This window comes from Cibotium barometz, chromosome 19, assembly GCF_041138505.1.
Source record: "Cibotium barometz isolate CiBa-2024 chromosome 19, ASM4113850v1, whole genome shotgun sequence".
Taxonomy (NCBI): Eukaryota; Viridiplantae; Streptophyta; class Polypodiopsida; order Cyatheales; family Cibotiaceae; genus Cibotium; species Cibotium barometz.
The window spans coordinates 25,305,367-25,367,533 of record NC_141064.1 but is presented as its reverse complement, the minus strand read 5'-3'; the positions used below and the strand labels follow the sequence as shown (position 1 = coordinate 25,367,533).

General features: G+C 45.3%; 2 protein-coding genes across 2 annotated transcripts; one reads left to right on the top strand and one right to left on the bottom strand.

Moving 5' to 3' along the window:
- Positions 1-19,527: 19,527 nt before the first annotated feature.
- On the bottom strand, positions 19,528-58,933 carry LOC147628370 (uncharacterized protein C57A10.07). Its single transcript, XM_086813454.1, has 3 exons — positions 58,222-58,933; positions 20,521-20,645; positions 19,528-20,111 (listed from the first exon to the last, which is right to left on the bottom strand). The coding sequence occupies exons 1-3, from the start codon at positions 58,820-58,822 to the stop codon at positions 19,776-19,778; spliced, it is 1,062 nt and encodes a 353-aa protein (XP_086669580.1). The 5' UTR covers positions 58,823-58,933; the 3' UTR covers positions 19,528-19,775.
- Positions 25,472-27,739, top strand: LOC147628371 (uncharacterized). Its single transcript, XM_086814062.1, has 3 exons — positions 25,472-26,727; positions 26,858-27,173; positions 27,281-27,739. Exons 1-3 carry the CDS (start codon positions 25,472-25,474, stop codon positions 27,737-27,739), a joined length of 2,031 nt encoding a protein of 676 aa, XP_086670188.1.
- Positions 58,934-62,167: the final 3,234 nt, after the last annotated feature.

Below are 62,167 nucleotides of genomic sequence, written 5' to 3'. Positions count from 1 at the left end.
AAAGATGCAATGTGAATTGATGTAGAAGAATGTGGAATCATCAGAAATGACGTGGAATAATGAGAGTTTGTTGCAAATGTATTTGTATATGAAATCTATTTTTAAAGATTGTTTTATGTCAAGAATGCTAGAAAAGCATTTTGACTATCTTGTCGAATAAGGTCGTGAGATGAGGACCTAAGTGAAAAGGTTACAATAGCTGACGGAGAGTCAATGAAGGACGTCTCGTGTGGCAAGGTCGGTCAAGGTCTTGAGTGACCAGCCTCGGTTCGATTAAAATGGTGAGCTTCTAGTACAGTGGATAAGGGACCAAGGAAGCGACCTACGAGTGAAGTGCTAGGTGACCTGCGAAGGAGTCTAGAGGGTGCTGACCATACGGTGCTCAGGCTTTGGGTCACGTAGGATACCCACGCATGCGTCGGGGAAGAAAATGAGTTGGAGTTGTTTTCTAAACACGGACATGGATCTGGTTGATTGGCCTTGTTAGTCTTCAACGGAGGAGTTCATGGCTCTTTTACATGGATCTTGTTGTTTGATCTAGCTGATCTTCAATGGAGAGTCCATATAGATTTTATGTGATTATATTCCTAGGTACTATGGGGACTATTAAAAAGGCCCCTGTGTAAGCAGGTGGTGAGTGTTCTAGTTGGCCAATGATGCCATAGGTACGCCGAGGAAGAAATGATTGGAAATTGGACCGGGAATTGAAATACTGAAGATCTTGATGGGAAACACTGTGGTTTCATTCTCCAACTCTGTTCTAAAGACAACTGAATCTGTGAAAAAGGCAATTTCATATTGGGTGCGTAAGTGGTGTGTCTATTTTGTAATTTGCTTGAGTGCCGGCGAGGGGGCCTGGGAACTCTTTACCTTGGTACTAGGGACAAAACATAACCAAATTTTTGTAATGGATCCTATCAATACAGTGGTTGGGTGGTATGCTAACCCATGGGATTGGATGGGTTAGGCTGGACTGATGGATTCCTATAATAAAATTCAATTCTGTTCAAGCATTATGACATTTTGGAGGTCCTTCGTAGGGCCTTTTAGTAGAGAGAGGAAAAGAAGTGCATCCAATCAGGAAGAAGGCAACGTTATGTTGAAAAATAGGTTATTTCTTTTTTCTAAATCCAAAAACTCTTCTTTTCCACCTCAAAATGTACTCTACTTACACTTGATTGTCACTTTTTACACCCGAATGCATTAAACACACCTACACTTTTGTAGGGAGGGAAACTTCTATTCGTATCCATGTATTAAATACACATCTTTGCAAAGGAGGAAAAATTACCTCCTTCTCAAACTTCCTCTTGGTCTTAAACAATATCTCACGCTCTTTTCATTTCCTCTACCTTCTATTGCACTCTGTTTTCTGAAGCTTCAGCCTTTTGTACTCCATTTCTTCTTGAAAAGATGGGTAGCGAATCTCGTTTTATATCATCCCGATTTTGGCCCACTAATGCCATCATAGATGATTCAATTCCTAGGGCAAGGAGACCAAGATCATCAGTGTTTGCTATACTTGTATCCAACTCTCTCAATGTGCAAAATTAATGGATTGAAGTGCTAATCACCAAGGGCACAGGGGTTCTTATGCAGTCAAGGAAGAGAAGAAAGACAAGTAACAAGAATACATTTAGGGCATCATGGAAACCATCAAGGAAGTCCTAGTGCAGCATATATATATGCATAATGAGCTTGTGCTTGAGAATCCAGATGACATAAAATTTCCCTTGCATAGACTAAATTGTAAGTTAATCTATCGCTTGTCAATCTTTCATTTTCTCATAATGGTCTAATGAACTGTGTAAACTCTCCACATCTATGGTTGCAGATGTGTACCCCTCATCATATGAAGAGTGGGAGCCAGTTCAGTGCATCATTGGAATTATGAATGTGGTTCATGCACACATTGGTCGGCTACAGTATGAGGGAAGGAGCAACAAAAGCCTTGTAGATGCAGGAATCTTTTTCTATGATCATTTCTACCATCTGCTAAACAAGAACACAATTGTGGCCGCTTGGAAGAGCTACATTTGCAAGCTGAGTGGAACTACATGGATTGGCCTATCCAAGACCCCCCAGTAATGGAGTCAGCAAAGAACAAGCTCTTCAAGGATGTGCAACGCTCTCTACGAGGGAGCATTCCAACTCATGTAGTAAAAATTATTGTATACCTACCAATTACTATGTTCCTGGAACTTTTTAGCTTATTTCAGGTGAAGATAGCGAGAACCATGCTTGTCTGCAAAGATTTGGACACATTCCTCTTAGCAAGACTTCTTGATGAGGGATGGCCGAGTAAAGTTTTTGACAATATCCTTTGTAACATTGCACTGGAGACAGTAGTTGCGAAGTACATGATTGCAACTCAAACTTTTATCTTATCCTTCTGGTATAGCAGGTCCCGTTACATCAATGGAGAGTTGGTACCAATGGATTAGGAAGCCGCAAGTAAGCCGCAAGTGCAATGGATGACAAAGTCATAGACATTGAAGTGATTGATGAAGCTTCAACACTGGTGACAATTGTTTCTATACGAGAGAAATGCAATTTACAACAGCTAAGGAAGGATATTGTCGAAGAATCCTTGCAAGACACATCGCCACACTTTGATTTCATTCATAATGGAAGAAAGGTCCTCCTTAGAAGGGAGCGACTAATACAATGTAAATAATTGGGTAACACAGTCAAGATCATTCCTACTTCAGAATACCCACTCCAATGTACTCTTCTGACATAATTAATCTAGTCTATCTTGTTAATGACACTCCTACTTGACATTACAAATTTGAATGTACTCTTTTTACATAATTAATCAAGAGCCTTTTGTTTGAGGCAGTACTTTCAAAAAATAAGACAATGTATACTATTTTCCAAGACACATTACTTGAGTGAGAATAGAACAGTTGAAGACATTACATTACAAAAAAGAGTTTCTCATTACATAATCTTGTACAGAGTCTTTTGATTTGTACAAGCCATCTAAATATGGAATCAATTGTTCTTCCAAATAAACATCATTTGCATTACCTTCAAAAGGAAGGGGTGATATCCATGTTCCAATGGGATTATACATAGCCTTCTCAAGGGTATCATCAATTAATAATGTATTTGTGGGATTATACGGGTGTTGGATATCCACATAGCGCTTCATAAGTAAGGGCACCCCAGGTTTGTTGGGATGAAAAACACCTGGGTCAATGTAATAGTGCCTTTAGTCATATACAAAATACAATTTTGTTTCCTCAATCTTAGATTCTCTCAAAACTAGCGTGACAAGAGGCCTCAAATTATGCATCATCATTGAGGACCAGATGGTCAATCTAAAGTGCTTTGTTACAAAGTTGATAAATTGATACAGTTTGGGCCTTAGCATGACATGCATTTCCCCGACTTTGTAATTCCTTGTAACACTTGGTCCAAAGCTCTTGGGCTGTCTTTTGAGTAGCAATCCATCAACATCCAAGATGATAAGCCTCCTCAGCATTTGGAACCATTATTGACATGATTCTAATCAGTCTGAATATGATTAAAATTTATAATCATTGTTAAGGGACAAAAACAGCTAATAGAAACAATTCTTAAAATTGAGTTGGTTACATTACACCAGGTAAATTAGGCTTGGGATCTTCATCAAGCTTGGGATCCTCATCAGACTTAGGTTCTTCATTGTTCGCTTCCCTACTAGGTCCCGACTCGGCCTCTGCAGTCTGCTTCGCATCTGTCTTCTCTTTAGGCTTCGGCTCTGCCTCTTCAGCTTGCTCTACCTCATCAGCCTTGGGATGTTCAATGTTAACCTCCACATTGGACCTTGGCTCTGCCTCTATGTGCTCAGAGGGCTTTGGCTCGCCCCCTATAGCCTAAAGGAGCACCTCAATGTCTGTAGGATCGGGGAATTCTAGCTGGTTCTCCTCAGACATCTCTGTGCTATTCTTTAGTATTAATTGTATCATGGTCACTCTGTACCGCTCCACAGTTCCTATGATAATTCTGTAATGCGGTCTGAAAAAACCAAATTCACAATGTCAAACCGCAAATCTAGCTAAATCAATGTCCACCCGATGATTCTTCCACTTACCTTTTGGACATGAAGGGATTCATGGAGAAGAGACTTTGGAGAATATATTTTGCATGTATCATCGATCTCCATCCACAAGAGTGTGAGTCTCCTTGTGTCATGGGACCCTTTAATCTTCTTGAGAGAATAATCAAAAACTCATAAATTATATCAAATATTAAAACAACTAGTTGAATTAAATTGAAAATTAAAGCACATAACAAAACATAAGGCAAGAGAAAGAAAAACATCACCATCAACACAAGGCTGGGTGCAATCTCCCCCCCCAACGTGAGTGGCTTCTTCTCGCGTGGGTATTTGTGATATATTCCAAAAGTAGGCTTTGAGCCAAAAATAAAGTACACATCCATATTTGGACTTTGCCATTTAATTAGCCTTTGTCCTCAAGCCTTCTAAGGTTTGCACAATTTTCTAATACAATAATCTAACTTGTGCACATGCACATTACAAAATAAATCAACTAGTGCTCACACGCATACTGTACAATAAATTGATACGTGCGCACACACACACATCACAATGATGTTAAAATAATATCAATCGCCATCATACGATGACAAAATATTCTGAATATAATAATGAGATCTGTCCACACGCCCCACGACTCAATCCACCATCCGTGCGACACCTAAATCGGTATCCTCGCACTGTGCAACACCTAAGTCAGTACCCTTGCACACCTCATCACCTAAATCGGTATCCTCGCACTGTGCAACACCTAAATCGGTACCCTTGCACACCTCATCACCTAAACTCATAAACATAAACCACGTCAGTAGTAACAATTGATAACTTGAATCAAAGACTGGAGAAACTTACTTGGATCGTGAATCTTTAAATTGGTCTTAATCTTCTATGAAATGTCTAGCAGACATTTTTACTTGAATTTGGGCAACTAGATATTGAAGATAACTTTTGCTAATCTTGTCTCAATCTTTCTAGTTAGGTCACGGTGTCTAAAATTCTTTTCGGGAGCTAAAGTTTTCTAAAATTTTATAACTAGCTCTAGAAGGAAAGAATATTCAGAAGACAATACAAAAGCAAACAAGAAATTGTATACAATAAATAATTTTTAACACATACCTCCATCTTTGGTTAATGTGTTAAGTGCGTTAACCTCTTTGGTGTCAAGCTTGTCCTTTGGTGCAATTTGGTTCTTTTTTTTTCGAGAAAAGATCCTTTCATTAGTTATATAAAAACGCCCGTAGGGCTACAAAAGATCCTCTCCTGCTCACAAGAAAAACAGAGCAGAGAACAAAGCAAGGCAGCCCGGGAGACTCTCCCTAGGTGCTAAAAAGTACAAGTATCAGTACAAAGAACTGAGGGGCTATATCATACAATAGGAGGGGGGCAAAGCCAAACAGGTGGCCTATAGTGCCAACGGGGGGACCCCGCGTGTAGGGTATAGAAGGGGCCGCTGCGCCGCCAGGTGGTGTGAAAGGCCTAGCGCCGCAAGATCGCCTCATCCGAGTCGCCCCGGCGGATGCGGTCATACTATCCTCGCAGGGTGTGGATCAACTCTTGCCAAATCCCCCGAGTCTCTGCTGGTGGCTCTAGTCTCCCCTCAAAGGCCCTGAAACACCGGGCCCTCCAGGTGAACCAGATGGTGAGGCTGCTAAGGAGCTCCCATCGTAGATCCCTCTCCTGTATCGAGCTGGCGGACGAGAAATCCGGTGAAGGAACAAGGCGAGGCTGGCCCCTGATGAATCTGATGGCCTGGCTATCCTGCTCCATCTCATAGCCCATAGCAGGCCCTGACGAAGTCGACCAAGCAGCGGCACCCCACGTATACATACCCTTTGGAGAGAGGGGGGCCAGAATACGCAGCATCCACAGCCAAATCTGTTGTGCCTGAGGGCAGTCCCATAGGCAATGTCTCTGTGTCTCCATAGGGTGGCTGCCATCGGATGCAGGCCGCTGGAAGACCGTTGTAGACAAGCCAGGTGCCAACTGCTGAGCCCCTGTGGGGGCGACCAGCCACCACTGGAAAGTCGAGATCTTATGAGCCTGTCGACTAGCCCAGAGCCGGGCCCAAAAATCCTCTAGGAACTCCTGTGAGAGTCCCTGTAGCCATCAGTGCCCCGCTCTGCAGCTGGAGAGACCATCCTCCTCGCCGTCAAAATATGCCGCCCCAACCGAACAGTATACTGGAAAAAGGTGATCTCTGTGGCCTCAAGGGATGCATAAGGATCATGCCACTCGTACTCACCAGGGTCCCACTGGAGCCAAGGGGCACGCTGCATATGCCCATATGCGTCAATCCAGGAGCACATCTGCAGGGTCTGGGTCAATATGCCACTTTCGAGAAGCGCGGCCACTACCCGTATCCTCTAAAAGGTGCACTCTGCAACCAAAGGCGACTCCACCCCCACTCTCTGAAGTCTGCCCTCATCCTGAATCTCATAGTAGAGGCATCTGCCATCCTCAGTGCAAGCTCTGACAGCAATCAGGATCTCCAACTGTGTAAAAGCTCCCATCCACCGTGGGGCCACTAGCTCGAGAGGCGTGAACCACTCCTCTGTGAGTGCCTCCTGAATGTCATCCCTCATAATCAACCCCCCTCTGAAGTGACTCAGCCTCTCCACCTGGATCTCCTCTGGGAGACTGCAAAAGGCCTGCCAGTCTCCAAAGCTACGTGCTGGGCCTGCCGCGCCAAAGGTCCCCAGGCTAGACGAGGCCGAGAACCCAGCATATGACCCTGCTCTGTGCGAACCACTCAGCTCCAGATGAGCGGCTGTCTGGCCCACTCCTCAACACAAGAAGGAGGTCTCTGAGAGAGCCCCGGTCTCAGCAGCTCCCAAGCTCTCAGGATGCTCAAAGCAAATCTGTCCTCCCATCCTCTACTAAGGCCTGTTCTCCTCATCTCTATGAAGATCCATCGAATCTCTGGTGCCCAAGTGCCCTCTGCTGGGGGAGCCCGAGCCTGCAGTCGCCGTTGCAAAAGAAGCTCTTTCCAAGGCTCAGCGCGCCTGGAAGCAGCCCCCAAACAATAAGCTTTCCCAATAAGGCTCTACTCTGATCGACTGGATCTATAATGCCCAAGCCTCCCTGGGCCAGCGGAAGTGTAATAACTGCCCAAGCAACCTTTGCCCGGGCTGGCTGACCGTCCCGCCCGGACCAAAGAAAGTTCCTAATCAGCCTTTGTACCTGGCTGATGCAAGAGCTCGAGAAGATCCAGCAAGACGTAATGTACCACATGGTCGCAAAAAGCACCTGATTTGCCACCACCACCCTCCCAGCCAAGGATAGCCGAGCTGTACTGCAATACAAAAGCTTCTTCCGAATGCTCAGAAGAAGCGGGGTAATCTCTGCTGCTCAGGTGACAAATCTAGTCCAATCTGGCATCCCAAATATCGCACTGCTGTGCCAGGAGGAATCCATCTAAAATCGGGGTTTGGGCTCCATGCCAGAGTGGGAGCGCTACTGATCCAAAAGGCCACTATCTTGCGCCAATTGATCAATGCTCACGAAGCTGCACTAAAAACCTGGAGCAACTGCTCTGCCCGAAGAAGATTGGCCTCCTGGCCATGCAAAAATAAGCCCGTGTCGTCAGCAAACTCAGCATCGAGCAGGTCCTCCCCTCGGACTGGGAGCTGGAGTCCTCTCAAACCAACCTCCTCTGCCGTCAAATACATGCTCATAGCCTCAGCAAAGAAGAGAAAAAGAAACGGGGTGAGAGGACACCCCTGAGACGGATTGATCTGGTCAGCTCAAAACTCGGCCCCCGTCCTCCTGCAATCAACACCTGGCTACGAGCTGTGGAATACAGAGCCGCCACCCCTCTAATCCAACCTGGCTCAAAGCCCAGGTGCAATTTGGTTCTTCTTTTTAGTCAGGCAAGATTTAGCATAATGTCCCATCATCTTACACCTGAAACACTTGACAATAAACAGCTTGGATACGATGTCATTGGTCGGGCTATGCATGTCAGATGCTTCCACAGTTTTAACTTTCTTCTTAATATATTTGTTCATTCTAGACAGATGTCGTTCAATCTTCTTTAAAAGTTGTCTCGATGCTTTCATTCTTGATTCAAAAGAATATGGAGAGAATCAAGCTGTTCTTGAATAGTAGGACGGTGCTGCGGATATTCACCCATTTCCTGACAATTAAAAGGAATAGAAAAAATTAAAACAAGAGAAAAGATAGGGTTTCTTATCTCATATGGAACGTCAAGCTAGATGTGAGTCTTGCCAGGTTAGCTCAATACACAAATGCATAATTTTTCAAGAAATAATCCATGTACCCTTTAATAATTAAAGCTTCAATCGCTTGTGCAAAATTAAAGCAACTTCACTACTGGTGTGGAGAAACAATCAACGGACGACAGTTAGAGCAAGAGCCTTTATATGTATATATATATAATAAAATAGTGAATTCATTGATAACTCATTTGTTTTTGACCATTTTCTCTTCAAAAGAATTGGTGAGCACTCTTGTTGCAAACAAGAGTAGATCCCTCAAACCATCAAGCCAAAGGAAAGCTCACAAAACTCCTAGTAAGTTAGAAATTCTACTTTTTCTTATTCTATTTTATGGTTTTCTGATTTTTGCTTTCTTTAAAATAAAAATGGATGTTATGCCTTGCTGGAAAGGCTTTCCCCCTTCTCTTCACTATTGAATTCAGCCTGCCTTTATCCTAGATGTGTAATCAAATTGATGGAATTAAACTTTTTATATTATTTACTCTTAATAAAGTAAAAATTGATTAGAATGATTGTTTACTCTTAATAAAGTAAAAATTGATTAGATTAGAATGATTTAAATCATCTTGGATAATTTCTAGTAAATTTTAGAGTGAAAATTTTTAAAAATGGTCAACCATACAAAGGAGGTTATAGCAAAATTTTCTTAAATTTGGTGAAGTAAGTTTTATCTTTTTATTATTCAAAAAGAGTAATCCCCATCGCTTGTGTATTCTAAAAGTGTATTTTTATTCTATGCATAAAAAAATACATATTAGAAATATTTTTATTATAAAAGTGTTATTTTCATTAGAAATAATTTCTATGCATAGAAAGATGCATATTGAGAATATTTTGATTATAAAAGTGTTACTGTCATCAAAATTGATTTTTATGCATAAATAGATGCATAAAATTTTTTTTATTATAAAAGTGTTACTTTCATTAAAATTAAATTTATGCATAAATAGATGCATAAAAGATCTTTTTTAAATTATAAAAGCGTTACTTTCATCAAATTTTGATTTTATGCATAGAAAGATATATAAAGAAATTTATTTTTATTTCAAAAGAGTTACTCTCATCAATTTTGATTTTATGCATAGAAAGATGCATAAAGAAATTTATTTTTATTTCAAAAGAGTTATTCTCATCAATTTTGATTTTATGCATAGAAAGATGCATAAAGAAATTTATTTTTATTTCAAAAGAGTTATTCTCATTAAAATTGAATTTATGCATAGAAAGATGCATAAAAGATTTATTTTTATTTTGAAAGTGTTATTCTCCTTAAAATTGAAAATATGCATAAATAGATGCATAAACGGATTTTTATAAAAGTGTTATTTCCCACTGAAGTTGTTCTTATGCATAAATAGATGCGTAAAGAATCTTTATATCAAAAATAAGAATTCTCTTACATTCTTTAAATAGATGTGATAAGATGTGATGTGAATCAGATAGATAAGAATGAATAGAGAATGGATGTGATGAGAATAGAAGTGATGAGAATGAGAGGTGAATAGATGAGATGTGATGTCATATGATATAGGATGTGAATGAATGTGTTGGCATGTGAATCGGGATATGAATGAATGATAAGGGATATGAATGGATGTGATGTGATGTGAATTAGATAAATGTGAATGAATAGATGAGATGTGATGTCATATGAATCAAGATATAAATGAATGATATAGGATGTGAATCGAGATGATGTGAATGAATGATAAGGGATGTGAATGGATGTGATGTGATGTGAATCAGATAAATGTGAATGAATAGATGAGATATGATGTCATGTGAATCAGGATGTAAATGAATGATATAGGATGTGAATGAATGTGTTAGCATGTGAATCGAGATGTGAATGAATGATAAAGGATGTGAATGGATGAGATGTCATGTGAATCAGGATGTAAATGAATGATATAGGATGTGAATGAATGTGTTAGCATGTGAATCGGGATGTGAATGAATGATATAAGATGTGAATGAATGTGCTAGCATGTGAATCGGGATGTAAATAAATGATATAGGATCTGAATGAATGTGATAACATGTGAATGGGGATGATGTGAATGAATGATAAGGGGTGTGAATGGATGTGACGTGATGTGAATCGGGATGTGAATGAACGATAAGAGACGTGAATGAATGTGTTAGCATGTGAATCGCGATGTGAATGAATGAGATGTGATGTGAAATGGATGTGATAAGATGCGATGTAAACTGGATAGATGTTAATGTATGTGAAGTGATGAGATGTATGGGTAGATGCAAATGGATGAGATCTGATGAGGATAAATGAGGAAATAAGTGATGAGATAGAAAAAGATGTGATTAGATGAGACTGGGAATACTTATGAAATGAATGTGGATTGATGTGGGTTGATTTGTGGATAATGTGGATTGATGTGGATGGATGTATGGATGATGTGGATTGATGTGTGGGTAATGTGGATTGACGTGAATGGATGTATGGATGATGTGGGTTGATGTGGATAATGTGGATTAATGTGAATGGATGTATGGATGATGTGGATTGATGTGGATGGATGTATGGATAATGTGGATGTGGATGGATGTATGGATGATGTGGGTTGATGTGTGGATAATGTGGATTCACGTGAAGGGATGTATGGAAAATGTGGATGGATGTGTGGATAATGTGGATTGATGTGGATGGATGTATGGATGATGTGGATTGATGTGGATGATGTGGATGGATGTATGGATGATGTGGATTAATGTGTGGATGATGCGATTGGATGTGATTTGCTGTGGGAATGATGTGATGTGATAGGGATCGATGAAGAAGAAAAAATTATGGGAAGATGAGAAAAGATGGGGACTAATGTGAAAGGATGTGGAGTGATGAGAAAAGATGGAAATATTGTTGGAACTGTATTTGTATGTGAAATCTGTTTTTAAATGACTGTTTTATGTCAAGAATGCTGGGGAAGCATTTTGACCGTCTTGTGAATGTCGTGGAGACTTATCTATTGTTAAAGTTGCAACTATTGTGACAGAGAGTCAACGGAGGATGTCTCGTGTAGCAAGGTCGGCCGAGGTCTTGACCATCCTCGGTTTGATTTAAATGGTGAGCTTCCGGTATAGTGGATGAGGGACCAAGGAAGCGGCCTATGAGTGAAGCGCTAGGTGACTTGCGAAGGATCCTAGAGGGTGCTGACCATACGGTGCTCGGGCTTTGGGTCACCGAAGATACCCACACGTACGTCAGGAAAGATATTGGAACAAGGAGTAAGAGTTGTTTTCTGAATTCGGGCATGGATCTGGTTGATTGACCTTGCTGGTCCTCAACGGATGAGTCCATGGCTCTTTTATATGGATCTGTTGGTTGATCTTGCTAATCTTCAACGGAGACTCCATTTTTATTAAAGTGAATACTTGCCGGTTACTATGAGCTAGGAACTATCGAAAAGGCCCCTGAGTGGACAGGGGGTGAGCGTTCTGGTTGCCAATGATGCCAATGATGCCATAGGTACACCGATGAAGGAATGTTTGAAAATAAGGATTCAACTGGATAATTAGAGGACTATGATCAGTGACACTATGGTTTCATTAAATGATTGTTTTAAAGACTTGAATCTGTGAAAAAGGCAATTTCATATTGGGTGTGTAAGTGATGTGACTAGTTTTAAGTTTGCATGAATATCCGACTAGGGGGCCTGGAAACTCTTTTCCCTGGTACTCGGGAAACTCTTTTCCCTGGTACCCGGGACAACCTAACCCAATTCTTAATTGGATCCCATCACTATAGCGGTTGGGCGGTTGGCTAACCCATGGGACTGGATGGGATTAGGCTAGACTGATAGATCCCTAAATTGAGACTCAATTCTGTTATGGTTCGATAGATGAAGTAAATCCCGGACAAAAATTGTTCTATGGAAAAGAATCAACGGTTGTGCCTCAATGAGGAAAAAAGCGTTGGTCTCTATGATCCAAGTACAATCTTTTCCCTTATCTGACTATGGGACTTACGTGTTTGGTCAGATCAGTTCAGTTAGTTAAGGCTTTTGACTACGTTAGAGAAAAGTTATCTTGGAGGAATCGCCCGTGCTTTCCGGGCAAGGGAAGTTTTTCCGGGTTCGATTTTGGAAGAACCGATGGATTAGTCTCTTGTCCGGATATCCGTTGGTGGGCGAGGCCCCGAGTGTGGGACCCTGCCCCGCGCAAGAACTGCTACTTTCGCTGCTGCTAGCACCCCTGAATTCTTTGCGCGGTGGGGATAGGGACCTCACAAGTCTCTTGTCCGAACATTCATGGGTGAGGCCCCGAGTGGGAAGCTCTGCCCTGCGCAAGAAGTTGCTACTTCCACTGCTAGCACCCCAAAATTCGATGTGCAGAGGGACCAAGGATCTTTCAGTTGGTGACGGTCATGCGCACTAGGGCTACGTGGTATATGCGATGTGCATCATGTCTTGAGGGTACAGGCTTGCTAAGGTTTTCTTGACCTCTACCTCTAGCTTTGGGGTGGCTTACCACAGTGTGTGTGTGGATTGGAGCCTATTGTTGGGTGGTGAGTGCTAGCCAAACCCCTTTATGTTCCCTTGTTCACGTGTTCATGTGTTGATTGGATGTACGTGTTTGCAGTGTTGATTGGATGTACGTGTTTGCAGTGGCTTGCATATGCTTCTCGGGCATTAAATTGTAATTATCAATCTTGGATGGACACAGATGTAAGTGGACTCTTACTTTGGGTGTTTCATTTGGTAGCAAAGCATTAATTTAATTTAACTAGTGTTTTATCTAAGTATATTGGTTTAGGTTAAATAAGAACTAATTACAAAGATTATGGTTGAATTTATGTGCATATAATAGTGTGCATGTGAGTTGCATGGATTTATGGAATTAAATCAATCATAGTGGTGCATATGGTTTATTTGATTTTTTATCAAAGGATAAAACCGTAGAGAGTGGTTTGGGCTTAATTAAAACCATAGAATGAAAATTTTTTTTGGGCACATTAAAAGTAAGCAATTCCAAGTAGATGGATTCATGTAAATGGAATGGTTAGACTAAATGAGTGTTAAATTGGTTGAAAAGAAACCTTCAAAAGCATATTCAAAGTTTTTCAAACCTAGTTGTGATTGGTTTTAATAAACCATGTAATATGAGCGTTATACTTGTGGAGGGTATGAGATGAGAGAATGTTTACAATATGCGAATTTGAAAATTCATGGGAAAAATCATGAGAGAAAAGGATGTCTCCACACACAAAGTACTTTTTACCTTGGAAATTGAGTTGTGTATGCAATTACATATGGCATTGGAAGGCTCACACTTTTCTTCTTTGAATGCAATTATATATGGTTCCCTTTTTACTTGACCATATAAAGGCTTGATGTTGAGTGTTCTTCATCAAAAAATTTGAACTTTCAATCTGCATGCTCCCAGGCAGTGGAAGTCCCACACTTTTCTTCTTTGGAATGTGGTGAACAAGCTCAAAAGATGAAGACACTTGGTATAAGGAAAGTTTACCCATGTGGGAGGTATAGCTGTTCATCAATGAAACCTATAATAGCCAGTCAAACTTGTTTAGTAAGTGTGCCAAATGTCCATTGGTGAACTTTGGAATGTGGTGAAAAAGCTCCAAAGATGGGGACGCTTGGCATGAGGAAATTTTACCTATGTGGTAGTTATAGGTGTCCAAAATTGAAACCTATAATAGCCAGTCAAACTTAGAAGTACAAAATGTCCATTGTTCCCACAATTTCCCATGCCTAGTACCTTTTGGAGGAAAGGTTGACTTTTCACCAAACATGGATCAATTATAGGTTTTTTTTTTGCTTGTCATAATGTTGAGAAGACCCTAATTTAAAAAAGGTGATTTTTTAAATGTGTATTTTTCCTTGCGAACTCGTGACTAAATAGATGTAGATCTTTTTTCCCAATATATCTCACATCTCTAAAGCTTCAAGCTTTGAATTAAGCCAATATACCATCCATTAAAGTTTTCTACCAATACTAGTGCATAGAAAGCATCTTTGTATTTGAACTAAGCACAAAAATCAATGTCTTCTACATTCTCTTTGTTAGATACTTGGTAGGACTACATGGTGAGGTCAAGTACTTATGCCATTAGAACTTTTGTCCCACTAGGTTTTTACCCATGACCGTTTAGGTGTGAATGGGCACCTTAGGATTAGCTAGTATATAATCAACCTCATCCTCCTCAGTTTAGGGTTACTAGCCTTAGGATTAGCTAGTATATAAGCAACCTCATCCTCAGATTAGGGTTACTATTTATTTTTGTACTTTATTGTACCTTGAGCTATTGCTCCAATTGAACTAGCCTTTTAAACTCTCTATATCCCTTGTGTTCTCTTTAATATGAGAACATTGAGTGGGTGAGTGTTTGTTGCAGGTTTTCTTCCACAAGCTAAAGTGGTATCAAAGCCAAGTTCTCCATTGTTTGTTTCTCTGGTTTTCAAGCTACATAACTTTACAAGCTTTCCATAACTTATTGCTCTCCTACAGATTTCAGTTTTATATAGAGTGGAGCTCAGGTGATTTAATTTTTGCTTGAAGTTTTCAACTACTATTTAGTGGATCTATCGCTTAGCAAAAAAGCTATTGGTACTAAGTGAGGTTTCAAAGTCAAGAGAAAGGAATATGGATCTATTGATAGATTCAAGGCCAGATTTGTTGAAAAAGGTTATGCCAAGCAGAAAGGGATTGAGTATGATGAAACGTTTGCTCTCGCTTCTTTGCAACCAAGCAACACTTATCTTTGAAGTCTTCCACAAAACATCCTTGAGGATTAAACCTCACTTGCAGACCCTGCTCAACCATTTGTCCAACAGAAACCACGTTCTTTGTAATATTCGAAACATGAAGTACATCAGCCAAGTACTTCATTTTGTCATCCTGCATAGACAATGGCACTTTACCAACATGCGCAATGAGATGCGCAGTATCATCACCTATTTCCACATAACCTAGTTTTTTCCATTTTCTGCATATCTCTAAACCACTCAGCATGACTGGTCATGTGGTTAGAGGTGCCAGAATCCACATACCATATATATTGAGATCCTGGCACATCCCCTGTTATGGAACTAAGCATGTGCTACATCACAAACAACTGCTCACTTCTGTCATCATCACATCCATGTTTGCTAGATGATGCATAGTTGCCTTGCTGCAACTTCCCACTTTTAATGTCATTTTGTTTTTTGTAGCAGTCCTTTGCCATGTGTTCTGGTTTGCCACGGTAATAGCACTCTATGCTATTTGCATTTTGATTTCTTTGCCAACCACCTCGACCTCTTTACTGCCTCTAGATTGGCCTCTTCCACCTATGTATGATTGTTTGTTGCTATATGAATCATTGGACTGTTGTTGTCTAGAATTCTGATTTCCTTGTCGGCCACCACCTTGTCCTCGACCTCGGCCTCTACTTGAATTAGAGTAGAAGGCATGTTCCAATGTGTTCTTGCTTTGTGAAGAAAAATCCTCACCTAAAGCCTGTTCTTCTATGATCAGCATAGATATCAAGTCCCGAAAATTGGGAATATTCTCCCTAACTGCAATGGATGTCTTGAATGGCTTGTACTCTTTGCCAAGCCCATTTAGACAGACACTCACCAAATCATCATCCTCCCCATTGATACATTGATAGACCCAAGGGATTCAACAATGCCCTTGATCTTTAAGGCAAATTCATTGATGGACATGCTTTTCTTTTCCACGGTATGCAACTCTTTCTTTAACTGCAACTTCCTTGCCTTTGTGTTAGTCTGGAACATCTGAACCAGATTCTTCCATGCAACTGCTGGAGTGTTTGCATCTTGTATGTGTCTTATCATAGTGTATGTGACACTGATTGAAAGCCAGTACATGACTTTTGTTGCACCCTAATTCCAATCCTTGAATGCCTTTATATCTGCAGGAGCGGCATTCTCCTCAGTTAACTCTGAAGGCTCCTCATTATCTCCTTCTATATAATCCCAAAATCCTTTACCCATTAGGAATTGGTCATTCTGAACTTCTAGGCATGGAAGTTATTCTTATCCAGCTTCTCACTAACAATCTGATTATTTCCATCAGACATATTTTTCTGCAGCATTCAAATAGCCTGCAAACAGATAACCTCTGTAATGCAACCTGTAATACAGTCGTATCTCTTGTAGTAGCAGCGGTACTTCAGCACAGCCTGTGTCACCAAATGTGACCAGAATACATGTACATACACCTAGTATCAACAATACATGTGCAAACCCTACCTGCACTTTCAAAATGCACTGCTACACTACAATAACCAGATTCAGTTTTTTACCAGAACTTCAAAAAAACTGTCGAAAATACCCTGCAATCACGAAATGGGACCCGCAACGTGCCGAAAACGCGAATCTGAAAAATATTGTCCAATAGGACACTATACGTGCCCTGTAGCTCCGCTCCCGCAAAGACAGCTTCTCAATCGAAGATGTGTAGCTCCAAAAGCTACTGAGGGGGTGTTGTACCTAAACCAAGAAGGGGAAAGAGATGATGGTGCTCTTACCCGTGTAGTACCTCTTCCTTCCTTGTTTGTTCTTACCTCCTGTTTGTCTCCTTAGCTCTCACACGAACCAGGCTCTGATACCATAAAGAGAATGTGGGGGAGAGGAAGAGCTTCAAACCCTAGCAAGCAAACACACACAAGAGCTTCAAACCCTAGCAAGCAAACACACAAGAGAGAGCAAGACACAAGAGAGAGATGGATAGCTGAATTTTCTTCCATCTTCTTCTTCTCTACTCAACCAACATAATATAAAGATAAGAGTACACACTATATGGGTTAGTACTCAACTACGACAACATACAAGGGTCGGTCCATAATGTAAACCCGACTAAATGAGATGGCGCTATAACTATGCCAGTCTCTAGTAATCCAAAATGGCTCACACAGCCTGTCATCCCACTGGCCGCATATCACCCATAATCTCACCAACCATGCCAGTGGTGTAGATGCGGAAGCTATCACCGAGGCGGGTCATCAATGTCCCCCGTAGCACTAGTTGAGCTCGATATCTCAACAATCCTCCATCTCCATGTTGTCACTAGAGGCATCTTTGTCCTCACCAAACTCGCTGAAGGAGTATTGAATCCCCAATACTTTTCGATAGCAAATTATCTTCTATGGCTTCTTTGCGTGGAGTCTCATTCAAATCCCACTCATAGTAGCTTGCTACATTTTTCACCTTGTCTTGGTCGCTCATCATGAGCAAGCCTATCTACCCGCTTGATTGATCGGTATGCTTACACATAGGTATGGCACACCTCAAGGCATGGCCCCTTGGCTTGATCAAAGGGTGAGCGTGTGCCCTTCTTTCTTTCACTCCCCCTTCCTACGAACCTGCCATGCCGCGCAAATCCTTGTGCAGTTGTGAGCCCTTGACCAAGTTGTTAATACCCAACGTGCATGGGTTTACCCTTGGGCCATCTATACGTAGGCACAAATGCCTTTTTGGTTTGGGGTTGGCAACGCGTGCAGCTTTTAGGACGCGTGCCTTTTTGGTTTGGGGTTGGCAACGCGTGCAGCTTTTAGGACGAGAGACATTAATTCGCCCATCCTCACGTGCCAGATTTCAAAATAGTGCCCATGAATATAGATTCCATTTCAAATCATGCAGGCGTGTCGCCACACACCGCGAGCAGCATGGTGGGCCCAACCCCACTTTTTGACGTCCTCGCACTTTTTTCGATGAGCTCCCCATGCTCGGGTTTACAAAAAACGTAAACCCGGGCCTACTGCCATGTGTATGCGTAGTGCCCCACTTCCATGCGATCAATCCCCTCCAACATGTGTATGCGTAGTGCCCCACTTCCACGCGATCAATCCCCTCCAACATAGTGCCGAGGCTAGCTTATGCATACAATTTGACCTCCAACATGAGTGGTGGGATTGGATGAGTTAAAGGCATTTTTATCAACCATGAACAGTTTCTATTTGAGTGAATTTGATTTGCAATTATTTGAATATCTGAGATGGTTTTAATGAGGAAAGAAGGTTCGACTAGTTCTAGTCAAAAAAGTGTTCCTAGGACCTATGCAAAAAGCCCCCAACATTATTATAATGATATTCAAAAAAAAGTGTAATGATTGTTAGTTCAGTGAATTGAAGATCTATTTAATTGGTAGTTAAGTGAATTAAAGATCTATTTGATTTGCAACTATTTGAAATGTTTTTTTTTCACAATGTTCGTATGAAAACATAATGATATTCTAGAGATTTTTTTTTTGTAATTTAGTGAATGGGATGGGATGTAGCTCACCAAGTTCCAAGCCAAGTATTCGAACATGTTTTGCCACTTTGTAGCTAAAGATGTAATAAATAGTTATCACCATTTTGTCTCGATGTAGCTATCTCTGTGTAGCTTGGAGAGAGAGAATACTAACGCCTTCTTAGGGGAAGGAGGGGATAGGAAACTAATCTCCCAATGTTCTTCCTTATTCTCTTTGCACATCAGAGTTTATTTGGCTACTTGCATCAGTAACAACGATGCAAGATGCCCTCATGACTAGTGCCTCTTTTTTATCATTCTCGGTATGCTGCATAAGGATTCCATCCTTCAATTAAAATGCCCGGTACAAGTTACATGTCCTGGTGCTACTTGTGCCAGTAGACATTTTCAATATTCCCTTGTCTTCCACAAAAATTACATATGGTACACCATGCCTTGGTGTGTCCTTTTTGGTTCCATTTATGAGCCTCTTCTCCTGCAATCCTCCCACAAAGTCTATGGAAAGTAATCTCCTAAGTCTTCCCTCTTAATGCCCTTCAATCAAGTCCACCTCTCAAAAGACATGGATGTGAATTCTTTACCAAGGCAACTCAATTTTAATTCAAGTTGTTGCCTAGTGATATTATTGTGGGATGTACCTTCTACAATGTCATATATTATATAAAACAGAAAGCTTTTTTTTTTGGGGGGGGGGTGGGGGGGGGGGGTAGCATACACTCTATGTCACAATAGCAATAAAAGCAAGCCTCTGAACATAAGAGTGGATATATTTATCTCCTGCTATTTTGCATAAACACAACTACTAAAGATGTCTAAATATATGTCATCTATATTCAAGAAGATGAAATGTATACAGGACTAACAATATACAGAGAAACAACACATGCACCGACTTTGGAAGAACCCAGTGTACTTGAATCATCAATACATGGTAAGTCTACTTTTTTAGATTTGTAAATAATAATATATTTGAGGAGAAAATTCCACACTCAAGAAGCTCGATGTTTTGCCAAAATCAACCCCTTGAGCCTCCGTCCACACACATGCCATGATCAAACTCAACATTCATAGGAGGCTAGATCCATTTAAAATTAGTCTACACATTTTTTATTTCCAAAAAATCACTTCATTTTCATAAGACAATGTTTGGGGTGGATTCATATGCTAGAAGTCAAGCTGGTCTTGCATACTGGATCTGTATAATTTTGATTGTTTGCTTCCCCATGAGTCAGTCGGCCATTAGTTTAGTGTATATGTTTACAAAGAAGTCCCTTGATGATCCCATGGTAGATTTCCCAGAAATATACTTGTTCCACAATATGAAAAGATATCTTTAAGCTCAGGGCATCCTGTAGGATAAGGGATTGCCCGTACAAAAGGATCACGTGCAACTCGTTTAGTGTGCAATGACCCAACACAGCCATATGGATCTTCCTGAAACTGCATCTGAACACTTGCTTCACCTTTCGATGCAGCTGCTGCAGAAGATGGTGATGCAGGTGTACCCTTGTAGACAAAGCGCGAGGCAGGAAACCTCAATGCAAGTCTATGCAAGTTTGCAAACCGATTTTCTTTGAAGTCATAGCTCACAACCTGATGCAGAACCCATGAGGAAGAGATCATCAATAGAAGCATGAGGTTTCCTCAAAGATCCCACCATATCATTCACGCTCTATCATAGATATGCACAGGAACAGTAGAGACAATAGTTGTTTCAAAGGAGAAGAGGACAGGCAGTAACAAAATCCCGTCAGTTTTGAGCTTTGAAAATATAAACATTCAATTCAAGTAACCAAAACAGGAAAAAAAACACATGGAAAACTGATGAGATGCAAGTTCTTTGAAAAAATGAACCATTTTGACCACCTCGACACAAAGGTTAGCACAATTGTTCCCAAGGGAGTGATACAACTATACTATTTTTTCCTGTAACTCATCAAACTAATACAAAATATTAGCATCAAAAACATACAAAAAAAAAAGCTATGGATCACAGGCTAACCGTTATATTCCATGGATAGTTTCCAGTTAGTTCCTTGAACCTGCAGATGCTGAACAACAAATTCTCAAAACTGTCCCTTGCATGCTCTTCTGTCAAAGCCCTCCATCTAACCTCTTGTTTGGCACCTATTAAAAACAAGAATTTCCTTTCAGATAACCTTCTTTTGCAAAATTAAATAAATACGGAAAACAAGACCATGCACAGAACAGTGCTTTATGAGAATAAAAGATCCGTCTTTTTGCAAGAAACATGTACCTCATTGAACAAAGGCAATAAGCCTCTCTCTTTCACACACACATTGTAGCATTGTAGAATTGTAGCAAGCTGTTGTTTCTTGTCCCAGATCTAGTTTTTTTTTTTCCCCCGGAAAAACGATCCTTCTATTAGTTAATGAGAAAACGCCATAAGGCTACAAAGCTCACCTCGCAAGGAGGGATAAAAAACACAGTGAACACCTGAGCTCCACCCCCGTGGTTGGCCGCTCTCTGGGGGGGGGGCTACCTAGTAGTACATGTGGGAGGTGAGAAAAGCCAAACTGGAGGCCTATAGTGCCAAGTGACATCCTCGCCCCTCGCGGTGAGGAAAGGGCCAGGCTGCCACGTGCGGAGGAAAGCCTTGCGGCGCCCTCTCATGCGGTCCGAGTCGCCCTGGAGTTTCCCCCAGTGTCCTCTCAAGGTGTGAATGATGTCCACCCAGAGGGCCTGTATGCCCTCCGCCGGTGGAGTCGCCTGGCGGTCAATGGCCTCCCTGCATCGGGCTCTCCATATGTGCCAAGCCGTCATGCTGCTGATCATCTCCCATCTGTGCCCGACCCCCTCCTGAGGGGCTGCCGAAGAGAAGTCTGGCGTCGGAACCACCGCCATCGCCCTGTCAGAGACCTGGATGGTCGCACTGCCAGGGACGTCCTCTTGTCCCAGATCTAGTTGTTTAATCATGTTTTTTGTTCCCATGATTTAGCCACTTCATGGACACATTGTAACAGTTTTGGTCTCATAGACCCTTTCGTCTTCTGTAGACGTTAACAGAACTCTCTCTCTCTCTCTCTCTCTCTCTCATATCTTGCTAACCCCATCACCTTGACAAAGAGTGAGCTCACAGCCCTCCAAGGGCAGTATATGTAGAGAAGTGGCATCTACAATGTAATATTCAAATTTCCATTTCATTTACCTTTGTTACGATACCATTCCGTCAAGCCTAGATGATGTTGTGTGTTTCTAGGTTTTGCAATGGACATCATTGAAGCAAAGTGTAATTCCAACAGTCGGTGTGGAATGCTTGGTTGAGCACAATGCTAATCAATATACTTAAATACACTGAGATTTAATGGACAACAAGCACAATACAAGATGTAATTTGCTGTATTGACAAGAGACACACAACGGCCCGTCTCTCTCTCAAATAGTGTATATTAATCTTGGGAGAATCAAGTACATAGTGTCATGGGCATTTTTGACCAGATTTCCATACCAATGCATATGAATACAATATTGCAAGCAATATGGTTGTCGGTGAAGATCTTCAACTCACAATACCCTCTAAGGTGCGGATTTTCCCTACCATATGCTCTCTATTGTTCCACCCATACATGGTAGAAACAATCTAGAAGAGAGCACGTAGGACAAGAGAACACTACACAGGGTAGGTGAACATGGAGTCCTGCTCCTCCCTTCTACTACTTGCTTCCCAAAATGAGCATTAAAGCTTACCAATTGCAAGTAGAGTCGATGTCAGTGGAAGTCTTCGCGATGGAAGCATATGGAGTATTGAAATTCTTCAATTTGTTGCGATCCTTCGCAACAAAAGTCAAGTGGATGCGGGGAACCCTAGGAAAGCTTCCCCTATGGTTCAACTTAAGAAAGGAACTCTCAGGAATTTATTCAAGAACAATCCACGGGCACGGTGGCCAAAATCAATACACTCAATGAATACAAAACAAACAGATATGCCGATGTAGGATATCCAACTTCCAAGTCGATGTCAAAGTCAAGGCACAAGATCTTTGATGCCAAGCACACAACGGGGATGACCCACAAGGCCACAAGTATCTCTCACCGGGCCAGTACCAGATCCAAAATCCAAATCCAAGTCTGATAGAATGTGCAATGGAAGAAGGGAAAGTGGAAACACAGGAGAGAGAGTGAGAGAGAGGGACAGAGAGGAAACATAGGTGAGAACCTGCTCTCAATATCATCATCCAAAGGAATACATGTCCCAAGCAAGAGGGGAGAAAACCTCGTATGTGAGGGACTGCGGCAAACAATGCTAAGCAAGCAGTGAAGAATGAGGGAGACAAGCGAGCTATATATATGCCCATATGAAGGCAGCCAACTAGGGAAAAATGCCCAAGACTCCATAAAATGGGAAATAATATGGGAAAACATATGTGAGGGGTGACCAACCCCTCTAGCTAACATGGTCAGCCCTAGAGGCTAAAATAGGACACCAAACATGAAGCCAGTAAGAAGGGGATGATATCTAACCAAGTCTCGATCCAATTCCAAGTCCAATCCCAAGTCCAAATCCCAAGTCCAAGTTCCAAGATCAAGTCCCAAGTTCAAGTTCCAAGTCCAAACTCCAAATCTTGAAGCTCAAAGATGGACAGCGGCAAAGCTGGGTGGCAACAACCAAGCTAAGCTAGGCGGCAGCGACTCTCAGGCAGTGGAGGTGAGCGGCAGCCGGGCTAAGCTAGACGACGGCACCTCTGGGGCAGCTGAGTTGGGCGGCAGCCAGGCTAAACTGAGCATCAACGACGGCGAGTGGATGAAGATGAGAGTCTCCTTGCCCTCCACAAACTTAATGCCCAAAACAAGAGGACTCTAGCTTCTTTTATACTTGGGAAGAGCCTTGCTTTTTACCAAAAGCAATACTTTATGTTTTGCTTTTCTCTTTTTGCTTTAATATTTTAGTAATAATAAAATATTGCTCAACTTTTGCCAAAGTTCTTGATTTATGCTTTTCTAGCTTCAAATCCTTGATTTTTGGCCCTAGAGCTGCTTTTTTGGAAAAGCGGCCTTTAGCTTATTGGTTCGGCTCAGTCTCTCTTTTCAATGGTGACCTTGGCTCGTGGTCAACCAAGTTTGACTTTTTGCTTTTCTCTACTTTTTGACTAAAACTCGTGGTTTTTCATGAGCCAACTTCAAGATCCCTGTTCCAATGCTTTCATCCGTCTATCCATGCGCCCGAGCATAAGTTCCATCATGTGAAAAGGAGCTAGGAGGGCCAAATAGTTAAATCCCTCCCTCTTATATCGCAGTTGTCCTCAACAACTGTGGACTGCAAGTGTTCTAAGCACATCCATATGTTCCATGTATATCCATGTGTTCCAAGTACATCAAGTACATCCATATGTTTCAAATATTTCCCAATACTAGCCTTGTCCGGTGAGCTTGTGCATCTGGTCTTTCCCCATATCTGTGGTGTCATTTGCTCATCTGGCAATATCTCTATGCCTTATCTTTGACCAATGTCTTTGTTCTTGATCGTGCTTCTTCAAGGCCTGTCACATATGTTAGATATAATAAATGCATACTTACCTTTTGCAAAAACTAGACAAAAGAAGTCTCTTTCTATAAATAATTTTAAAAAAAAAACTAGACAAAAGTTAGTCAACAAACAAGTATTGTAACTATTTGACCCTCCTAGGTCTATTTCACATGATGAAATCCATGCCCGGACACCAGATAAGCGGAAGAAGACATGGGGACAAGATCCATAAGGTTTGATTAAGAAAAAGCACCATTCTTGATCAAAAAGCAAGAAGTCAAACAAGGTTGATCGAGAGCCAAGGACACCATTGGAAAGAAGAGACTGAGCCGGACCAAAAAGCTAAAAGGCGCTTTCTCAAAAAGCAGCTCTAAGGCCAAAAAGCAAGGCCTTAAAGCCAGAAAAACAAAGCACCAAAAGTTGAGTAATATTTTATTAATAAAAGTAAAAGCGCGCAGAAAGAGCAAAAAAAAGCAAAAGCATGAAGGTTTTTTTGGCAAAAAGCAAGGTCTCTTACAAGTATAAAAAGGATTGGACTTCTCTTGTAGTACCATGAACAAGATCATTAAAGATTGAAGGAGATCGTGGAGTGTGTGTGGGCATCATTATGATCATGGAGAGCTTCTTCTTCGCCATCAACACCTTCTATTGATTGTATTGATCCTGGCCAGCGCACCCGTGGATTGTTCCTGAATATATTCTTGCAAGGAGGCGGGGCCTGTTCCCCACTCAATGTGGTGTACTGTGCAAGATCCCCATTCCCTTTTCTCTCTCCCCTCTCTCTCTTTTATATTTTTTTATCTCTTGGACATGTGGTTGAGTCTGTCACTGCACGCCCCGCTGGGCTTACAAGAATGCATCATTCGCGTCTGTTGGGTACTCCAGGTCATAGTTTCCAGAAACGGCGTTTCTGGAGCACCGAAACGTGGAAACGTTTCGGAAACGTTTCCAGAAACGGAAACGGCGTTTCCAGCTTTTATTTTTTTCCAGGGTTTTAAAACCCGTGTCCGCTCTTCGCCGGCATTTTTCGCCTTCTTTCCGCCGCCTGTTTGGAGCTGCTCTAGCCATCTACCTTGCCCTCTACTCCTCTACCTCCACATCAGCCCTCTACCACGCCCTCTACCTCTCTACTTGGGGCCTCCACCTTTGCCATCTAAGCTCTACCAAGCAAGAAGGAGTCACACCTTGCTCGCAGCCTGCAGGACCAGAAAAACAGCCTCCACTTCTCGAATCTCTCCGAGTCTTCCGACCTCGAACCGCACAAGTAAGTTAAGTAACATGGCTCGGACTCCGGATCCTTTTTGGCAGCATGTGGAGCAAGTGGGGGCTTATGCAGGATCTGGTGGCTCCAGGAAATGGAGATGTAAATATTGTGGGTTGGTCAAAACGGGGAGTGTCACCCGTGTGAAGGACCATCTTGCTCATGTTCCAAACAAAGATGTAGGGCCATGCCCCTCTGTTCCTCTAGATGTTCGGAAAATCCTTGAAATGTGGAGGCAAAAGCGTTTTGCCATTCCCGAAGAGGAAGTATCTACAGCAATGGGTGGTCAAGAGCATGAAGCTGGTTCAAGTCAAGCAGCAGCAGCAAAGAGGGCCAGGATCAGATTTCTCCTCTACCTCAGTGTCGGGTGTGCATGCAAGGAGGACTCCTTTGCCAGGTGATGTATCACATTCACAAGACACCCCTCCAATAAATACTGTACAAAGGGCTAGCATCCAAGCAGGATTTCAAAAGCAAGCAATTGCAGAGGCAACTAGGGAGCTCACCCGGATGTTCATACGGTGTGCCATTCCCTTTCATGTGGCCAAGACAAATCAATGGAGGAAGACCATGAGGGCCATCAGCCGCATTGGATGCGAGTGGGATGGCCCTACATCTGAGGCTCTGCGGACACGAGAGCTAAAGCGGGAAAAATCATGCATAGAAGTGCAGCTAGAGCCCTTGAAGGAAACATGGAAAAAGTATGGCTGCACTATATTGTGTGATGGGTGGTCAGATGTACGCAGGAGAAATGTATACAATGTTTTGGTGTCATGCTGCAAAGGCACTATGTTTTTGAAAGCCATTGATGCCTCCCTCCCAGGTCTCACAGTTACAGGTGCATTTATTTGGACACATATAAGGGAGGCTATAGTGCAAGTTGGGCCTGAGAATGTTGTGCAGGTGGTGACAGATAATGGAAGTAATTGTAAGTCTATGGGCTCTATGCTAGAGGATGAATTTCCAGCCATTGTGTGGACCCCTTGTGCATCACATAGCCTCGACTTATTGATTGAGGACATAGGTCAAATACAATGGGTTGAAGCCATCTTTTGCACCGCACGAAGCATGGTGAAGTTTGTGAAGAAGAGGCCAAAAGTCTTGAGCATGTATCGGGCCTACAGCACTCTTGAGCTATTGCAGCCTGCAGCCACCAGATTTGCATACATGTTCATTGTGCTTGAGAGACTCCTCCGAGTCCGCAGAGAGTTGGTACGCACTGTCTACTCAAATGAATGGCTAGAGTGGGATGAGAGAGAGAGCCCCAAGGCAAGAGCTTTTGTGCGTGATGTCATGAGAGAGGAGTGGTGGGTAGAGGTTGAGGGGTTGATCAAAACTCTCAACCCCATCTACACAGTGTTACGCATTACAGACATGGAGGGCAGTACTCTAGGCCTTTTATACGAGTACATGGACAAGATTGGGGAGGCTCTCAACAAGCAAGACTACTTGAGAGCAGAGCAGTAAGTCTCCTCAGTCATGGCTACCCTTGCTTTACTTCTTATCTTTATTTTACTCTTGAGTCTTTACATTGGTCTCGACTCTTGACTCTTGTTTTTTGTCCTTTTTTATCTTATGGTTTGATCTCTAAAGGGTTGATGAAATCAAGGCTGTGTGGAATCGGCGATGGGATTGGTTTCACAGGCCGATTCATGCAGTAGCACATGTATTGCATCCTTTGTGGCGAGATGAGGAGCAATACGAGAACGAGGAGCTAGAAGAAGGCTTCATGACATACATGAGGAACTTGACATCTCGTAATGTGCACATGCTGAAATGTATAGAGGATGATCTCTTGGCCTTTCGCAACCAGACAGGGAGCTTTGGTCGAGAGACTGCAAAGCTTCGAGAGACTCAGCTACAGCCTGTCTCATGGTGGGAGAAGTATGGAAATTGTGCTCCCACGCTGGTAATTCACTACCCTTAACTACAGTTTACATAGTACACTGTACAATGTGCATCTTTCTTGTTTCCACTTAGTTCTAATTTCTAATTGTATGTGCATTTCAATAACAGAAACGCATCGCCATTCGAGTGCTCTCACAGGATTGCAGTTCGGGTCCATGTGAGAGGAATTGGAGCACTTGGGCCCTCTTCCATACAAAGAAGAGGAATAGGCTGAGTACCGCTCAGCTAGAGCGGTTGGTGTTTTGTCATTGCAACCTCCAGCTCCTTGAGAGGAATGCCCGACATCCGGAGCCTTCACAGGTGAATGTGGATAAGATCGACATCATGAGGGAGAGGTTCATCCCAGAGATCCCACGGAATGAGCGTGATATGTACACCTTGCTTTATGAGGAGCTGACAGTGCCGAGCCACAACACCCGCTGCACCACCCATTCTCAGAGGCAGAGGGGGGGATCCATCGCTTCCACTTCAGCAGAGGCAGAGGACCATGATCCTACCATTTCTTCATCTGAGCCTGACTCTCATGAGTCGGAGGATGACTCCTCCATGGATGATCTTGATAAGTGATTTTTGGAGCACTTAGCTCTAGGATTTTGTCATGCCAGCAGCTGCTGCCAGCCTGCCAGCCACATGGATATTTTTTGATCATGTTTTGTATTTACTATAGTCTATACGTATGGATTATGGATTATGGATGATGGATGATGGATGATGGATCTTGTTTTGTATCGACTCTTTTGAGGCTTGAGCCTACAGTTGTCATTTCTGAATTTTGATCTATCATTTGAGTCTTTGACATTGAAGTTTTGAACTTAAGCAAAGATGTATTTTTCAAGCTTTTGTAATGTTTTTATTAATTATATATGTATGTATTAAACCCTAAAACCGAAACTCCGTTTCCCCGTTTCTTCCCGAAGGCCGAAACTCCGAAACTCCGTTTCCCGCCGTGCTCCGCACCCCCGTTTCCGAAACTCGTGGAAACTATGCTCCAGGTACTAGCCAGGTAGTCTGGAGCCCAGTGGACTAATACATGCCATAAATCCAAGCATTGTCCACACATCAAAAACAGCACACAAAGTCAAAGAAATTCAAACATACATCAGTATGCAATGCACAAGTAATGATCCTCCTATTCATGGATTGTCCTATCTGGTTTCATTGGAAAGCGTGCTGAGCTATCTGGCTCTTGAGGGACACCGCTTAGACTATCGCTCAAGGCCATTTGGTCATTAAGACTACCCGAGAGTTCGCTCAAGGCCATCTGGTCACTAGGACCGCCCGAGAATTCGCTTAAGGCCATCCGGTCATTACCGTCCAATGGGTCATCTGGCATAGTTGCCTCCCATATACAGATGTCATTCTAGCATCGTTGTCGTCCAATGGGACATCTGGCATCATTGCCTCCCAAATACAAATCTCGCTCCTTGGGCTATCAGGCATCATTGCCACCCAAACTAGAGCATATCCAAATAATCATTATATAAGCAAAATAATGATCAATTCCAATCCAATATATATACAATGAAGAGGACTAGAGACACCATCCCTCCCTCCTGAATTTGTCTTGATCACAAAATGTCCATATCCATACTTCAAATACATTTGGACCAACCACTTCCTCATAAGCTCACAGTATATCTGGATAGTTCTTGAAGTACTTCTCTCGCATCCATTTCGCATTCATTTCCAAGAGGAATTTTCTGACCACTGTCTTTTCTCTTTTTCTCATAGAATGGAACACAATCTGTTCTAGCTCTTCCACCCCTGGTGGATCCTCCAAAACAAGCTTCTTTGGGGGTAACCTATATATGGTTTCAATAAACTGTCAAGAGAGGCATTATGTGTCCTCCAATGAACTGAAAGGTCCAACCGATAATATATATGGTTGTTCTTCTAGGTAACCTAAAAAGGTTCTTATACCATCATTCCCTGACTTTGGCAATCCAAAGATAAAATCCATAGAAATACTCTCCCATAGAACATTCAATAGGTGCAATAATCTTGCTTGCTTGTGTCGATCAAACTTGACCTTGTGACAAACCAAACATTTTCGAACATATAGCTTAATATCCTTTCTGCTAGGCCAATAGAAGTAGCTTCTCCAAAATTTGAGCTGTAGTCACTTTTGGCCTCAAAATCCTTTGTCTCACATAAACGGGTTTGCATCATAAGAAAACCCCTTTTTGATGACATAAAAAAAAGTCGCCAAATCTTCATTCTGCAATATGTTCCAAAACATCTTTGAAATCCTCTTTGGTAGCATACAAATCCTTCATCAAAGTGAAATCCATATGGTAACCCATAGAAACCACATGACTTAGGGGTCTCCAAGACAATGCATTTGCTACCTTGTCTTTGATGTTCATAGGCCACATCATGGCTTTCTTGGTTCAAGACTGCTCCAATGCAATCTCATCATGTTCAACCACAAAAAGGTCTAGAATAACCAACACCGATCCTTTGCTAGCATAAAGTCTCAATGCTCAAAAGGGTTCTATTTCAACTTTGGTCCACAAAGATTCCACGGCTTTCTTTGTCGAAACATGCAATGGGTTGAGCACCACCGCAAACCACTCGTCGAACTTCCTGGCATGATGTCAATCTGATGATCTTCCAATCTCTCTGGCTTCTTCTTTGCCTTTCTTTCCCTTACTTGTCTTGAGGAAACAGCATTTGAGAGAGCAGGTCTAGGAGTAGCTTCCATGTCTCTTCCATGAGAAATAGAACGAGTAGCTCTAGATCCTTCTATGATGGTGACTCCTTTGGCATGAAGATAAGCTTTGGTAGCTTCAACTCCTTCGGCTTCAATGGCTCAATCCTTGATGAAATCTTCAAACATTTGAGCCCTTCTTTGGTCATGGTCCCTCTTGGTTCTCCAAGCAAGGAATTCTTCGTCTCTGAAAAATCGTCTAAACTATTGAAAGTCATGGTACTCTTCTGATGACATGGCCAAGGTCTCATGAGTAATGGATCAGTGACTCTGGTTCCATTCTGAAGTCCTGGATCGGCCTCATAATTGTTCCCTTCACTAGGCCCTTGGTTTCCCTCATCTCTCGACATGGCTGTCACCCCAAGAAAGTTTCTTCAAGAGAAATCCTCCTCTGATACCACTACAAGCCCAACAGGGCATGCCGGGACAGATTCTACCACGTGTCCAAGAGATAAAAGATATAAAGAGAGGGGAGAAAGAAAAAGAAAGAAAGTTATATTAACGTCTACGGAAGACCCCAAGGCCCTATGAGACCAAAAGTAATACAATGGTACCATGGAAATGACGATACCCGCCTCGGCCAGAACCAATCTGATGGTGGAGTGAATGTCAAGCCCCTGTGATGGGAGCGTGTCATGTCAACAGAGAACCTCACGAATATGTCTCTGTGTGGTGGAGAGACATGATGCTCAAGGTCGAGGACATTTGGCTCGCAGAATGGATCGAGCTCTCTCGCTATGAACTCCTCTGGGGGGTGAAGCTAGAGCGTGGGTACGAGTGGTGGGCTCTGATACTGTAGTAGAGGAATTGTTGTGGCTAGCGGATTCCGATGTGGATGTAACATACGGAAGCTTCGAGGGAGATCGGTAACTTCAATGCTCAGAAAAACAACACACTTGTTGCGACGAAATTAACGAATGAAGATGTGTAGAAAAATAGAGAGAGAAATGAAATGATATATTAACGTCTCTAAGAGGCCATAATGGCCTATGAGACCAAAACTGAGAGTACATCTGAAGTTGGTGTCTCATCAAAGAGAACAACTAAATGAGACTAAAAAGTACAATAAGCTGATTGTCCTACAATTATAAGAACAGAACTGTAAGACTCCGAGATGATACTCAGTAGAAAATATTGGAAAATACTAAAAAATGTATATCAGGTAGATCCATGTATTCTGATCATTTGAAGTGTTGCCCTCTCCTTAGATCAAGTATCTCCGCCATGGGGCTGTCTAGAATGGAGAGGTCGTAGAAGCGAGGTAGGCACTTCTGATGCCGAGCAATAATGGCTCTGATCTGGCGATGGTGAGGATGCTGTGGTCGGGATCCTCATGGGTGTGACCGACAAGCACGACATAAGATAACTGCTCTATCAGTGGTGACTCCTTGGGAGCGTGGTCGGTGCCTTGATGGCCCAATGGAGGAGGTATCAGGAGGTGTGTGGGCTGGGTTGCTGGTGCTGGTGCCGAAGAAATCTGTCAGGGTCCTCTATCTAGGTACATCATGGCTCGCTATGTCTCCTGAGCTCGAGTAGAAACAATCCCAGGCATCTCTGATCCTCAAAACTCCATGACCCTGCGTAACGGCCCAAAATCCTCTCGGAAGAGGCAATGATATCTCCCTCGGATCTCATAATAGACTGTACATCGGCAAATGTAGTGTTCCTCTGTCTCTACCTCCTGGTAGCATAGCTGACAAATGCGGTCATCCAAGATCTGATGCACATATCGCCCTATCTCAATCCGCATGTCATGTGCATCACAGATGCCATGGACATTCTCTGGGCTAGATCCAGAAGAGGCAAACAGATAAAGACCATGAACCAGTAGAAGATAGGTAGAACCAGAATGTAGGAGCTTCAGGTGTAGCATCTGAAGTGGACATGGAGCAGGACTTGGAGCAAAGCATGGATCAGATGGCTGTCGGCTGCAGGACAGAGGATGCTGGCTGCCAGAAGAGCTGTCGGCTGACGTCAGCAGAGTATGGGCAGCAGGCGCATCATACACAAGTAGCAGATCCAGTCGGGCAGCATTCACCATCAGTCGGGCAGCGCTGAATAGTTGGTATGGACATGGAACTGGCCGACCAGCAGTCGGCCAGCAGTCGGCCAGCATAAACAGTGTCCAAAGACCCATATAAATAGGGCCACATGCTCTATGTTTTATTCATTCATTCCTGTATGGAGTGGATCATTAGGGTCCTAGTTTAGGACAAGATTTTGGGTGTTTACCACCTTTTGTACAAGGCAGCCTATGGCTGTAGTAGAAGTACCTTTTTGCACCATATGAATATACTGAATTTCCAGCACATCTCTCTCTCTCTCTACTCTCTCTCTACCTGCTTTTTTGCATCAGATGGTGCATTTTTGCATCAGAAGGTTTCCAAGAGTGTTTAGGGCTGAAAGAAGACTCCCCAGAGCTTCCGCATGTTACATTGTATCAGAGCATCATGCTCAGCAAAGCTAAACACTGATTCAGTCCCAGATGATGGTGTACAGGTCCAAGGTACAGGAAAGTACACGGATTCGAAGCCCAAGGCGAGGAGCACAGAAGCGGGAAGAACTCCCAGGAGGTTTGTTGGTGGTGTTCCACAGTGCCAGATGGGGATGGCAGTTCCGTGAGCCAGATAGGTTCTCAGGTAACGGTCCCAAGGGAGGTTGATCCTCCAAGGGTGATGTGAGAGTGCCAAACTCAGTTCCAGGAATGAAGACCAAGACGGTGTTCAAAGTCAGGGCAGGAATGGATTGTGGACTAGAGGAAGACCAGATGCATAGATCTTCATCAGAGACAGAGTGGTTTGGAGAACAGACCGGATTTTCAGAGAAAAGGGGTTTGCCAACAGGCATGGATGATGACAGAGGGACTTCAGGACAGGATTGGGATGATGACAGTCATCCAAGAGTAGGTTGGATTCCCGTCATCAAGTTTAGCAGAGGGGGATGTCATGTGCATCACAGATGCCATGGACATTCTCTGGGCTAGATCCAGAAGAGGCAAACAGATAAAGACCATGAACCAGTAGAAGATAGGTAGAACCAGAATGTAGGAGCTTCAGGTGTAGCATCTGAAGTGGACATGGAGCAGGACTTGGAGCAAAGCATGGATCAGATGGCTGTCGGCTGCAGGACAGAGGATGCTGGCTGCCAGAAGAGCTGTCGGCTGCCGTCAGCAGAGTGTGGGCAGCAGGCGCATCATACACAAGTAGCAGATCCAGTCGGGCAGCATTCACCATCAGTCGGGCAGCGCTGAATAGTTGGTATGGACATGGAACTGGCCGACCAGCAGTCGGCCAGCATAAACAGTGTCCAAAGACCCATATAAATAGGGCCACATGCTCTATGTTTTATTCATTCATTCCTGTATGGAGTGGATCATTAGGGTCCTAGTTTAGGACAAGATTTTGGGTGTTTACCACCTTTTGTACAAGGCAGCCTATGGCTGTAGTAGAAGTACCTTTTTGCACCATATGAATATACTGAATTTCCAGCACATCTCTCTCTCTCTCTACTCTCTCTCTATATCTGCGTTTTCCATCAGATGGTTTCCAAGAGTGTTTAGGGCTGAAAGAAGACTCCCAGAGTTTCCGCATGTTACACCGCAATTGGTGTGATGAGGTCCGGATCTGTCCAATGGCACAACGTATCCCATGTGATAGGTGTACATCCATGTACGCCAGGCGCGTGATAAAATCATCTGGTGAGGTGTGTAGAAAATGGCTCTTGTAATGAGCCATTTTCATGCCTAAGGGCTCAAGGGGGCTAGTCCATTTCATTGTTATAGGGGTTCCACGGCCGGAAGCAGAGGAAGGGGAGTTACTGTCAATGAAGAAGGACCGCGAGGTACAGGCACAGATGTGGGATCGTGTCAACGCCAGGGTCCGGTCATTTATCTTCCTCGACTGCACACCACAAGTAATCAATCACGTAAAGCATATGACGCTCGCCAGAGGCATATGGCAGCACTCGGCTTCTCTTTATAACAGGGTATCGCCCATGAAGAGGATTTCCTTGGAAGTGCAGATGCGGGTTATGAACCCTGCAAAGTCGTCGACGATGCGGGAGCACATTAACAAGCTGCAGGCCCTTCAACAGGAAGTCCTCTAGGCTGGGAAGGAGATATCATCAGAAGATATGGCCATTACTTTGCTGTCCCACTTGCCTGCTCAGTATTTTGCTTTCTACTCCTCTTTGATTACTAGTGGCAGGCTCAGCACCATTACCTGGGAGGAGCTTGTGCCTATGGTCCTAGACCAGGAGGAACGTTTCACGAACCCTCCTCACAGCGGAGGTTCGGAGGCCTTAGTTAGCCAACGGCCAACTAAGGCCTTAGTTGGCCAACGGCCAAAAGGCCGGAATAACAAGGGCAAAGGAAAGGCTTCACCGAAGAAGTCTTTTGAGAAGAAGCCTGAAACAGAACGAGAAGACTGAAGGCCAAGCGATCCTGCAATGATTGTGGCAAGAAAGGCCACTAGTGGAGGAAGTGTCGTCCTAAGCGGACTGGGAAGAGTGCTGATTCTTCGGCCTAAACTGCAAAGACTCCTGCATTTGTGCACTTAGAGATGATGGACTCCGATGCTTCATCGGCTTCGAGCGAGGAGGCAGTTGGCTTCACCGCAAAGGATACCCGGGAATGGATTCTTGACAGTGGTGCTTCCAAGCACATGACTCCGTCCCGTGACTTCTTTTTGGATCTGAAACGGCAATCAGGTCGCATTTTCATTGGCGACAACTCCACCATTCCAATTCACAGTGAGGGCCGGATGGAGATTATTCCCGACGGCAAGGGGGGCAAGCATGCCTCCCGTGTTCTTTATGTCCCTGCTCTTGGTTTTCATCTTCTGTCAGTGCATGAAGTATGCAAGACTGGCTTTCGGGTGGAATTTGAGGAGCATTCGGTTGCTCGACGGGACCGTGAGACTGGCCAGGTTGTTTGGGAAGGCGGTGTGGAGAATGGTATCTACAAGCTTTCTGCACTCTCCTCATTGACAGGTTCTCAGGTCGGAGATCAATGGCACTTTCATTTTGGCCACTTAAATGTGGATGCATTGTGGCGAGCTTTTCGCGACCACATGGTGGTTGGCTTGCCAGATGTTGGTAGCAGGCAAGGACGTTGCAGTTCTTGCATACGTGGTAAGCAGCACATGGAATCCTTTCCGGAGCAGGCTTCCAGGCGGCGGGCTTCAAAACCATTGGAGTTGATTCACACTGACTTGTGTGGACCTCAGCAGACACCATCAGTGGGAGAATCTCTCTATTTCATGCTGCTTGTTGATGACTGTACTAGATTCACGTGGGTCTACTTTCTTTCACAGAAGGACCAAGCTTTTGCACGGTTCAAGGATTGGCACGTGATGGTGGAAAAAGAGTCTGGATTGCAGGTAAAGACTCTCAGGGCTGACAAAGGGGGTGAATTCTCTTCGAGTGTTTTTCTCAGATTTTGTGCAGACCATGGCATCAAGAGGGAACTGGACAATACAGGATCGCCTTCAGAGAATGGAGTTGTAGAACGCAAAAACAGGACTGTGGTGGAGATGACGAGGACCATGCTGAAGCATCGTGATCTTCCTCGTCCACTTTGGGGAGAGGCTGTGGCAATGGCTATCCATACCCTCAACCGGTCTCCAACGACTTCAGTACCTAATATGACTCCGTTTGAGGCATACTTTGGCAGGAAACCTGATGTCTCCCACTTCCATGTTTTTGGGAGTGATGCGTATGTACATATTCCGAAGAAGCAGGGGGGGAAGCTTGACTCCAAATCCCACAAGAGTATAATTCTCTTTCCAAGGGATACAGATTGTATGATCAAGAGAGGAATGAGATTGTTGTCAATCGAGATGTGGTCTTTGATGAGCATGTTCCAGTATCCACTGTCGAGGAGCCGGCACTTCTTCACGATCGAGAGGAGTCTGACAATGATTCCCAGAGCATTGTTCCAGTTGATCAACCTCAGTCAGTACAAGAGGTTGAGCCCGCAGCTGGAGTAGAGCCCCCGCAACAACAGGAGGCTCCACGATCTGTTCGAGTACCCATGTGGTTGATGGACACTCTTCGGGAGTCAGGTGTCACGGAGCTACCCTCCGAGTGGACCACAGAGGACGGCCCTCGAAGATCGCACAAATTCCGTGACAAAAGCAATACAGCGGAGCTTCTTCAGGTAAACTATGCTTTGATGTCTTGTATTATGCGGGACAAGGAGCCCACTTCCATTAAGGAAGCCCTTTCACAAGATACTTGGAGGAAAACCATGCAGGTGGAATTTGATGCCATCGAGAAGAACAACACATGGGAGTTGGTACTGAGGCCATCGAAACAGTCAGTCATTGGTGTCAAATGGGTCTTTAAGACCAATTATGCATCAGATGGGTCGGTGGACAAACACAAAGCCAGACTCGTGGCTAAAGGTTATGCTCAGCGCGGCCAGGCATCGACTACGAGGATACCTTTGCACCGACAGCAAGGATGACCACGATTCGGACTGTTCTTGCCCTTGCCTCTTCTCATAGGTGGCCTGTGTATCAAATGGATGTAAAATCTGCGTTCCTTAATGGTGACCTGCAGGAGGAGGTGTATGTTGAGCAGCCTCCAGGCTTTGTTGTTCCAGGATCAGAAGGGATGGTTTACAAGTTACGTAAGGCCTTGTATGGTCTTAAGCAAGCTCCCACGGCTTGGAATCAAAAGATTGATTCCTTCTTTGTTTGGACTGTTTTTCAAAGATCAATTGCAGATCCCAACCTGTATCTCTTTCGGGAACGCGGCATGGTTACGATTATCATCCTTTATGTGGATGATCTCATTCTCACCGGCAGTCATGTAGAGCACATTGGCGTGACGAAGGCTTGTCAAAGGAGTTTGAGATGACCGACCTAGGCTTACTCCACTTCTTTTTGGGATTGGAGATCTGGCAGACCTAGAGGGGGTCTTTTGTCTCTCAACAGCGGTATGTTCATGAGTGGCTTAAGGCCTTTGGGATGGAAAAAGAGTCTGGATTGCAGGTAAAGACTCTCAGGGCTGACAAAGGGGGTGAATTCTCCTCGAATGTATTTCTCAAATTTTGTGCAAATCATGGCATCAAGAGGAAACTGGCCAATACAGGATCGCCTTCAGAGAATGGAGTTGTGAAACGCAAAAACAAGACTGTGGTGGTGATGGCGAGGACCATGCTGGAGCATCGTGATCTTCCTCGTCCACTTTGCGGAGAGGCTGTGGCAACGGCTGTCCATACCCTCAACCGGTCTCCAACGACTTCAGTACCTAATATGACTCCGTTTGAGGCATATTTTGGCAGGAAACCTGATATCTTGCACTTCCGTGTTTTTGGGAGTGATGCGTACGTACATATTCCGAAGAAGCAAAGGGGGAAGCTTGACTCCAAATCCTGTAAGCTTTTACGAGTCTGATGATGATTCCCAGACTATTGTTCTAGTTGATCCACCTCAGTCAGGGTTGAGCCCGCAACTGGAGAAGAGCCCCCGCAACAGCAGGAGGCTCCACGATCTGTTCAAGTACCCAGGTGGTTGTTGGACACCCTTCGGGAGTCAGGTGTCACGGAGTTACCCTTCGGTGGACCACAGAGGACGGCCCTCGAAGATCGCACAGAGTCCGCGACAAAAGCAGTAGAGCGGAGCTTCTTCAAGTAAACTATGCTTTGATGTCTCGTATTATGCGGGACAAGGAGCCCACTTTCAATAAGGAAGCCCTTTCACAGGATACTAGGAGGAAAGCCATGCAGGTGGAACTTGATGCCATCGAGAAGAACAAAACATGGGAGTTGGTACCGAGGCCGTCCAAGCGGTCCGTCATTGGTGTCAAATGGGTCTTTAAGACCAAATATGCGTCAGATGGGTCGGTGGACAAACACAAAGCCAGACTTGTGGCTAAAGGTTACGCTCAGCGGCCAAGCATCGACTACGAGGATACCTTTGCACCGACAGCACGGATGACCAGGATTCGGACAGTTCTTGCCCTTGCTTCTTCTCGGAAGTGGCCAGTGTATCAAATGGATGTAAAATCTGCGTTCCTTAATGGTGACCTGCAGGAGGAGGTGTATGTTGAGCAGCCTCCAGGCTTTGTTGTTCCAGGATCAGAAGGGATGGTTTACAGGTTACGTAAGGCCTTGTATGGTCTTAAGCAGGCTCTCGGGGCTTGGAATCAGAAGATTGATTCTTGCTTTGTTCGGACTGGTTTTCAGAGATTGGTTGCAGATCCCAACCTGTATCTCTTTCGGGAACGTGGCATGGTTACGATTATCATCCTTTATGTGGATGATCTCATTCTCACCGGCGGTCATGTGGAGCACATTAGCGTGACGAAGGCTGCCTTGTCAAAGGAGTTTGAGATGACCGACCTAGGCTTACTCCACTTCTTTTTGGGATTGGAGATCGGGTAGACCCAGAGGGGGTTTTTTGTCTCTCAGCAACGATATGTTCATGAGTTGCTTGAGGCCTTTGGGATGGAGAAGTGCAAGCCTATTACTTCGCCGATGGACCCGAATACAAAGTTAACTGCTAATGATCCTTGTGAGCCAGTTGATGCCTCGCAGTATCAGAAGTTGGTTGGTTCATTGATCTGGTTGCTGAACACCAGATTGGACTTGAGCTTCTCCGTGGGGCTGTTGAGCTCTTTTATGCAGACACCATTGAAGTCTCATTGGGACGCAGGATTGCGGATCTTGCGGTATCTGCAGAGTACGAAGGATCTAGGACTCTTTTACACAGGAGGAGATGGAGTCAGACTCCAAGGTTGGAGTGACTCAGATTGGGGAGGAGATCAAGACACGAGAAGATCCACTTCAGGTTACAGTTTTACCCTCGGCTCAGGAGCGGTTTCTTGGAGCAGTAAGAAGCAGCCAACTATTGCCCTATCTTCGACAGAGGCAGAGTACCGGGCTGCTTGTGGTGCTGCTTGCGAGGTTGTGTGGCTGCGGAGGCTGCTAGGCGAGATTGGGTTTCCACAGAAGAAGCCCACAGTCATCTAGTGTGATAATCAGAGTTGTATAGCTATTGCTCGGAACCCGGTCTTCCATGCCCAGACCAAGCACATAGAGATACAGTATCACTTTGTACGTCAAAAGATCTTGGCTGGTGACATCTTGCTACTTTATTGTTCGATGGAGGACAATGCGGCGGACCTCTTCACGAAGTCTCTACCTCAGGCTACGCTCAGCAGCACTCCAGCTCCCTAGGGTTGATTTCACAGCCAGGAGCTGAGAGGGGGTGTTAGAAGTCATCTCCTGTCTTTATCAGACACCAGGGCCTCTGTTGTGAGTGTGCCCGCCTTGTATAGGTGTTTTATCATTTTTCCTCACTCCCCGTATTTTTTCCCCATTTTTTCTATTTTTCCAAGGTGTGGGAGGCAATGTAGGACCTGTCGGCTGTACCACAGGCTGGCCAAGTTGCTCTCTACTGCTGGCCGACTGCACACATGTGATGGCCGACTATGATATGCTGGCCGAGTGCTGTATTTTTTGGTCATGGGCATTTCATGTCCAGTCGGCTGTCCTGGCCGACTGCAGTCATGGGGCCATATATAATGGCCCCATGGCCCCCCCACCTATTGTATTCAGTTTTCATTGCGGGATCTTGTGTATAGAGAAGAGTTATACGCCTATCTCTCTCCTTCTCTTGTGCTGTCTATTTTCTGCACTCTACTTGCTCTTGTGATCTCAGATTTTGTTATCCGCTGCGTATTTTGACAGTTTCCCGCTCTAATACCATGAAAGAATGGGTACTATGCTGAGATACCCACTCTGAAATGCTGCAAGAACTGTACAACACTGTATATGGACAGCAAGCACAAAGGAGAAAAGAAGATCACTACTGAATATCACCAGAAAAGGTAGTACATCATGTGGAGCAGCATGAGGGAGGTCCTGTAGATGCTGCCTATCACTGCAGAAGCTGAAAAATGAGATGATATGAGGGAAAAGGGAGCCAGCCCTTTTATAGTACCTCAGTATGCTGGTCAGCCAGCTGTAGCAGGCCGACAGCATGGCTGTAGCAAAAATGCTATAAAGTGCCTAAAAAATACCCAAAAAATGGTAGAAAAAATGCTGAAAAATCTCTGCTAAGATGTGCCGATGCAGGGCTTCATATGGAGCCAGATACAAGCATGAATATGCATGGGAAAGTCCATCTGGGGATGAAATAATTTCCAACAGCCCATTATATATAACCAACTCATGCACCTGTTAGAAGTCATCTCCTGTCTAGTTTTATACACCAGGGCCTTTGTTGTGGGTGTGCCCGCCCTTATGAGGTGTTTTATCATTTTTCCCCACTCTCCGCATTTTTCCCCTATTTTTCCCATTTTTTTCAATGGCTTGGGAGGCAGCCCTGAGTTGGCAGGAGGATCCATTTGCTGGCCGACTATACTTGGCCAGTCGTGGACCCTCTCAGTGCTGGCCGACTAGCTGCATGCTGCTGGCCGACTTGATGCAGTCGTGGAGTGCCTTTTCATATGGGGGCATATAAATAGGCCCCCAGCCCCCATACCACTTGTGTATCATACCCGGGATTTTCTTGTGTATATAGAGCAGAGTTACACGCCTACATCTCTCTCTCTCTTGTGCTGTATTTTTCTGCATGCGTTTTTGCTCTCGTGTTCCCAGATCTGGTCATCATCTCCGCTGCGTATTCTGACATGGTATCAGAGCCTAGGCTCTAGATAGTTCTTGGGATTTGTGTGAGCAAGAGGGGGACTGTTGTGTGGCTGATTGGTGGACTGTTTTGGACTGTTCGGGAAGAGGAGAAGCAAGAGGACGGCGGGCTGATTTGCTGGACAGCCACTTGCAGGTATTAGTTCTTCTTTGTTCCCACCCACCCACCCTTTTCAGAGTACATCCCCGCAATGGCAGATCTGTTTGAGATGGCCGAGAGGCATGTGAAGATCCCGACACTCCCCACGTTCCCAGTGGACCGTCAGTTGGACGGGAGCAACTACAGCATATGGAAGGTTATGATGGAATCTGTTCTGGAGTCTTACGACCTCGCTGATTTCTTCGTTGTTGGTGTTCCACGGCCGGAAGTAAAGGAAGGGGAGTTATCGTCGATCCGAAAGGACCGGGAGGCTCAGACACAGATGTGGGATCGTGTCAACGCCAGGGTCCGTTCATTTATCTTTCTCAACTGCACACCGCATGTAATCAACCATGTAAAGCATATGACGCTGGCCAGAGGTATATGGCAGCATTTGGCCTCTCTTTACAACACGGTATCGCCCATGAAGAGGATTTCCTTGGAAGTACAGATGCGGGTTATGAGCCCTGCAAAGTCGGCGACGATGCGGGAGCATATTAACAAGCTGCAGGCTCTTGAGCAAGAAGTTCTTCAGGCTAGGAAGGAGATATTGTCAGAGGACATGGCCATAACGTTGCTATCGCACTTGCCCTCTTCGTCCTCAGCATTTTACTCATCTTTGATTACCAGTGGCAGGCTCAACACCATCACATGGGAGGAGCTTGTGCCCATGGTCCTGGACCAGGAGGAATGATTCACGAACCCTCCTCAGGGTGGAGGTTCGGAGGCCTTAACTGGCCAACGGTCGAAAGGCCGTAACTCGGGCAAAGGGAAGGCTTCAACAGAGAAGTCTTCTGAGAAGAAGTCCGACGCTGACCGCGAGAAACTCAAGGCAGAGAGGACCTGTAAATTGTAATGATTGTGGCGAGAAAGGCCACTATTGGAGGCAGTGTCCCAAGCGGAAGACCAAGAAGGGTGTAGATTCCTCAGTAGCAATCATGAAGACTCCGGCTTTTGTGCACCTGGAGGTAGTGGACACCGATGTTTCATTTTCTTCAGGCAGGGAGGAGATTGGAGGACTCTCCGCAACGGATACTCGGGAGTGGATTCTAGATAGTGGTGCTTCCAGGCACATGACTCCTTCCCGTTCCGGTTTACAAGATCTCTGCAAGCTTTCTGGTCACATTCTTACTGGGGATACATCCACTATCCCAGTTCACAGTGAGGGCAGGATGGAGATAGTTCCCGATCGCAGAGGGGGGAAGCATTCCTCCCAGGTGTTGTATGTTCCGTCACTTGGTTTTCATCTGTTGTCAGTGCATCAGGTTTGCAAGACTGGCGTACGGGTGGAGTTTGATGAGCATTTTGTTGCTCCCTGGGACAAAGCAACAAGCCAGGTGGTTTGGGAAGGCAGAGTGGAGAATGGAGTTTACAAGCTTTCAGCACTCTCTCTCCCAGGTCCTCAGGTTTGTGATGAGTGGCACTCTGGTAATAGCCACTTAAGTGTGGATACACTGCAGGTACAGGCTTTCCGAGACCAGATGGTGAATAGCTTGCCAGTAGATGGCAGCAGTTGGCAAGAACTCTCCAGTACTGATGTTGGTAGTTCTTGTGTTCGTCAGTCAGAGGAAACTGAACAAGTAACTTATGCTCTGATGTCTCGTAGTATTCAGGACAAAGAACCTCCAGTAGATGAGGATGTTCTTTCCACGGGGACCTTTCGGAAAGCCAGGTAGGTGGCAGTTGATTACTTGCAGAAGGAGGTGGTTTCTCCAGGCTTTGTGGTTCCAGATTCAGAGGGGGTGGTTGACAGGTTTCAGAAGGCCTTGCATGGTCTTCAGCAGATTTCCAGGACTTGTTTGTGCACCGTAACAGGTGTTGATCCTTGTGGGCTATGTGATGCCTCTTTGACTCAGAAGCGGAATGGTTCATTGATCTGGTTGATGGACACCAGATTGGACGGAAGCTTCCTGATGAGGCAGTTGAGCTCATGGTTGCCGATGACTCCTTGGGAGGCAGGATTGCGTTTCCTGTGGTTTTTGCGGCATGTGAAGGATCATGGACTCTTGTACACAGGAGGGGGATTGTTGGATGGAGTCCGACTCCACGGGTGGAGTGACTCAGTTTGGGGAGGAGATCCCGACACGAGGAGATCTACTTCAGGCCCAGGAGCAGTTTTTCGGAGCAGTAAGAGGCAGTCATCTTTTGCCTTGTCGAGGACAGAGGCAGAGTACCGGGCTGTTTGTGATGCTGCTTATGAGGTGGTGAGGATGCAGAGGTTGCATTGCAGGTTTGGGCTTCCACTGGAGAAACCCATGGTTATCCAGAGGCACTTTGTTCGTGAACAGATCGTTGCTGATGACATCTTGCTAGAGTTCTGTTCGACGGAGGACAGTACGGTGGACCTCTTCACGAAGTCGCTCTCTCAGGATTTGCTCAAGCGGCACCCCAGCTCCCTGTGGTTGGTTTCACAGCCAGGAGCTGAGAGGGGGTGTTAGAAGTCATCTCCTGTCTAGTTTTATACACCAGGGCCTTTGTTGTGGGTGTGCCCGCCCTTATGAGGCGTTTTATCATTTTTCCCCACTCTCCGCATTTTTCCCCTATTTTTCCCATTTTTTTCTGTGGCTTGGGAGGCAGCCCTGAGTTGGCAGGAGGATCCATTTGCTGGCCGACTACATCAGGATGTGTGTACTGGAGCTGGCCGACTATACTTGACCAGTCGTGGACCCTCAGTGCTGGCCGACTGGCTGCATGCTGCTGGCCGACTTGATGCAGTCGTGGAGTGCCTTTTTCAGCAGGCCAACTGCTCATATGGGGGCATATAAATAGGCCCCCAGCCCCCATACCACTTGTGTATCATACCCGGGATTTTCTTGTGTATATAGAGCAGAGTTACACGCCTACATCTCTCTCTCTCTTGTGCTGTATTTTTCTGCATGCGTTTTTGCTCGTGTTCCCAGATCTGGTCATCATCTCCGCTGCGTATTCTGACAGCACCCCCATCTCCAAGAAGTGTGTCTACCATATGGTGTTGCATTCCCCATATCCTGGTTGGCCCTCTGGAGGCCCATCTCAGCCAAGTCAATTTCTGACAACGTAATGGCATCTCCCTAGAAGTCATATGTCTGCACTTGTTCCCCTTTTGTCCATGCATTAAAGTCTCCTAATAGGAGGACCTCTCCTTGTTGGGAGAACTCTACAATGTCTGCAAATAATGGCGCATATGGAGTCTCCCCTTTCTCTGTCAACTTGCATGCATATTATGATTTCTCTGGTGGGAAGTAGCATTCTGCAATATGCATCACTCTCAAGCCAGGCTTGGCTAATCGCATCCACATAAAGCGAGCCTCCTCATCGTGTCTAACCATTGTGAGCATGCCTCTCAAATGAGGGCGAAATAAGCATGCCACTCCTCCCGACCCATGCCCCCCCCCCTCTCCCGTGGTGCGTGTTTGTCCTCTGAAAGCTGACTCCCATGTGTAATGGTGTAACGCTCCACTTTGGGTAGCCCTCTCTCAAGGCTTTGATGCGTTTCTATGTAGAAGATAATATCCCTATCAGGGCAAGTCTCTGTGAAGCAACCTGTGTCTGACCATAGAGTTCCATTGCAATTCCATACTCCTATCCTCAATGCGTATGTGGTCTCATAGACCCCGCACCGTTATATGGGGCATTTATCCGTGATGATGACTCGGTCATCACGATAAACGGCCCATTTTCCTGCCTTGTGAGCTTCCATAACTTGAACCATCCCGGCTTTCCTATGTTCCACCTCTAGGGGGGTGAGGTCATCTCCAAGGTATATTTTGGTGGTTCAGACAGAGGGTGGCCCTCTTCTTCAAGAAAGCCAAACGGGACTCCGTATCTTTGAACTTGAGAAGGAGAGGCCTCTCCCTCATCGAGTCCTTCCCAGCTCGCCAAGCATCTACAAAAGGGATGTTCATGTGTTAGAAGTCATCTCCTGTCTTAATCAGACACTAGGGCCTCTGTTGTGGGTGTGCCCGCCCTGTATAGGTGTTTTATCATTTTTCCTCTTGATAGATTTTGGAAGTTTTCTAAGCAAGAGGGGGATAGTTAAGTCACTGATTGGTGGACTGTTTTGGACTGTTCGGGAAGAGAAGTTGCAAGAGGAAGGCAGGCTAAGGTGCTAGACAGCCACTTGCAGGTTTAGAGTTCTTTTTCCCCACCCACCCACCCTTTTTCAGTTACATCACCGCGATGGCAGATTTGTTAGAGATGGCTGAGATGCACGTGAAGATCCCGACTCTCCCCACGTTCCTAGTGGACCGTCAGTTGGACGGGAACAATTACGACATCTGGAAGGTTATGATGGAGTCTGTGCTGGAGTCATATGACCTTGCTGATTTCATCGTCATCGGGGTTCCACGGCCGGAAGCAGAGGAAGGGGAATTACTGTCGATGAAGAAGGACCGAGAGGCACAACAGATGTGGGATCGTGTCAACGCCAGGGTCCGGTCATTTATTTTCCTCAATTGCACACCACAAGTAATCAATCACGTAAAGCACATGACGCTGGCCACAGGCATATGGCAGCACTTGGCTTCTCTTTATAACAGGGTATCACCCATGAAGAGGATCTCCTTGGAAGTGCAAATGCGGGTTATGAACCCTGCAAAGTCATCGACGACGCGGGAGCACATTAACAAGCTGCAGGCCCTTCAGCAGGAAGTCCTCCAGGCTGGGAAGGAGATATCATCTGAAGACATGGCCATTACTTTGCTGTCCCACTTGCCTGCTCAGTATTCTGCTTTCTACTCCTCTTTGATTACGAGTGGAGGGCTCAGCACCATTACCTGGGAGGAGCTTGTGCCAATGGTCTTGGACCAGGAGGAACGTTTCACAAACCCTCCTCACAGCGGAGGTTCGGAGGCCTTAACTGGCCAACGGTCGAAAGGCCGGAATAACAACAAGGGCAAAGGGAAGGCTTCACTGGAGAAGTCTTCTGAGAAGAAGCCCGCTGACTCAGAACGAGAGAAGCTGAAGACCGAACGATCCTGCAATGATTGTGGCGAGAAAGGCCACTATTGGAGGAAGTGTTCTAAGCGGACTGGGAAGAGTGCTGATTCTTCAGCCTCAGCTGCAAAGAATCTTGCATTTGTGCTTTTAGAGATGATGGACTCCGATGCTTCATCGTCTTCGACCGAGGAGGCAGTTGGCTTCATCGCGAAGGATACCGGGGAGTGGATTCTTGACAGTGGTGCTTCCAAGCACATGACTCCATCCCGTGACTTCTTTTTGGATCTGAAACAGCAAGGCTTACCAAATGTTGGCAGTAGGCAAGGACGTTGCAGTTCTTGCATACGTGGTAAGCAGCACAGGGAATTCTTCCCGAAGAAGGCTTCCAAGCGGGCTTCGAAACCGTTGGAGTTGATTCACACTGACTTGTGTGGACCTCAGCAGACACCATCATTGGGAGGATCTCTCTATTTCATGTTGCTTGTTGATGACTGTACCAAATTCACGTGGGTCTACTTTCTTTCACAGAAGGACCAAGCTTTTGCACGGTTCAAGGATTGGCACGTGATGGTGGAGAAAGAGTCTCGATTGCAGGTAAAGACTCTCAGGGCTGACATAGGAGGTGACTTCTCCTCGACTGTATTTCTCAGATTTTGTGCAGACCATGGCATCAAGAGGGAACTGGCCAATACAGGATCGCCTTCGGAGAATGGAGTTGTAGAACGCAAGAACAGGACTGTGGTGGAGATGGCGAGGACCATGCTGGAGCATCGTGATCTTCCTCGTCCACTTTGGGGAGAGGCTATGGCAACGGCTGTCCATACCCTCAACCGAACTCCGACGACTTCAGTACCTAACATGACTCCGTTTAAGACATACTTTGGCAGGAAACCTGATGTCTCGCACTTTCGTCTTTTTGGGAGTGATGCGTATGTTCATATTCCGAAGAAGCAGAGGGGAAAGCTTGACTCCAAGTCCCGCAAGCTTATATTTGTGGGGTATAATTCTCTTTCCAAGGGATACAGACTGTATGATCCAGACAGGAATGAGATTGTTGTCAGCCAGGATATGGTCTTTGATGAGCATGTTCCAGTATCCACTGTCGAGGAGCTGCCACTTCTTGGAGATCTAGAGGAGTCTGATGATGATTCCCAGACCATTGCTCCAGTTGATCACCCTCACTCAACACAGGAGGTTGAGCCCACAGCTGGAGTAGAGTGTCACGTGCATCCCGCACTTGGATGCCACGTAGACATTTCTGTACAGAAGGTGCAGGACCTGGGATGGTGAACTGGTCCCATGTGAGCCCAGTCCGGGACGAGTCAGCCAGGGATCCATCTCAGTCGTCCGAGGTCAGGTGTGCATCGTCCTGCACATGAGTCCAAGGTCAGGTGTGCATTGTCCTGCACATGAAGCAGTGCCAGTCCGCGCTGTGAGTCTCCCTCTGGAATGATGTCAGATGTTCTGTGTATCTGGTTTGCAACTGGATGCCAGGCCTCTGTAGGCATGTAGGTTTGCATGTAGAGAAGGGGCCAGCCCATAGGGCTACCCCAGTGAGAAGGTTTTGCACTTGCACTTGTAGTATGGGCATGGGGGAGGTGTAGAACCACCCCCAAGGGGCCAGGAGGGCCCAAGCCTTGCCCACCAGCCAAGGCAAGGGCTGGGAGGGCTGTCGGCCAGCTCTAGAGCTTCTGGACAGGCAGCCGACAGGGATTAAAGCACTATCCAGCAGGTCAGCCAGGTGTAGGGAGCAGTCCCACACCCATGCGCTGATTGGCCAGCAGTCAGGAGCTGTTCCAGAAGGCTGCGCAGGATGGCCAGCAGGCTGCCTAGTGTGAAAACAGCATTTATTAGAGTGTGAATACATTTTATTAATAAAACCTAGTCGTGAGGCTGTCCTGAAGCTGGCCGACTGGAGACAAGAGGTGGTATAAATACCCCAGCCAATAATCATTCATCTCATCTCATAATTCACCAAGAGCTCCAAGCAACCAAGGGCCAGGACAGCCAAGAACATTGCTAAAGCAAAGGGGTGAAGGACTGAAGGTCAAGGGCAGGTTTTCCAGCCAAGAAAAGGTCAAGTACTTTGTATTTGTTTTCAGATTTACATCATTCTAATAAAGCAAATACACCATCCGTGGTGGGGGCCCTACAGAGGGTAATTGGGACCCAATACTGTGTCCTCTCCATCTCCCCCCTTCTCTCTCTATTTTCTGCACATCGTCTTTCAGTTTGTGCGTTAATTCCGTCGCGAAAAGAGTGCTGATTTCTGAGTTTTGAAGTACCGATCCTTCTCCGAAGCTTCCGCATATTACAGTGGTATCAGAGCTCACTTCAAGGACAAAGATTCAGCAAAGAAAACCAGAAAATTTTTTCGCTCGTGTGGTTGGTTTTTAGACGCCGGTGGACTACCCCTTTCGGAGTGACTCCTGTCCCTCGAAGGACGGTTGGTTTTTAGCCTCCGGAAGCCTCCGGAAGTCTCCCACACAGATAGTGGATGGTTAGATTGCGTTCCGGAAAGGAACTGCATTTTCCCGCTATGGCGAACTTCGGCGACGAGAGAGAACCAGAACCATGGGACCAGAGTGCACCAGGCAGCCCAGCGAGGGCACCCGGCTTGAGTGTACAAGACATGTTCCAGCAGATGATGCGAGCAATCGCAGACCAGACAACCAAGTTGGATGAGCAGAAGGCGCGGATTTTGGCTCTGGAGGAGCGTTCTCGCTCTCCAGCATCGCGTTTTCCATCTCCTCCTCCCTCTCCTTCCGTACCCCAGATACCAGATCCTCGTCACAGGGACCCTCTCGAGGGGTCACAGCCGCAGCCAAGCTCCTTGCTTGAGATGCAGATGCGTGCATTGGAGATTCGACAACGAGAAGACGAAGCCATGCGACGAGTGGAACACGAGCGTTACCTCCGAGCTTTGGACGCCAGATTGACACCGGCGGCGCCCTCGAATCATTTTCCCGAGAAAATGAACTTCAGTAAGTATAATGGTAAACTCGATCCCACTACTCTGTATTCATGGTTACATCAATTTGAAGCTTACTTTGCCGCAGTTAGGAAATCAGATATTGACAAAGTGATCTTAGCCAATTGGTACTTGGAGGGTGAGGCCATTCCTTGGTGGACTCAGTGGGCTCATGCCCACACCAGATCAGGTATGGTAGCTTATGGGTGGGACGAGTTCGTTCGTGACCTTAAGCAGCGGTTTTTACCGCCCCACTACCTTGAGCAACTCGAAGACGAGTTCAGGGGTGCGCGACAGAATGCGCAACCAGTCCTTCAGTTTGCCAATAGAATTTCGACCTTGTGTCTACAGTTAGGCTTATCTGATTCGGACAAGAAAGGGCAGTTTTTGTATGGCCTGGACACGCAAATCCAATGGGAGGTGCGTATGTTCAGGCCAGCCACCTTTGAGGACGCACTCTCGCTTGCGCAGAGTGCAGAAATGAAACACAATGGTGGCAAGCCCAAGACTTCCCAGCCGGCTTCTCCCAAGGCTAACGCCTCGGGGGGCAAAAGCCAGAACCAGACGGGGTCTTCCCCAGGACAGAGCCCGGGAGCCTCTGGCTCCAAGAACTCGAACAATGCGTCTAAGCTTACTCCAGACCAGAAGGCGGAGGCAGGCAAGACAGGTGGCAAGTTGAGTGCTGAGGAGCTTGCTCAGTACAGGAAGGAGGGTAGATGTTACTTTTGTCACACAAAAGGACATACTTCTCGGGATTGCCCGAAGAAGCCTCCAAAGGCCGCCGCCGCCTCCACAGCTTCCGTGGTGAGCACAGCTCCCACACAGACACCAGTGGCTACCCCTAGTTCTTCAACCCCCGGTGCTTCAGTTGGAGCAATTATTAGCCGGGAGCTCGAAGATGAGCAGAAGGGCGCCCATGACCAGGAGTATGAGCGCAACGAATTGCTCAAGTCCTTTGGCTACATAGGTGGCCAAAGAGTCGTTGTCTTGTTTGACAGCGGCAGCACGGAGGATGTGATCACGGAAGAGGCCGCTAGGCGTGCCCGTTTCGAGCTAACTCCGGTGGACAAACAAGTTGAGGGTTTTAGCACAGGTATGACAACGAGCGTCAAGTATGAAGCTCTAGGTGCTAAGTTAGTCATTCAGGGCATAGAGTTTGTGCGTGACTTTATGGTTGCCCCTCTTGTAGGAGCAGACATAATTTTGGGTATCCAGTGGTTTCACAAGTTTCTTCCTGATGTCAAGTGGGACAAGCACACGTTCCAGATTGATCGGAATGTGTCAAACACCCCGGTGACCATTAAGTGTGAGCCCGGTATTCCAAACTTTCCGCTCATAAGCCACTTGCAGGCTAAGCGAGCAGTTAGGAAAGGCGCACAGTGTGCGATGATTTACATCCAGACAACCCAAACGGTGGCCAGTGCTTCCGAGAAGTACTCGGTTCTCCATGAAAAGTTCCAGAAGATTTTTCTTCGGGACAGTCTCCCTCCACAGCTTCCCCCGTCCAGACCGGAGGATCACAAGATTGACCTCCTCCCAGGCTCGGAACCCCCGAGCAAGTTTCCTTATCGCCTTTCTAAGGCAATGGAATCGGAGTTGGACCGCCAACTCCAAGAATTGTTGCAAGCTGGCTTCATCCGCCCCAGCGTGTCGCCATTTGCAGCACCGATCTTGTTTGTCAAGAAGAAAGATGGGTCTTCTCGGTTGTGTGTCGATTATCGTGCACTCAACAAGCTGACTATCAAGAGCAGATTCCCGATGCCTCGAATTGACTATATTCTCGAGAGGCTGAATGGAGCTAAGGTGTTCTCTAAATTGGATTTAAAGAGTGGGTACCACCAGGTTCGGATTGTTGAGGGGGACATCCCCAAGACAGCTTTCCGTACAGAACGGGCCCACTATGAATTTGTGGTCATGCCATTTGGTTTGACGAACGCCCCAGCTACATTTAACCGCATGATGATGCGTATTTTCCGGGAGTTGATTGGAGTGTGTGTGTTCATATTTCTGGACGACATACTCATATTTTCAGCTACAGTTAAGCAGCATGACATTGATGTGGAGAAAGTCCTTAAGTTGCTGGAAAGCAACGAGCTCTATATCAATGAAAAGAAGTCAGAATTTTATCTGTTCCAGGTACATTACTTGGGATATATAATCAGTGCCGAAGGCATTCGACTTGATCCGGCTAAAGTGGCCGAGATTGTTAACTGGGAAGTACCTCAGACTGCTTATGACATTAGATCATTTGTGGGTATATGCCAGGCATATTCCACCCACATTGACAAGTTTTCTGATCTCTCGGCAGACCTCACCGATCTGCTAAAGGGAGTGAAAACAAGGAGGCAAAAGATTCGAATGACTCCACGAGCGTTGGAGGCATTCCAGAACCTCAAGGTGGCTTTGTCTGAAGCGCCTTGTTTAGCCCTTGCCTCATGGGACGAACCATTTCAGGTGATCACCGATGCGAGTAACATCGCAATTGGAGGTGTATTACAACAGAATGGTCATCCGGTAGCTTACATGTCTCGTAAGTTACTGCCCGCCGAAAAGAACTACTCAGTCTACGATCGTGAACTCCTAGCAGTTATACAGGCCTTGAAACATTGGAAACATTTCCTGTATGGCCGTGACTTCGAGGTTCGCACTGACCATCAGGCATTGCGCTGGATTCAGACGATGCCAAGTGCACAGTGGAGTGATCGACAACACCGCTGGAGTCAGATATTCCAGCAGTTCGGTGGTATGATTGAGTACCTTCCAGGAAAGGCCAATCCAGTGGCCGATGCTTTGAGCAGGAAGGGACAAGTATCTGCGATTCAGACCACTAGACTGGACCTTGTTGGTACAGGACTAGAAGACATGAAGCACACGTACGCGGATTCCGAGGAATTCGGTACTCAGTGGGAACAGGCATTGGATGCCACAGGACCATGCCATTTTCTGATACGCGATGGTTGGCTTTACTACAAAGGCCGACTGTGTGTCATGAAATCATTCCGGGCAGCTCTTCTCCATGATGCCCATGACGCCATTACAGGTGGTCATAGGGGCATGAATTCGACTCTGGAGAAATTAGAACGGCAATACTATTGGCCAAAGATGAGGCGTGATGTGTTTACATATGTACAACGCTGTGACATTTGTCAAAAGGTGAAAGCTCCTCGTGGAAAGAAGATAGGGTTGTTACAGCCTTTGCCAATTCCTGAGGGTCCTTTCCAAGACATTTCGATGGACTTTGTCACAAATCTGCCTCCCAGTCCAAGTAAGCGTAATACACAGTGTTTGACTATTGTTGACAGGTTCAGCAAATTTGTGATGCTTATTCCTTGCAGGGCCAATGTGACCGCCGAGGATGTTGCCCAGCTATTCATTCGGCATTGGTACCCGATTGGTGGGATTCCTAGGACCATAGTGTCAGACCGAGATGCCAAGTTTACCAGTCATTTTTGGAGGGCATTGTTTGATAATTTTGGTACTAAGTTGAATTTTTCCAGTGCATTCCACCCACAGACAGATGGCCAGACAGAGATATACAACCAGTTGGCCTTTGATGTGCTGAAGTGTTATGTCCACGATCAGCAAGGTAAGTGGGAATCGTTTTTGCCTTTAGTTCAAGCTGTTCTGAATGACTCTTTTTCTTCAGCTATTGGCAGGACTCCATATGAGGCAGCGTTTGGAAGGCCTTTCCAGTCGTTGTTAACCAGGACTTCGTCTTCAGTACCGGAGGCGAACAGAGTGACGGAGTCTTACCAGGAGATCCTAGAGTCCGTTAAAGACAGATTGGCTAAAGCGCAAGAGGCCTACACTCGACAGGCCAATAAAGACCGAAGGGACATGAAGTTTTCGGAAGGCGATTGGGTGTATCTTCGGATTATGAAGCAAAGATTGAAGCAGGTGGGCAAGCGATGCCCAAAGTTGTCTTTCAGGAGCTTCGGACCATTTCCCATCCGGAAAAAGATTAATGAGGTGTCTATGCAGTTAAAGCTACCTCCGAGTTGGACTATGCACGATGTATTTCATGTCAGTTGGTTAAAGCCATATGCAGGTCCACCCCCTTCAGAGGTCAAAGACAAAGCGGAACCAGACATCATTGATGAAGCAGAAGTAATGGTTCCAGAACAGATCCTTCTGCACCGGTTCAAGCATGGCTCAGGCCGAAGACTACGACAGTTCCTCACGAAGTTTCAGGACCGAGGAACTCATGAAGCGGTATGGCTCGACAAAGAATTTTTCGACGATTATCCGGCTTTATTGACGGATTATTTGGAGGCTATGCAGCTTCCGTCAAGTTAAGCAAAAGGGGATGTCACGTGCATCCCGCACTTGGATGCCACGTAGACATTTCTATACAGAAGGTGCAGGACCTGGGATGGTGAACTGGTCCCATGTGAGCCCAGTCCGGGACGAGTCAGCCAGGGATCCATCTCAGTCGTCCGAGGTCAGGTGTGCATCGTCCTGCACATGAGTCCAAGGTCAGGTGTGCATTGTCCTGCACATGAAGCAGTGCCAGTCCGCGCTGTGAGTCTCCCTCTGGAATGATGTCAGATGTTCTGTGTATCTGGTTTGCAACTGGATGCCAGGCCTCTGTAGGCATGTAGGTTTGCATGTAGAGAAGGGGCCAGCCCATAGGGCTACCCCAGTGAGAAGGTTTTGCACTTGCACTTGTAGTATGGGCATGGGGGAGGTGTAGAACCACCCCCAAGGGGCCAGGAGGGCCCAAGCCTTGCCCACCAGCCAAGGCAAGGGCTGGGAGGGCTGTCGGCCAGCTCTAGAGCTTCTGGACAGGCAGCCGACAGGGATTAAAGCACTATCCAGCAGGTCAGCCAGGTGTAGGGAGCAGTCCCACACCCATGCGCTGATTGGCCAGCAGTCAGGAGCTGTTCCAGAAGGCTGCGCAGGATGGCCAGCAGGCTGCCTAGTGTGAAAACAGCATTTATTAGAGTGTGAATACATTTTATTAATAAAACCTAGTCGTGAGGCTGTCCTGAAGCTGGCCGACTGGAGACAAGAGGTGGTATAAATACCCCAGCCAATAATCATTCATCTCATCTCATAATTCACCAAGAGCTCCAAGCAACCAAGGGCCAGGACAGCCAAGAACATTGCTAAAGCAAAGGGGTGAAGGACTGAAGGTCAAGGGCAGGTTTTCCAGCCAAGAAAAGGTCAAGTACTTTGTATTTGTTTTCAGATTTACATCATTCTAATAAAGCAAATACACCATCCGTAGTGGGGGCCCTACAGAGGGTAATTGGGACCCAATACTGTGTCCTCTCCATCTCCCCCCTTCTCTCTCTATTTTCTGCATATCGTCTGTCAGTTTGTGCGTTAATTCCGTCGCGAAAAGAGTGCTGATTTCTGAGTTTTGAAGTACCGATCCTTCTCCGAAGCTTCCGCATATTACATAGAGCCCCCGCAACAGCAGGAGGCTCCACGATCTGTTCGAGTACCCATGTGGTTCATGGACACCCTTTGGGAGTCAGGTGTCACGAAGTTACCCTCCGAGTGGACCACAAAGGATGGCCCTCGAAGATCACATAGAGTCTGAGACAAAAGCAATACAACGGAGCTTCTTCAAGTAAACTATGCTCTGATGTCTCGTATTATGCGGGACAAGGAGCCCACTTCCGTCAAGGAAGCCCTTTCACAGGATACTTGGAGGAAAGCCATGCAGGTGGAGCTTGATGCCATCGAGAAGAACAACACATGGGAGTTGGTACCGAGGCCGTCGAAACGGTCAGTCATTGGTGTCAAATGGGTCTTTAAGACCAAATATGCGTCAGATGGGTCGGTGGACAAACACAAAGCTAGACTTGTGGCTAAAGGTTATGCTCAGCGACCACGCATCGACTACGAGGATACCTTTGCACCGACAACACGGATGTCCACGATTCGGACCGTTCTTGCCCTTGCTTCTTCTCAGAGGTGGCCGTGTATCAAATGGATGTAAAATCTGCGTTCCTTAATGGTGACCTGCAAGAGGAGGTGTATGTTGAGCAACCTCCAGGCTTTGTTGTTCCAGGATCAGAAGGAAAGGTTTACAGGTTACGTAAGGCCTTGTATGGTCTTAAGCAGGCTCCCAAGGCTTGGAATCAGAAGATTGATTCCTTCTTTTTTCGGACTGGATTTCAGAGATCGGTTGCAGATCCTAACCTGTATCTCTTTCGGGAACGCGGCATGGTTACGATTATCATCCTTTATGTGTATGATCTCATTCTCACCGGCAGTCATGTGGAGCACATTGGTGTGACGAAGGCTGCCTTGTCAAAGGAGTTTGGGATGACCGACTTAGGGTTACTCCACTTCTTTTTGGGGTTGGAGATCTGGCAGACCCTGAGGGGGTTTTTTGTCTCTCAACAACGGTATGTTCATGAGTTGCTTGAGGCCTTTGGGATGGAGAACTGCAAGCCTATTACTTCGTCGATGGACCCAAACACAAAGTTAGCCGTTAATGATCCTTGTGAGCCAGTTGATGCCTCGCAGTACCGGAAGTTGGTTGGTTCATTGATCTGGTTGCTGAACACTAGATTGGACTTGAGCTTCTCCATGGGGCTGTTGAGCTCTTTTATGCAGACACCATTGAAGTCTCATTGGGATGCAGGATTGCGGATCTTGCGGTATCTGCAGAGTACGAAGGATCTAGGACTCTTTTACATAGGAGGGGATTGAGTCAGACTCCAAGGTTGGAGTGACTCAGATTGGGGAGGAGATCCAGACACGAGGAGATCTACTTCAGGATACAGTTTTACCCTTGGCTCAGGAGTAGTTTCTTGGAGCAGTAAGAGGCAGCCAACTATTGCCCTATCTTCGACACATGCAGAGTACCGGGCTGCTTGTGGTGCTGCTTGCGAGGTTGTGGGGTTGCGGAGGCTGCTAGGCGAGATTGGGTTTCCACAGAAGGAGCCCACAGTCATCCAGTGCGATAACCAGAGTTGTATAGCTATTGCTCGGAACCCGGTCTTCCATGCCCGGACCAAGCACATAGAGCTACAATATCACTTTGTACGTGAGAAGATCTTGGCTGGTGACATCTTGCTCCTTTATTGTTCGATGGAGGACAATGCGGCGGACCTCTTCACGAAGTCTCTACCTCAAGCTACGCTCAGGCGGCACTCCAGCTCCCTTGGGTTGATTTCACAGCCAGGAGCTGAGAGGGGGTGTTAGAAGTCATTTCCTGTCTTAATCAGACACCAGGGCCTCTGTTGTGGGTGTGCCCGCCCTGTATAGGTGTTTTATCATTTTTCCTCACTCCCCGTATTTTTTCCCCATTTTTCTTTGGTGTGGGTGGATGCCACATGCCGGCAGGAGCCTCTGATGTTGGCCGATTGCACTCATATGTTCCTGAAGACTAGCCGACTTGATCAGAGGAGGTCGTGGTGTTTTTCTGTTGTGGCTGACTGGCTTTGCCCAGTCGTGGAGGGCTGGTGGCACTTCATGCGCTGGCCGACTGCATCCATGGGGCCATATAAATAGGCCCCATGATCCCCACTTTGTACTCATTCAGTTTTCCTCGGGATCTTGTGTATAGAGAAGAGTTATACGCCTATCTCTCTCCTTCTCTTGTGCTGTCTATTTTCTGCACTCTACTTGCTCTTGTGGTCTCAAGTTTGGTTATCATTTCCGCTGTGTATTTTGACATAATGAGGCCCATCTGTCTACATAAAGTCTCACCGTCCTCTTTTGGTGAGTTGCTTGCTTGCAAGCCTGTTACTCACATATGTAGAGCCCTGGATTGGGAACACTTCTCTTCCTCAAGCGTGGCCATCATGATGGATGTGGCATTTGAGGTGTGGACTGTTTTTTTCTTTTTCACAACCCATTTGGAGATTTCTCCAACCTCTTCTTTGGTTGCTTCCATGTCTTTTCGGAGGCTTGCATGCTCCTCCCGGAATCCTAATTTAGCCTCTCGAATTTCTGCTATGATTGCGTTCTTGGCCTTCTCTAGTTCCGCCTCAAGTTTGGCATTGGCATCTCGCAACAAAGGGAATAGGAATCTTGCATAGTACACCACACTGAGCGAGGAACAGGCCCCGCCCCCTTTCAGGAATCTATTCAAGAACAATCCACGGGCACACTGGCCAGGATCAATACAATCAATGAACACAAAACAAACAAATATGCCGATGTAGGATATCCAAGTCGATGTCGATGTCAAGGCACAAGATCTCTAATGCCGAGCACACCATAGGGATAACCCACAAGTATCTCTCACCAGGCTAGTACCAGATCCAAAATACAAATCCAAGTCTAGATTCAATTCCGAGTCCAAATCCCAAGTCAAACTACAAATCTCGAATCTCAAAGATAGGCGGTGACGGCGAGAGGTGCGACAGAGTTGGGCAGCAGCGGCTTTGGGGCGACAGAGTTGGGCGGCGGCCAGGCTGAGCTAGGGAGCGGCTGGGCTGAGCTGAGTGGCAACGAGTGGATGAAGATGAGGGTCTCCTTGCTCTCCACAAGCTTGATGCTCAAAACAAGAGGACTCTAGCTTCTTTTATACTTGGGAAGGGCCTTGCTTTTTGCCAAAAGCAATACTTTATGCTTTGCTTTTCTCTTTTTGTTCATCTTTGCCAAAGTTCCTGTTTTATGCTTCCATAGCTTCAGGGCCTTGCTTTTTGGCCTTGGAGCTTCTTTTTTTTGGTTTAGCGGCCCTTAGCTTTTTGGTTCGGCTCAGTCTCCTCTTTCCAATGGTGACCTTGGCTCGCAGTCAACCAAGCTTGACTTTCTACTTTTCCTTGCTTTTTAACCAAAACGGGTGATTTTTCATGAGCCAACTTCAAGATCCCTGTTTCAATGCTTTCATCCGTCTGTCCATGTATCCGGGCATAAGTTCATAATGTGAAAAAGAGCTAGGAGGACCAAATAGTTACAAGTTTCATCTCCTCTTCCGACAAAATCCCTTTCTCCATGCTTGGCGTGCTCTTATCTTCTTTCTTGCCCTCTTGAGTTCTTACAAATTTATCGTATCTCATTATGCTTCTCTCATGGGTTATATTACAAGATCTCATGGCCATTTGTTATGCTAATCTTGAGCCTCTGGCACAAGTGTCGTACTCTCAACATTCTATTGAGATCTCAATGCTATCTAGCAAGTTTAAGAAATTTTACCTTCACCTAGGACCAGACACTTCAAGATTTTTGACTGCATAGCTGTCCAAGCAAATAACCTAAACCCAGAAGGCTTCTGCAGTTTCGAGTTCCCTTCAAGTATAATTAGTTCTTTCCTTGCTCAACATTAGGCGGTGCCATAAGAAAGGTAAAGACAAAGGCCAGGCACTATAGAAACACTTTTGTTCTTTAACTCTCCAAGCAAGTGTTCAATTTTCACAATAGACTAGCATCTTGTAATCATTCAATGCAAGTTTCAAATGTGGGCTCTATGACCTTGACTTGGGCGCTACTCCTTTGCTTAACTGTTTTCTTATTTTTTAAGCTTCCTCCTCTACTCTACTTGTTGCTATGCTTGCTTCAACAAGACAATGCGCCATAAATATAAGATCAGCCCACATCCATGCTTCTATGCTTGCTTCAACATCGCATTGTCCCATAAAGCCAAAAAACTAGGCTTAAAAGCATGTTTCCACTCTTGCTTCAACATCACATTGTTCCATAAAAACAAAAAGATTGGAGCCAAATCCATGAGATTATGAACACTCACCAAACCAATTGGACGATTCTGCGACGGACCAGTAACTCTGAGCTTCACTTCGAGGTCCTGCATCCTTCCGCGTCTCCCCGCCGCTAAACAAAAGAAGCGCATTCTCATCAGAGGCTGCGGACTCTACTCCAGCTCTGATGTGATGAAGGAAGGTGGCTGCCTGGCCAGGGTGCTTCTGGTATGATTCAAGGAACCAAGAACCTTCTCTATCAGCATTGCCACATCCGGTACTTGTGTAGACAGCATGTCCGGCGACCATGACGAGGTTATGGAGGTTGGGGTAGGGGTAGAGGTGGGAAGAGGGTAGGTGCAATGCAGAGGGGCCTAAGAAGTTTTGGTAAACCCTAGCAATCAGGTAGAGGATGCATGTGCCAAGGGCAAAGGAGCCCAAGAGGAGGGACCAAGCGGCAACTTTGTGGCGGTGCTGGAGACGGTGCAGCATTCTGGAGAGGCCGGAGCGCTTGAGCTTCCGAGGGGGGCGCCTGCTGGGTACGCCGATCTCTAGGTCCACAAGGTGCTGCTGGGCGGCCTCGTCTGGGCTGTCCTCACCGTACATCGACACGATGGACTTGCTGCTAATGGTCTGCTTCGACTTCAGCATTTTGCGATGTCACTTCCAACTTGCCATTGCTCTCAGGGGTCCCCTCCCCTGTCAGCTATGCTTGTGAGATTCGCTCACCTCCGAAACGCCGGGAAGCATGTGAGGAGCGCTATAAACTTTTAAAGGTTTTTTTCTAAATTTTGCTGGTACTGTGACTAAAATTTGGAGATTTTTGGAAATTGAGAAACTCGTTTTAAAGGTGAAAATGCAAGTCCATCGTATATATGGCATTTCAACAAGGACAACCCTCACCCATGATTCAAGTGATGTATGAAGCTAAGGTCTACTGTGTGACACTAACAGCTTCAAATCACCTTGGATCCATCGACAAGTACCTCACTAGGTCAAATAGAGCTTCAAGAGGCCAACCCACTGACCCAGACTACTATCAAAAGGTTCACTAAATCAACTCCTTATAAGACCTTTTGAGGGACTGCATCAAATTTTTTATATAACAAGAGCCAAGATAAAGTAACAATTCTAAAAAATAATAACTAATAGCTCGACAATATATTGACCATCGCCAATCACATGGAGAAATGATAAGGCCATGGTGATGTGCTCAAGTGATGTCATTCAAATGCCTATAATGTTTTGAGAAAAAATGCACAGTGTTTATAGATGATTTAATGCCAGAGGGACACTATGTAAAGGGTTTTCCTAATGTGTTTATAGTAGGTAGAAATCACCACCAGTATGAAGATTTACCAGCTACCACAGAAGAGTGGAACAATATACATCCAACCTTCATCTCACAAGGTTCCAATTAGCACAATTGGCACCAACAAATTCTTCATATATGAGAATTGATCAAAAGAAGAACAAGGTACGAGACTATGTCATGAAGGTCTATAATCTTGTCCCATTGCACAATGCTCTACAATGGAAGACCAAGAGACTAAAATTAGAATCAAAGAACGAAATACCAAGAGACTAGGGCTTAAAGACTTCATTATGATGGTCTTTCCTGCGTTGTTCATCATCAAGAAGTGCAAAGGATGGAGAAAGTGGAAGCCTTCCTCATCATCAAAGTCCAGATCCAACAGCAAAAAACAGGCTCATTTGGAGAAGACAAAGCCACATGATGGAGAAAGTGGAAGCCTTCCTCATCATCAAGGTCTAGATCTAATAGCAAAAAACAAGCTCATTTGGAGAAGACAAAGCCACATGATGTAGTGGTTAAGGAGTTGGCTAACCATGATGCGAGAGAAATTGAAGATAAGCGGTTCCAACCCTTCTAAATTGTAGCCAAAACATGGTATTATTTGGTGTACCATTTATAGCAAGAATCATATGGAAACAAATGAGTGTCCCTGATTAGGATATAGGAGATGTTATTATTAAATCTATGATAGAGTGGGAAGCCATACTACCAAAATTGAATGCAACTCCACTTTCACTTCCCATTTTTCCTTGGTAACTAACCATAGCTCCTGTAGCCACAATGTGGATAGGGAATTGGTAGGTGAAGACTATGAAGGGTAGGAGCCACACATGGAAGATAAAAGAGGATAATACTTTCTCACGTATCAAGCAACCCAATATGCTAAGAAAATCGGCAATGGAAAACGAAGGGTCTCCACCCCCTGGAATGAAGCGGCTATCCATATTCTACCAAACTACCATATTGAGAGGGTCTTCTTGCTACATGCACTTATAGATTCTCTCTCTTTTGCATATTCATGTGATGAGCCATTTGATCACTAATCTACCAGATGTTGTCCAAAGTTGAAAAGAATTTTTCTACTATGGACCAAGAAGGAATGATTTATTCCGTGAAGAAGTTTCGGCATTATCTTTTGGGCAATAAGTATACTTTTCATGTGGATCATCAAACTTTGGTGTTTCGGGTCAATAGGCCCAATTTATCAAGTAAATTAGCAAGGTGGATGCTGATATTGCAAGAATTTGAATTCACTCTTCGTCACACACCATGCAATCAACATGCAATAGTTGATTTTCTATCCCGTATTCTCACTGGAGAAGCTCCGAAAGGTGTATTAGATCAGTTAGAGATGTGGAGTTATTTTGGATTACTGTAGCTCCAAATTGGTATGATGAAATGTTTATGTTCTTAACATAAGGAAACTTTCTAGAAGATATGACTAGAGATCTTCAGAAACGTTTAGCTATTCGAAGTAAAACTTTTTTGATAATTCCGGGCCAATTGTACAAAATGGGCATTGATCAAATAATCTGTCGGTGTGTACAACCACATGAGCAACAAGCTATATCTCTGTAGCTCAGCATCTATATACTTCTTTTGTAGCTCAGCATCTATATACTTCTTCTGTAGAGTTTTGATTTCTTGCTACATCTACACTTTTTCTTGTTTTACTTGTGACAGCGGCCTATATTTCAATGATGCTTCGGAAATGTGCCTGCTCCTCTTCGAGGTTTTGAACTCTCTGTTTGACTATAGAAAGAGAGATTGCAGGTCTTCTTTTGCTTTGCGAAGATCTTCCTTTGTTTCTTCTACTCTTTGTTGAAGAGATACGGCCTTGTCTACACGCTTTGAGAGATACTTGTAGGCAGCTTGTAACATTTCTGGATTGATTACATCGGCTGTATTCAAAAAGGAAATCTATGCGGCGCTCTTCTATTATACAGACGGATCCGGAAGGATTGTGCCTTCGTTGGATACTTTTTGTTGCTACTCCTCCCCAAGCTCCTTCTACAACAGTATTTTGGTGAACTTGATTTTGTTTATTGTGCTTATCTTTGTGCATGAATCCAAATGCACCCACAAGAAACTATTTGCAAACATGGCATTCCATGTAGAACTTCTTGGTGCATCATCTGAATGAACAGACCAATCTTGGTCTTGAGTTTGGCCCAATATTCTTGAGTTCTGCCTTCACTTGCTATCTAGAATTCTAGCCCAAGCAAATTTTTTTCCTGCAAATGCATATAGATACAAACCCGCCAGCATATTTTTGTGATGGAACAACATGAAGCTCAAGCAAAGGCAAACAAGGCAACTCTGCAAGTACTCTATAAAGCAGAGTTAGTGCACTTGATGTGGCTGATGATGCAAAAGTTTACGAGTTGTCAGCCAGTGAAGTAGACACATATGAAGCTCAGATCCACGAGCTTATATGGATAGCATATATGCCAGATATATACAAGAAGTCAAGAAAATCATTGAAATGACATGCCACCCAGATGCGCTCGACGATAAAATGATGATGAATCTGGTGCAGGCGAATCTGGCGAATCTGGCGGAGGAGCTAGACCATCTGGACAATCTGGTCCTATGTAGTAGCAGCCAATCGAAGAGACTACAGAGACGGATCAAGGGCAGTCTGCAACAAGTAAAGGCAAAGGAGACCAGGCAGGCCTGTC

Bases quoted from the DNA above. Each gene is read 5' to 3' on its own strand.
- LOC147628371 (XM_086814062.1), top strand. From the start codon at position 25,472: ATGTTCGGAAAATCCTTGAAATGTGGAGGCAAAAGCGTTTTGCCATTC. The intron at 26,728-26,857 runs GTAAGTCTCCTC...TGATCTCTAAAG, and splicing joins GACTACTTGAGAGCAGAGCA to GGTTGATGAAATCAAGGCTG. The intron at 27,174-27,280 runs GTAATTCACTAC...TTTCAATAACAG, and splicing joins GAAATTGTGCTCCCACGCTG to AAACGCATCGCCATTCGAGT.
- LOC147628370 (XM_086813454.1), bottom strand. From the start codon at position 58,822: ATGCTGAAGTCGAAGCAGACCATTAGCAGCAAGTCCATCGTGTCGATG. The intron at 20,646-58,221 runs GTGAGTGTTCAT...TGTTTTTAATAG, and splicing joins AGAATCGTCCAATTGGTTTG to GTGCCAAACAAGAGGTTAGA. The intron at 20,112-20,520 runs GTTAGCCTGTGA...GTTCTGCATCAG, and splicing joins ACTATCCATGGAATATAACG to GTTGTGAGCTATGACTTCAA.